The sequence below is a fragment of the Carassius gibelio genome, chromosome B16 (assembly GCF_023724105.1).
Source record: "Carassius gibelio isolate Cgi1373 ecotype wild population from Czech Republic chromosome B16, carGib1.2-hapl.c, whole genome shotgun sequence".
Taxonomy (NCBI): Eukaryota; Metazoa; Chordata; class Actinopteri; order Cypriniformes; family Cyprinidae; genus Carassius; species Carassius gibelio.
Window position 1 is genome coordinate 7,388,383 of NC_068411.1, and position 72,089 is coordinate 7,460,471.

The following is a 72,089-nucleotide window of genomic DNA, read 5'->3' on the forward strand; positions in this document are numbered from 1 at the left end:
AACACAAATTTCATTTGCTGAAGAAAGTGCATGTGCCGGGCAGACTGAACCAGGGAGTGGAGAGAGATTCTGATGAAATACATTCAGTGCCAACTTTTAATAGGCAGCTGGCTGCACGGGTTTTGGCGGGCTGAAATGCCATTTGTTCATGCAGCTGCACAAACGTGTTTCAATCAGACTTCATTACAGAGAAATGGTGTTTTCCCAAAGTGTCAGCTAAACGGAGCAGTGCTCGTTCATGTTATCTCAGGGAACTGTGGTTATGTTAGTAATCGAAACAATTTCTTAATGGTTTTACTGTTAAAAGAACTAAAAACGTGAATAAAATGTTTATTTCCAGGTCTGCAATTAAGAAAATATAAAAATCTTTAAAAGCCATAAACATTCCAGTTCATCTAACAGGTTCTTATATGATGTCTACAGGATTGATGCCAAGTTTGAACAAAAACCACAAAAGTAACGGCTTACTCCGGATAGTTTAAAACCCTGAATGCTTTATTGAAAGTATGTATACATAACACCTCTCCTACAGAACATTACATAATAGTACAATCACTTAGAATAATAACACACTGAAATGCAAAACAGATCCTCAAAACCTGCAATAAACTTAGTCATAGCCCAGAACTCCACCAGGGGCGCTACCGTTACCATCACCCCGTCTCAAGAGCACAAGAAAGTCAAACTAAGAATGAAATGAAACACAAATATTCAGAAGGAAAGTTCAATTGCATAAACCAGAACGTACAACACCACAATTCGGTGAGATCTCACATATATGTGAGGGTGTTTCTGCATGCACCTGTTTTGTCTTTTTGTTTGTGCGCGTCACTCCTCGCTAAAGGAACAGGTTCGGCTGGTCAGGGAGCAAATAACCTGTACAAGGAGTTTACCTGATGCAGGTGAGAAACGGTTAACATTTGTAAGGGAGGGTACATGGCAAGAAATACACACACATATTTATATATCTATAGATTCTTCATATTTATGTTTATGAAGAGCACATAATTACAGAATGAATCATAGTAGGCGAGTGATGACACTCTAAATACCTAAATCCTTAGGGGTACACCTGCGTGTACTAATGTGTCATATGGTACGAAAGTACAAGAAATTCACCAATAGAAAAAAGCATTTAAGAGGCCACTTGCCAAGACATCCGTTATATGATAATACAAGGGAAAAGGTAATAAAATAAAAAAATAACCCAAAATAAAAGCCAATAAAACTAAAAAAAGCTGATGAGTAATCATATATGTCCGAAATAAAGAACAACGTAAATAATATGTGATAATACTAGAGGAAACAAGACCAAAGAGGAGAACAAAAAAGGGCCGAACATCATGGAAACTGAACTCCGAAACATTTATGTGTCCGTTCTGACGAACTTACCGTAACAAAATCACTCGCCTCACACAGAGAGCCTGAACATTCACTGCAAAAATGACCTCATGCACGTTACGAACACCTAACGAAGGCAAAGTACGCACGCTGCAGGCCCGTATTTACACGTGGAACGTGACGTCGGCTCATTTGTGTCTCATTAGCATCTTAGCGAGCGTAGCTTAGTTAGTCTTCAACCCCTTGACCATAAAACAACCTGTTTTGTCCTGTCCTGTTATGCGTCTGTTTTCGTAAATCTTACATCTCAAGACTAAAGAATAGCAATCCATCACTTCCCGCTCTCAGAATAAAGTCTCATAAACTATGAAAAATATTGGTGTCATGATTGGACTTTTCGAAATCGAAACGAATTATCAATCAGTTAAAAAAATGCCTGTAAATTCAGTCATTTAAAATAGTCGTGAGGGAAACGAAAACAATCTCTTATATCTCTGCTGGTGAAGACACGTACGTTCAAGCATACGAGGTGGCTAAAAGAAGTTCATGCTGAAAAATAAAGATATGCTTTGTTCTCTCTCCGACACGTGCGAGAGTTTGCATTTTTTTTGTCTCCTCGCTAAGTCAATATTGTACAGAACACAAAGCAAGCCTGAGGCCTTGATTCATTCACAATAATAAATTAAAGCCGTAATAAATAACGATCTGAGCGATGTTTGTCCATTGGTGTGTGTGTGGGTGTGGCTTCAGGAGGCAGTCGTCCACTCAGGATGCAGTGTAGGGGAGGGGGAGGAGCTTGAGCCGAGGGGGGCGTGTCCTCGGTGAGGCGTGTAGCGTGTGCGTTTGGTGCCGCCACACGGATGTGAAGTCAGATGATGAAGGACAGCCGCCGGCTTCATGTGTCCGCTGCGCTGCGGGTGGGGATGTGAAACCGCCAGGAGAAAACATCTGTCTGCTGTTAGATTTACTTCATTCTTCATTCACAAAGTCTATAGTGTGTCTCACTGTACATTTTCCAAAGTGGACATCTGCTCCAGAGTCAACATCAACTGTCCATGCTATAGTTCTCTACAGGAGAAGACAAGCACAGATGGAGACCACAACCACAGCAACAGTTTCATTCCTCAATCTGAAAGCCACTTGATTAACAGAAGCATGTTTAAAAGATACAGATAGGAGTTGTATATATATAAAACAAAGTCCAGATTCGACATTTTTTACGTCGCAAATTAGCTAGTTAAAAAACAAAAAAAAACAATTATATATTTTATTTATATATAAAATTGTATTCCTTATTGATATTCCATATTGGCTTTAGTTTATGTAGTTATGAAAATTCGAAAGTCTACAAGACATGATTTGACAAATTACATTTTTGTTCCTGTATCATTTCCTACTGAAACAAGCAGTTCAAGCAGGTGACACAATAATTTGCTACTTGCTAATTCCCATTAAAAAAATATGCATACAGTTTGAGAATGCAGAGAGATCGCAGTGCCCTTAGTCTTTTTAGTGTGAATTTCTTGTCTAATTCTCAGATTAGAGAAGCTTTCTTTGCAGAATCATGGGTAATGTAGTTTTATCAGGTGTTCTTGCTGCTGAGTATGAATACGGTTGAAATAAGATGATATATGAAAATGCGAACAAATTTCTTCAATAAGCATCAAAGCATATTTACCATCAACTAAGAACTTGGTAGCTCAGTTGGTCTGTCTTTCTCAATTAAAAAAAAGTAATTAAAAATCTGGAAAATTCAGAACTGTAATTTTACAGTTTTTTTATCAGATATCGTTGAGTTATGAATACACTAGCACATAGATGTTCAGCTCAAATCTAATTTTAATTCCACTGCACTTCAGATTTTGATGAAAACAGCCAGGTACACACTAAAAATTTATTTAACTGTATATTTTCATTTTAGTATCATGACAATCCTATTTAATATTTAATACCAGCCACATTCTTAATTTTACTAAACATTTGTGCATTTTTTTTTTATATCTATACAGTTTATAGTTTAATTAATTTAGTTTTGTTATTTTTATTTCAGTAACACTAAACAAAAATGAGAAGGGGAAATGAGAAACGTTACTGACCAGGCAACTAGCTGAAATGAAGTTCACTTTTTTTTTTTTTTTTTATTAAATTTGATTTTATTTCAAGTAACAATTTATTAATTTATTTTTAAGGTTATAGTTTCAGTTAACTGTAATTACCTCATCTGTGTAGTGGACGTGTTATTTGTCCATGTGTTTATTTTGTTTTCAGGTTTACTGTTTTTAATTTTTCAATTTATTTGAATGTGTAATGTTGGAATGTGCATATTTAAGTTCAACTCGTTAAATACTATTTTATTCCATTTAGGTTTTTTTTGCTTTTGCAAGCTAATTTTAAATGTCCCAGTGGTACAGTAGTGCAAATATAAATCTCTGACTCATATGAGCTCATAAAAAAATCATGCATAATAATAACAAAATGCTGTTTAAACTTGTTTCATAGTTTACCAGCCAAATATTTTTCAGATGGAGTTTAACAATTTGTCGTTACAACAAACGAGCAGCATGTTGACTCTTACCGGTGAGCCCCTCGGTCTCCTGCGAGTCCAGAAAGGGTGCGGGACCCCAGACCCTCAGGGTGCCGTCGTCCGAGGCGCTGGCCATCAGGCCCGGCAGCACAGGGTTCCAGCTCACGCAGTTGACCGTGCGCGTGTGACCCGTCAGCTCCGCGATGGGCAGCTCGCTGCGCTTGTGCCAGATGTACACTTTGTGATCTAGAGATGAACACACAGATCAGATCTCTGCTGGATGCCTTCAGTCCGTTACACTGAGACGCAGACGTCCTTACCTTCACTGCCACTGGCGATAAAGTCTTCGTTGTAGCCGCCAAAGCAGGAGTGTATGGTGTAGAAGCCCTGAGTCACACCCTGGTACTTCCTGACTAACACGCGGTCCTGCAGGTCCCACAGATGAACTCCCTGCAGACACCAACACTCAGCACTGAGACTAAGACCCAATCCCAATTCTATTTTATACCCCTTCCCCTTCCTCTACCCCTCCGCCTATCCCTTCTCCTTGTCCTTTGAAACAGAGCATCAAGGGGTAAGGGAGAAAAAATATTCCCCTAAGGATTGGGACACCACTACTATGCCATCATACGTCATAATTTGTCATCTAGCTCTTACAATACACACATATACTGGTGTGCTGGTGTGCATTAGAGCCTTTAATTATCGTTCTGTATTAATGAGCTGCTTACTGACACACACACACACACACACATACATATCAGAAATCGCGCAGCTCACACATCCAGGAGAAAATAAACTTGTCAACGCTGCCCCACGACTTTTATTAAATACAGTTTAAATACGGAATCACTACATTATATTTTCCAGCGACGAGAGGACACAATCACGGTTTAAGTAAACTCACTCTAAAAAGAGAAATACACGCAACCTCCATTTCTCTCTCTCTCTCTCTCTCTGTCTCTCAATATTTGAGAAAATGGTTTAGCGATTTCTAATTATTGGGGGGATTAGTCAACGGCAGTTATCACCCTGATCAGACATATGCTTAATATGAATCACAATTGAATGTAACATAAAACAAATGATTACTTTTCGTTAAAATCTTTATTTATGCCAAAAAAGCTTACATTTTTACATATTTTGTTCGCTGTAGCAGCCATGTTGCCGAGATAATTCATACCCCTTCATTTGAAGTTTGGTCCCAAAATATCTTCGTTTGAAGGGCTGTCTGACCCTTCCCCTTCCCCTACCCCTCCAACCAAAAGAGAATAGTCACGTGACGTGACGTGAACGCAACGTAACGGACGGGTAGGGGAAAGGGGAAGGGCTAAGGTGTAGAATTGGGATTGGGCTTATTGGATATGAGCGGCATCACCAAAAACGAATGTAATGTGGTAAAGGTTTACAAAAAAGTTATTTGACTTAATAGCAGTTAAAGCATTAACAATGAACAATGTTCCACACCAAGACTCATAACTATATCAACATTCCGAAAATTGCAATGAAGAGTTCTATAAGAACTTCAGAATTCTCAAGTCAGAATCATAATTAGGTGATTCCCTGAAAGCACTTTTATTCGTAGATCTTTAGAATCACACCACGATCTCAGACAGTTCATAACAAATTCATAATAATAAGTGAGGCATCAGTGCAAAAAAGCTCCAAATTATGAAACACTCGTGTTCTCACACTCACCTGAGTTGCGACATTTAACAGAGCTAATCTCCCGCTCTTTGACACGGTGAAGGACATGATCGGATGGTCCTCTTGAACTCTGTGAGAGACCACAATCAAACTCACACCAAAAGCTGTAACGAGATCTAGGAGTGAGAAACGCAGTCAACATACATGTTCCTGTCGGTCAGATCTTCAAAGTTATATCCACGGATGCGCTGGTGTGTGTCAGAGGCCAGCACTGTCCTGCCGTCACTCACACACCACAGACACTGAACACGGACGCCCTCCCAGGAGTCCAGCAGGTTTCCGTCCAGATCCTGACCGATAACATCAACACGTCACCATTTACCATCACTTAGCAATGTGTGCCTTAAACTGCACCAGAACTCTCACTGGGTCAATCTCATATTTCACTGCAAAATATACACACGCACAAGTTTGTTAAAGGTTTGGTTTGAGTAAGTTGAATAAATGGATGCATTTTGACATTTCAATTCACCAAAGAAACCTGAAAAATAAGTTATATCATGGTTTCCAGAACACTGATAATAATATTAATGTTTCTTGAGCAGCAAATCAGCATATTGGACTGGAGTAATGATGCTGAAAATTCAGCTTTGATCAGAGGAATAAATTACATTTTACAATAGATTCACACAGAAAATGGTTATTTTAAACTGTAATAATATCTTAAAATATTACGGTTTTTATTGTATTTTTTATTCATTAAAAATTCAGCCTTTTTTGTATCTTATGACCTCAAATATATGAACAGCAGTGCTTTTTTTTTTTTTGATCTATATTTAATATAATGTCTATATTCTAATATAATAAATTAGAATTTAATATAATATACTTTAATATAATAAATCTATATTCTATATAATGTAAGCTGGTTTTAATAATAAAAAAAATATCAGTGTTTGTTTGATCAATAAATTAAAAAGAGATTATTTGATCTTGAAAAAAGGTAAATTGTGTAGAATTGTGCATAAAAAAAGTATATCCAGTTACTGCCAAACACCAATATTCTGCCTAATGCAAAATAAAATGACTATTTTCATTCACTACTTCTTACTTTTTCCTTTTGATGTCAAGCTGAAATATGACCTAATTCTACGCGAGAACTGTTGATGTACAGTAGTACTTACACACTGATAGAACTGGCCTCTCTGACCTCCGGTAACGAAACGCTTGCCGTCTGGATTCCAGGCCACGCTGGTCAGGCTATCCTCATGGGACTGGCTCATTTTAGTTCTCAGTTCCCCTGTCTGGAGGAGCAGAGCGGCGGATTAAACACGAGACGAGCCGGTGGAAGGAACCTGAGCGGGCGAGACCCTCACCTGCACGTTCCACAGCCAGAGCTCGGAGCAGTCGTCCGGGCCGCACGCTATCAGATACGTGTCGTCAGGGCTCCAGGCCAGATAGGAAACCCCATAGGCATGACCCTCCAACGTCTTCAGCTGCTTGAGCTGGTGAGAGTCCTGCCAAAACACCTCAGACCATCAGACTCCAGTGCTGGGTGGAAACTGATTACATGTGATCTGGATTACGTAATCAGATTCCAAAATTAAGTACTTGTAATTAGATTATTAAAGCAATAAGCCCCAAGAAGCCGTGGTTTACAGTAGGGATGCACAATATTGGATTTTTGCCGATATCCTATATGCCGATAACTCCTTTTTTTGGCCGATAACCGATACCAATATATAACTATTTTTAATTATGGTTAGTTTTTAAAAATAACTTATTTGTTAGAATTAAACAAAAATAAAGTTATTTTATAATGACAGTACATTGAAGATTTGAAAATAACTATAAATAAACTATATTAATCACAGTGTTATTTTTTCCTGTTTTTCAGAAATATGCATTTAAAATTTTGTTTTATGATTTAACATTTATAGCTCATAATTTGTTTAAAAAAATTAATCTAACTGCTAGCATGTGTGAGTTAATGTATTGCTCTTATCGGCATTATTTTTCATATCAGGCCGATGCCGATATTTACATTTAAAGCCGTTATCGGCCGATTCCGATATTGGTCTGATAATATCGAGCATCCCTAGTTTACAGTGAATTTATGACAGCTAAGGGGCGTTGTTAGGCAAGACGAGGAGCATGTTAGCTTTGAACAGCTTTGAATGCGGCTCAACTAATTGAAATCAAGGACCAGATCTATCCGTTTTATAAATTACATTTTAAAGTATTCATAATCAGATTAGTTACTTTTTTACTGATTACATTATTCACACGATAGCAATAAATTAATCATAATTGATTCATTCTCCCTTATTCTTCTTTTTAAAAAATTTTCCTTAATATTATAAGGTAATACGTTTATATTAAGAAACACATTTGCATGTTCAGGGTTCACGTTAATCAATGGTCACATAAAATATTTCTTATTTTTAGTAAGTTTTTTATTTTGATTGTTATTCTAAAACCATTTATTTTACATTTTTATGATTTCATTAAATTAATTATCTCCCTGCAGCTCCTTCACCTTGATATATTGTGATTTTTAATTGACGTGTGTTAAACAACAGTTCATGTTGTTAATAACAGCAAAAGTAACATTTTCTTTTTCTGTATAATTTTATATCAATATGGTACAATATCTTCTTTTTTAAATCAATTTGATAAATGAAAAGTAAATTCAAAAAGTAGTCTGCTTATATTAATTCAAATGTGTAATGTAATGGATTATGTTACAGACTACAACTTTTCTCATGTACTTTGGAATCAGTACAAGTAATCTATCCAGCACTGGTTATTTCATCAGGGAAAGGTCACTCACAGGGTCCACCTGCCAAATGATGACTGTTGTGTCTTTGGACCCCGAGGCCAGTTTGGTGCCATCATTGGAGAATTTACAGAACCAGACTTCATTGCAGTGCTCTGTCAAGATCTGCTGGGTGTAGCAGGGGAACTGTTTCCTGGAGATCACAGTCAATGCTTTTTAGAGAGCCTACATCAGACTACACTGACAAATGCAATGCCACAATCTCATATATATATATATATATATATATATATATATATATATATAGATAGATAGATATATAGAGACTACTTCTCTGTTCCAACACAAAGTGAGCCGAGCCGTTTCAGGACTGAAATCTGAAATCTCACACTAATTTTGGTATCAGAAGACAAACAAATTTGATGTTGCTAAGTTAATTATAATAATAGCATGTTGCCTACTCAAAGAAGTTAACACAACTACCTTACTTACTATCAAAAAGCAGCAAATCAGGAGTTTATTGAGGAAAACTCTTAACCCTAATCTAAAGTGCTACCAGATATTAAAACAATGCTAGCAGACTCACTAGAGCTCGGAACAGAGCTGATGTCTGACCTCGTTCATATCAAGCTGTACCTGCTGCACACGTGGTCTATGAGCAGAGACACATTGTCCAGTCCGCTGTCCAGTTTGGTGTTGTGGTAGAGACAGCGGTCTCTCTGCAGCTCCACGGCCTGCCGCAGGAGCGTCTGCAGACGACGGGGCGGCAGCATCACAGACGGGGGCAGAAACGCTGTAAGAGAGACACGAGAGAGAGATGGAGCAGAGGCCACGCAGGGTTAGACTCAGTTTCATCTCAATTCAGCCAACACAGGACATCAAGTCAAAGTCACATCTCTGATTGAGACTACTCAGGTTCCTCCACCCTGATTAATTTCATCTCCTGGATTGGCTGAACTGAAACAGAACTGACCCGAACCCTAGCTGAAGAAAAGAATTACATGAAACTGTAAAAAGAGGGAAAAAAGAAGGGATGAAGAGAGGAGGGAGTGAACAGAATGAATCAAATTGTGAATCATGTTAATAATGTTTAAACAAATAATTATAAAAATAATTCTCAGATAGAAAATAATTTTCCCAAAAGGCTTTGATTTCGTTGAATAAACATGAGCACTGCGCGTTTCAAAGTAAAAATGCAGCTTGGCTGTTTTTATATAAATGTATCTTTTTTTGATGTCATTTTCATTTCATCTTTTCTATAATGAGTGATAAAGCAGCATTCATGCAGTTTGTTTACAGTCGTTACTGGGGAAACCACTAGTTCTGCCGCTCCTAAAGCGCCTCCTGCTGGCAGAGACTGAATTTGCACTTTCAATAAGCCAGTCTGCTGTTTTATATTTACATTATATACATATATATTTCTCCCAGGTGAAGTGCCACCACACAGAGTGTCATCTGTGGGAAATGCTGTATATTAATGAATTTGCTGAATAAACAAAAAATTTTTTGTCTATCAACTTGTAACTATAGTCACAAATATAGCACAGCCTCTCATACCTAAATTCATAAATATTAAACTCACTTTTCTGAAAATACAGAAATGTCTTTTTTTTTTATAACAATTAAATGAACATTTGGGGGTGAATGATAAATCATTTCAATTAAATAATTAAGCCAATGTTGACATTTTGTGTAGAGAAGATCTTTAATAAGAACAATTATTAACCGTAAAGTTTTCAGCAAAACACTATCAAGGACATATTTTAGCTGGTGAATAGTTTAACCCTCACGTTGTGTTTCAGTCGTTTTAATTCGAAGAGGATTTTACTGATTTTATGTTTGTAATTTTTTGTATTTTTCACCTTGTTAGACTTGTGGCTTTCCCGTTCAAAAATATCTCTCATTATGATATTTTATTACTAACTATTGGATTTAGACTATTAATCAACTTCTTTTCTTTTATTAGCACAGGTTTTGTATTTTGTATTTCTTTTTCAAATTGATTTATGGACCTGAACATTGCCAAAACTATCCATAAATTATTATTTTTCACTCAAAAATTGCTCAGATAAAAACTAAATCCAAAACCTGTGCCAACTGAAAGAAAATAATTTTACAAAAAGATTTAGAAGCAATTTTTAAAAAGCCCAGTCTCCCTAATATCACACCCATTCATGTTAGTCTTTTATAATATCTCTTTAACTAACAGCAGTTCCTGAACGACATCATCCTCCAGGAAGTGACATCAGCAGCACTGACCTCAGTAAGGTTCAGCAGTGAGCGTTTGGTCGAATATTTTGTTAAAATATCCAGTTTGTTCAAACTACAAAAGAGAGCATCATTGACATAACACTAAAATGAACCTCAACATCCCACTTCAGCTTTTTATTTCAGTCCTGTTAGCAATCGTGTTGATGTTTTTTCCTCTGTGTAATAATCAAGGTATAATAATTAATTAATATAAAAAAAATAACATTATGGTCAAGTGTCCAAATGATCAGAGAATAGATCTAAAAGTCAATTTGCCCACTTATTGATATTTCCCCTAAATGTATTAGTTATAGCTACAGGAGTCAAGGGAAAGTTCATGTGAACTCACTCTGCAGCTTGTCGAGGAGTTTGGATCGCGAGGCCGTCCCTTTGCCTTCCCACTCGGCTTTAGCTCGCAGGTCATCGGGAAGACTGCACATCAGGTACCTACAGCAGACAGCGTGATGAACAACAGCACACACTGATCACATCAGGCTGGAGCCACACAGCTGTCAGACTCTCTTACAAGCTCTATGCTTCATGTGTGAGTCGCTTTTAACTGTGAGGGGATGCACCATATTGGGTTTTTGCTGATATCCGATATGCCGATAATTTTCAACTCTTTTTGGCCGATAACCGATATATAATTATTTTACATTTTGGTTCGTTTTTAACAATAACTTATTTAGAATTAAATAAACAATAATAAAATTATTTTATAATGACAGTACATTGAAGAATTGAAAATAACAATAAACCTAAAAATCACTGCATTTTTTCACCTTTTTTTTCCAAAAGATGCAGTTGTAACCTTTACATTTTATTTTTTGATTTAACATTTGTATACGGTCTATAGCAAAAGAGTTGTACAAATACTTAAAATCTTTTAGAGCTCATAATTTCTTTAAAAAATATAAAACTAGATCAATAACTGACCTAACTGCTAGCATGTGTGAGTTAATGTATTGCTCTTATCGGCATAATTTTTCATGTCAGGCCGATGCCGATATTTATATTTAAAGCCGTTATCGGCCGATTCGGTTTATTTTTTTAATTCGATTTTTTTTTTTTTTTTAAGGAAGCTTGTTTCCATCACTGAATAAAAAAGTGACTATCTCACTTCGCTCGTCTCGCAATAGTGACTTTTCGCAATAGTGACAAGAAAACTGTCCCCTCAGAAATGAAAAATGCAACTGCGTGTTCATATCTCACAATTCTGAGAAAGGAAGTCAGAAATGCGGGATATAAAATCGCAATTGGATTTTGCTTTAAGATTGGAGTGATTTTGTTGTGTCTGCATGTTTTTAAAAATGTTTATGCAAGTTTTAGTTTATTTAGTTTGATTTATTTTAGTAAATTAAATAAAAAAATGAGAAGGTTTGCTTTGACAACTGGCTGAAATAAAATCACTTTTAAAAGGTCTTTAATTTAGTCATTTGGTTTTAGTTTTTTGTTAGCAATAATTACCCTGCACTGAGGTCTAAAATCAGACCAATTTAACTTTTTCATGACCTACTCGACTCTTAAAAATTAAATCAGCATATCAGAATGATTTCTGAAGATCATGTGACACTGAAGAATGGATATGAAGCTGAAAATAAAGCCCTGCGTCACAGAAATAAAAAATACATTCAAACTGAAAACAGTTATTTTAAATAGTAAAATTATTTCACAATTTTACAGCTTTGGCTGTATTTCAGATCACATAAACGCAGGCTTGGTGAGCAGAAGAGACTTACTGTTCAAAACTTTTGACTGGCAGTGTAGTTGTTACATGAACAGAAAATGCATAATTACCAAAACCAAACCCTACATAAAGCACATGAGTTCATTTATATTACTCTGTACTAATTACACTGTAACAATAAGTTTTTTAGTAGAGTACACAATTCTTTGGAGGGTTCTTAAAAGCATAAAATGTATATATTTTGAACATCTGGAGCTGGCAGCACACAGGCAGAATTTCTTTCAGCTGCTTTCTTATGACAGGATGCCTTTGAATAAGACATTCAGACAAATGAGGAAATGACGTCAATGTTCTAATGCCCCCAAAATAGTAGTGGTGTGTGATACCCGCTGAGGACGTGGATGCGTTCAGTGTTGTACTTCAGGGGCGTGAGTTCGGCTCGGAGCACCTGCAGCGCTTCCAGAATCTTCCCGTCCTCCAGATACTCCAGATACTTCTGCTGCAGGAGCAGGAACTTCATCCGCTGGACACACAGGAGAACAGCAGTCAGGACGCTCATACAGCGATGTGCAGAGGTGTGTGTGATCAGAGGTGTGTGACTCTTACCACCACAGCGCTGGGGGAGTGCATCAGTGCTTTCAGCTCGTTCAGGTCGATCTCAGCCTGACAGAACACACACACACACACATTAACTGAGCTTTCACATGTTCACAAACCCTTATCTGATGCTTGTTTGGCTCGTTGTGACCCACATGACCATTACAAACACAAAAAGAGCAAAGTTTAGAAACACACAAAGGAGTAATCCTACTAGCTATTTATGGAAATCATAAGCAGTTTAATGATTCTGGTTCCAGCTCCGATTCCTCCGAACTGTTTTAATGAGCTATTATTCACTAAATCATCCTCTAAAGCCCGTAGTTAAATTATAAAACTGTTGCCGATTAAAAAAAAAAAAAAAAATGTGCATCATGTATGAGAGCCAGCATGTATACTATAAAAAGATGTAATTGTTAAATAACAAGAAACAACTTGCTTAAATGCAGTGATTAAAAAGATGGATGATGAATAAAGGTTGTCATCATGACAATCATGCGTGTTACTCAGAGATTTGTATCCGAGTAGTACATGCCCTTCTTTAAACTACTTTAGTGCTATGAAAGTGCTACTGTAAACACATGTCAATCACTCCCTAGCATGGCCATTCATGTCAGAACATGTCGAGAGTAACAGACTGGCCACGTGAAGACTCACCTTCTCCCATTCTCCCTCCATCACATGATTCCTGAACTTGGTAGCAGCAGGATGCTCAAGTCTACAGCCCGATTCCTGCATCAACAGGTCCACCGTTTGACTGAAACATGGAAGATGTTAATAAATATTGTGAAGTGAATTCATGGTCTCTTCACAGCCTCAGGATTACAGAAGTGATTCAGAATGTTATACTTCTGCACGCACACACACACACACACACACACACACACAGTTTCAATCTCCTAGCAACAAGAAGGCAGTGTTTGATTCATGAACATAATAAATAACATATAAACTCCTGAATGTGTCATTTCCTAGAAAGGAGCACCTTTCCTCCTCAACTCACTATAAACTGTGCGGAGCATTAATTCACCTGCTTCTCTACACCAAAAGAGAACAGGACTGTTTACTAGGCAAAACATACTGCAGTAAAGCTATTTACCTTGGTTCTACCTTGTCAACAATAACAACTTAACTAGTAAACTAATAAACTAGACATGTATAAATACACGTACATTTTTTTTCTTTTTTTTTTTTAAGTTATTGTTTATTGTTATTTTTGTTATTTTAAAGGTCTTGTGTACTCTGTCCGGTCCTGGCTCTTTAATTATACAGTATCTTAAATTATACTGTATGGTCTAAAACAATATTATATTATAGTGTCTGGCAATTTAGAGAAACATTAGCATGAACATACAAAAAATACCACAGCAACATCTTAACAGTCACTATTATTACACTATTATTAAAGCAGAAAACACTGCTGACACTGTCATGAGAACACAAAAACACCACTGACATGTCAAAAACACTGCTGACACCATCGTGAAAAGACTAAAACACCACTGAAACTTATTAAAAAACACAAAAACCACTGACATGGTACAAAAACATTACTCAGTATTCTTAAAAAAAAAAAAAAAAATCCACTGACATGTTACAAAATATAAAAATTACGCTCACTGCTGACACTGTTATTAGAAAACCTTAAAAGCACTGATTTTGTACAAAACACTACTGACACAGCTGTGAAAACAACAACGGCAGTGACATCACAAGAACACTACTGACACCATTGTGAAAAGATGAAAACACCACTAATCTAAAATAATAATATTAATAATAATAATAATAATAATAATAATAATAATTCACTGACATGTTACTTACAAAATACAAATATTACAATCACTGCTGACACTGTTATAAAAAATAAAAAAAAAATAAAACCACTGACTTGGTAGAAAAACACTACTGACACCATCATAACAACACAAACACTGACACTGTTATGAAAACAGTAACAGCAGCACTGACACGTTACAAAAACCATCGTCAAAACACTAATAAATCAGAAAAACCACTGACAGCATGATGAAACACACTGACACGGTCAGAGCCGCACTGACAGCACCGTGACCGATCCAGTAATAACCCGCTGATCGCTGCGGAGCTTCACTTACTCGAGTCCCAGCCCGTGGAGATGTTGTCCGATGAGCCGGATCACGTCCTCGTCGCTCTGGGACAGTCGTTTCTTCTTCTTCGTGCTGCTGTCAGACGCAGGGCTCTCGGTGGACGGCAGTCCGTTATTCGCGGAGGACAGCAGCCCGTTGGAGTGCACCGCTCCCGCGGCGGAGGTCGAGGACTCCCCGTTCCTGCAGGACTCCTGCTCCGGCTCCTGTGCTCCGGTCCCGTTGGCCTGCATCTTATAAAGCGCGTTTACAGCGGCGGATCTGCGCGAACGCAGGCTGTGATTGAGACGGATGTCCGAGCGCTGGTGGGGGGTTGGGAGAGACGCCGCAGAGAGGCCCGTGATCCCGGCAGCAGACGCCCCGCTCTCTCCTGCTCCCTCCGCCGCCGAGCCTCGGCTTTTCTTCCGCGGGGGCGGCGAAGCTCCGCCGGTTTCCGAGTCGGAGGAGGAGGCAGCGGAGGCCAGAGTTTCCTTGCCGGCGATGTCAGAGTCGAGACGCCTCACAGGCTCGATATCAGCGCGGTTACAGACACGGAAGCCGCCGCCGCTCGCTCTTGTTATTGTTTGTCAGAGAACAGCTGCAGGTCCATTATGGACGTCGGTCGGTGCGCGATGACGTCACCGGAAGCGCCGCAACAACCTTGAACTCTCTAGAATCATAAAGCCACACTCGAGAAAACTTCTTTTCTGCAAGGGATAATGTACTTCTCCAGTTGACTTACAGAAACGCTTTGTAGCCAATAATACTGTTACAGATAATGCTGGTATGACTGTTTTTACATTGAAAATAGGCCTAACAATATTTATATATAGCACATCATCAAAAATATAAAATAATTAGGCAGTGTCTACAAAGCTATAGTAATATCATGGTAATTTTGATATGTTTTCGTGTGTTTAATAAACAGTCAATATGCTAATAATATGCATGCTAGTTAATAGTGAGAACCTGTCCTTAAAATGAAATGTTACCCTAATATTTTAATAGATTTCTTTTGTATGTGCTTTTGAACCAGGAAAAAGTTGCTGAAAAAGTTGGTTTGCTGGTCTGGTTTTGGAGGAGTTTTAGGCACTTGTTCTGGGTGACCAGCAAATCAACTTTTTCTGCAGAATCTTAAATGAAGAAGCTTTTAAAGTCCTGGTTTTAACAACTATATCAGGGGAGTAATGCAAACATTGTTAAAAAAACTATTTTGTCCAAACAACTGTCAACTGTTCTCTCAATCAATTATAAATATCAGTTTTCCTCGAAACAGCAGAACTTTATATGTTGCTTTAATTATTTTGTTGATGAAAATGTTGTAATACCACATTACCAAACCTTTAATGGAATACAGTGAGCCATTACGTTGAATAAATTCAAAAATGCTTTTTAATGAAACATTTCAAATTTAAACATTTAAAATAACCAAACTCAGACAGCATTTGGTAACAGATCATTCAAAGTGCCATTTTATTCCATATCTAAGGATAATTCAAAAATATCAAATTTTAGCAAAATCCTGCATCAAACCACAGCGATTGGCCACAATGTCATGCCCTCATAAACCATTCCAACATCTGAAAGTCAAAATCAAACGCATTTCTGCTTACTGACAGAGAAGGTTCATGACATTGTTAATAAATGAACTGTTTATAAGACACACCGATCCAGCCTCTAGCGTCCTGTCTCTTTGTACAATACTCTTTAACTACAACTCTACATCATAATATAAAAATATGACTTGCTGGGAGAAGAGGGCTCTTTTGAAAACTGTACCGGAGAGCAGAATGCCGTAAAAGAATAAACTATTGCACATTCATCTAATCCTTGAGGAAAGACACCGTAGGGAATATATTCTGAACTAAGAAACGTTCATCCCTGCAATACTGCCCATGAATGAGACGCACAATGAACCCGTTCACAGTGATACTCATACACCTCTGCTATACTTGCATCCTCAGAGTACCACAAACTGACGCACACAGTGGCATGTATTTGGCACGCGAGAAACACTAGGATGTATAAAGAGGTCCAAAAGCCTGAGACCACCAGTGAAAGTGCTTCGGGTTTTCTTTTTAGATTTTAGTACAGTATTTTTTTTTATTATTACTAATTACATTGATAGCATAATAAATGTAGTAAAACTTAATGGGGTCAAAAATTTACATCCCCCTTTAACATTTTGCTAAATGTTAAGTATTTTACCAAGATAAGAGGGATCATACAAAATGCAAGTTATTGTTTATTTAGTACTGACCTGAATAAGATATTTCACATAAAAGATGTTTAAGTAGTCCACAAGAGAAAATAATGTTGCCTGCTGTTCTTCAGAAAAATCCTTCAAAATCCACAAATTTAGTTTTTCCAGCATTTTTGTGTATTTGAACCCTTTCCAACAATGACTGTATGATTTTGAGATCCATCTTTTCACACTGAGGACACCTGAGGGACTTATATGTAACTATTACAGAAGGCTCACTGGTGCTCCAGAAGGAAAACCCATGCATTACGAGTCGGGGGTGGAAACTTTTTGAATTTGAAGATCAGGGTAAATTTATTTTGTCTTCTGGGAAACATGTTACTATCGTCTGTAGCCTCTGAAGGGCAGTACTAAATGAAAAAAAAAAAAAAAAATGTACACATCTCCATTTTGTTCAAAAGTTTTCAACCCCCCATTTGAATCTTCTGTAGTAAGTTACATATGAGTCCATATGAGTTGGAAAGGATTCAAATACACAAAAATGCTGGAAAACCAAAGAATTTGTGGATTTTTAAAGTTTTTTTCTGAAGAACTGCAGACAGTTTAACTGTTGAGGACAAACAAGGGACTCGTGAACAGTTATCACTAAACACAGAAACAGTTGTGGATCATTCGATCTAACAACACAGTGTTAAGAATCAACTTAACTTTTGAACAGGACCATTTTTATTAATTCAACTATTATTTTCTCTTTGTGGACTATATGTAAACATCTTTTATGTGAAATATCTTTTTCAGGTCAGTATTAAATAAACAACAACATGCATGTTGTACGATTGCTCTTATTTTGGTAAAATAATGAATATTTTGCAAATTCTGCAACTTTTGACCTCAACTGTTAATATTATTGTTTTCCAATGTATTTTATACATTTTAAAATCCTAGAACTGTACGGTTATTTCCAGGGTTAAAACCCATGATTTAATGTGGTCTCAGACTTTAAATACCTCATGTTTGTCCATTATTAATGGTTGGAAGTAAAAAATAAAGAAATAAAGAAAAGGTGACTATAGACTTTAGAAATGCATAAACATACACACACACACACACACACACACACACACACACACTTTCATAAGAGGCAAAGGCAGTCAGTATGCTTTCCAACAAAGGAATTTGGAGAAGCTTCTCAATGGTAAACAACATTTCAGGGTAATCTTTAAATAAGGATTAAATAATGAGATGATTTCAAATAAAAGAAGAACAAAACTAGGTAATTCATCGTTTCCTTTGAGCAGCGCAGTGTGTAATATACAGTAGAGTTCATTGTATCCGGTGCGGTTTGAGTTTAAAATCAACCCGTTCATCTCTTTAGCAACTTAATAAAACCATTCAGCTTGTTTGATTTCATTCATTCATCTCTGTGCACACTTCCAAATGTATATTATATAGTACTTCTCTCATATAAACAGAAAGTCTCTCTCAACATTTCTTCCCTCAGCCTAATAAATAGAGAAAACACATTTGAAAGTACTAATTACTGGAGCACTGTACTCGGCAGAAGAGGAACGAGGTGAGGTGTGCGCGAGCAAGAGTTTTGTGTAGGACAGTGTGTGTGCGCGTGTCGGTCAAGAGCTGTCCACCACTTGGTGCGGCAGGGTCACAAATGAGCCGTTAATGAAGGAGCCTTGTTTTTCACGTCCCTTTAGGAAGTAGGTGAGCAGCTCTCCTTTCCCCTTGACGAATATGGGTCCTCTCCTGACGAAGCGGAAGCCGTAGTCCTTCAGGATGCAGTAGCAGTCCTCCACCACCTGGGGAAGCAGAGTTTGTTTAGCTGCCACAGTTTCCTTCTGGCAACTAGTTCATTTCTGAAGATTATCATGATGAACAAAACGTGTAAGAATCATACACTCCTGTCAGTCTCTGAATTTATTTCAGGCAATAATCCAAAAGCCAATTGAAAAATCTGTCTTTTTGATGGATAAATCACAGTGAGGCTAACTTTCATTCAATACAGCGCTCTATTTATATTGTTGAGGAAGCTACTTTGAAATAAGCTCACCTAAAGTCAAGCCAACTAGTATTTAAAAAAATAATCAAATGAGATATTACAGCCTGTAGCATTGCTACCTTTAGTAATAGAAAACCTGGTGCTAAACTAAATGTAGGGAAGCTGTTTCCAGAAGGTTTCATTGATGTGAAAGCCATCACCTGGATGTTCCCCATAACCCCTGTGGATTCCATGCGACTGGCCACATTCACAGTGTTTCCCCAGATGTCAAAATGAGGTTTACGGGCCCCGATCACACCAGCCAAAACACCCCCTTTATTCAACCCTATGGAGAAAACACACAGCCAAACATGAGGCGTTGTGAATCACTGTGTCGTTCACACACAGCCGGACGTCAGGCCACTAACCGATGCGGAGCATGAAGTTATTGAAGGACTGGTAGTTGATGTTCATCAGCGTGACTTTCATGGCCAGAGCAAAATCAGCAAGATCTGCCAAGTGCTGCCAGCGTTCCCGCTCCGAAACCTCTTCTTTCTGTTGGGAAAAATATGTTTTATTACAAGCCCAATTCCAGAAAAGTTGGGTTGTTTTGTAAAACGCAATAACATCAATAATCTGTGATCTGTGATCTTTAACTTGGATTTAATTGACAAAAGTGCACAGAAAAGATTTCCAAAGTTTTCACTGACCAGCGTGAATGTATTTTGTAAATATGAACAAATTTTGATGGATGCAACACACTCCAGAAAAGTTGGGACCGAGGCAAAATAAAGTGAAATGATTAGAGCATATCCACGTTAAACTGTTTTGAAATGCAAAGAATTTAGGTCTTTCACCAAGTACCATATATAATATTGTGAAAAGATTCAGGGAAATCACAGAACATGCAGGGCAGGAAAGCTCAGGTGAATATACATGACCTTTGACCCTCAGATGGCATTGCATTAGAAGCTGTCATGCTGCGGTGTGAAGTATAGCCACATGGGCTCAGGAGTACTCAGGAGAAACCACTGTCATGTACCACAGTCTGCTACTACATCAAGAAATACAACTTGAATCTCTTGAAACTCTGACACAGTGTTAAACATGCCTCTGTCCCAAGTTTTTTTGGAGTTGCCATCAAAATCTAAATATTGTCTATATTTACAAGTTAAAATGAAGTTGGTCAGTGCAAACATTGGAAATTTCTTCTTTGTACTTTAGTCAGTTAAATAAAGAGAACGAACAGATAACACATACTTCTTGATTGTATGGCATTTCACAAAACGTCCCAACTTTTCTGGAATTGGGGTTGTAGAACTAGATGGACTCCTTAACATGTGCCTCCTTTACCTTCATACAAGCGTAACCGTTGGTGTTGTTGTCTGGAGTGACTCCGGATGCTGCCATGTAGGTGCTGCCAATAGTCTTGATCTTGGTTATACAGCGAAACTGCGGCTCGTCTAAAAGCTAAAGAGCACAAAAGCAAACAGATAACAGTATGAAGTCTTAACTTGTGGCTCCTTTATTGGCAACAGCTTGGAGAAATACTCCTATTACTAGTACTTACGCTATCAAAATCAGAAATGATTTCATTGAGGAACCTCAGACACTCGATCCCGCCGTTGTTGATGCTTTCCTCCGTATAGAAATCAGAGAAGTTTGGGATGGAGGCGAACATGACTCCGATCTCATCGTAGGACTGGCTGTAGAGTTCCTGGGACATGTGCATGGGAAAGTTAATTGAGTTTGACAGCATTTGTGAGGCTGAGCGGCTGGATTTCTCACCTCATCCCTCTTCTTGGAGCCCAGGAAATGTCGGGCGACGTGCTCCGGAAGCATATTAGTGACCAGAGCCTCGTTCCAGCGCCGCATCTCGTACACCTTCTCCTTCTGCTCATGCACTTCAATCTTCCACAGGAACAGCGTGCGTGCCAGCTTCTCCACCTGAGCCAAAAAAGAGTGAAGAATAGGCTAAAATGTAAGTCATTATTATTTAAGCTAGGCTACACAAGCTGTTCGGAAAAGAAAAAGGTGCATTGATGTCATCTGCTGCAACAAACATCACTTCCTGCATCTTCTAATTAAATGTCATTGACGTCAAACATCTAATGAGGCATTTTCAAGGAATGCTAATTGTTCAAAAGTTCTATTCACTAAAGAAAGAAAGTCATAGTGAATAATTACACAATCTCCATTTTGAGAGAACTAATAATCAGAGAGAGAGAAAGAGAGAAGTAAATCTCACATGTCGGGAGAAGTAGTAGAAGCTGACCATCATGAGGAAGATCATCACACTCATGGCGTATTTGGAGGGCACAAGATGAACTCTGTAAAAATAAAGTAATAATTACTTGAAAAGTGCCACACAATTTCTCTATGATAATCTAATACCTAGACATAACAGGAGAGAAGAGATGTATCCCAGTTTTATAATCCACCAGCTGAAAATCACAAGTCTGATCTGATCTTAAAGAGACAGTTCACCCAAAAATGAAAAATTCTGTCATTTACTCACCCTGAACACACTGCTTGATTTGAGATGTGATTCACATACTAATGGAGTACTGCTAATCCTGGCTGTGATTAGGGCTGTACACACCTGTACTCTTTAAAGCGCGTCAGGTCGTACTGGTCAAAGATGTCCCTCCAGCTGTAGATGTTGACCACAGCTGTAGCTCCGCTGATCAGCAGCATGAGGGTGAGCTTGACCATGTGGCTGACCTGCACCAGCATGGTGGTGGCGATGAGAGCCAGTACTGCGATGTAGCTGTAGTATTTAGGATTCTCTGAGCAGCTGCTGGCGGCCGCAGTGACCGGAGTGACCGTAGTCGCTTCACCCGCGGAGGACTCTGGGGCACGACAGCTCAACTACAGAGGACACCAGAAGAAGTACAGCTCGCAAAAACTCTCTGTTTTAGATGTTCAAATCTATCATTTATTTAATATCACTGCTGTTATAAAATATTGGAGTTGAACGAGCATTCAAAAGTTTTTTATTTTGAAAAAAGTCTCTTCTGCTCACCAAGGCTGCATTTATTTGAATAAAAATACAGTAAAATCAGTAATATTATGAAATATTATTACAATTTAATTTTACTAGGTTCTAGGTGAATATATGGTAAAAAGTAATTTATTTCTGTGACCAAAGCTGTATTTTCTGCATCATTCCTCCAGTCTCCAGTATCACATGATCTTCAGAAATCAGAATAATAAGCTGATTTGCTGCTCAAGAAACATTTCTGATTATTATCACTGCTGAAAACACTTTTGCCCAAAATTTGGTGAACCGAAAGATTAAAAAAACACATTTATTTGACATAGAAATTTTTTTTTTTTAAATTCTAAACGTCTTTATTGTCACCTTTGATCAATTTAATGCATCCTTGCTAAATAAAATCAGCGAATCTTATTTAGTCTAAAATCCTACTTACAAACTTATGAGCTATTAAATAACTAGTAACTTTGTAAAAGTTGCACATGATGATTTACCTTTATTGTAATTCCATTTTTTGCTAGGTATGTAGATATTTTCAATTATACAGAATTAGTATATTCATAAAATACATGTAAAATAAACCATTATTAATCATAAAATAAAGAAATTAATATATTTAAATAATTTAAAGAGAACTGCAAGCCTACCAAATTACTATAAATACATACATAGGCCCCAAATTACAATTAGTCTGAATATGCAACACTGTTACTTGCGTCCACATATCCTTATTTATTTAGCCATTTATTTTAAAGACAAAAATACGTAAAATAAATTGAAAGACTTCCTGAGGATGATAATGCAATTTTTTTTTTTAAGATTAAGCACATACATTTCTTGAATTAGAAAAAACATACTTTTGTTTCCTCAATTGACTTGTCTCTTACCATATCTACTATGTCGGCCGTTGTGACTATAAAGATGGCCGCCATGGCCCAAGTGTTGCGAGCCCAGCGCGTGTGATCAATCCAAGTGGAGAACGACACCAATCTCTTTGGAAATACCTTTGAAAACAAGACAAAAAAGCTCCATAAACATCCAATCCCAGCAAAAGTTGTTAACCTTGTACGCACATGACCTGCTCTGGCAATGGAAAGACCACATGTACAGTGATTGTGGAAACAATTGATTTAATTCACAGCAACATGCTTTTTAAAATCAATAAATTCTTCAGTAAAGCCATATGGACTCATACGTCCTTCATCTGTTGTGTGTGTGACCGTCTCCCCTTCCAGAAACACATTATCTCCGTTCTCGCTCAATCTGTGTGTGTGTGTGCTTGAGAGGGAATCAATATCAGGAACTTTATTAGTCAATGGGGAATGTGTTGACCTAACTAATGAGGATGAGTCAAATATACTGCTGCGTGCTCCACCAGTAAATGGAAGAGCCTCGGGAAACACACTTCATTCATGTGACTGCTTCTATTAATATTATGTGAGACGTCGACAAAGATGCATTGGAAATGGAAACATTTTTCATCATGATGCCGGCGACTAATAGAAAGCATAATCGTGCATGTTCAGGAAATCTAAATACTGAGGGCTAAAACCGTCATGTTTAAGTTGACATCACACAGAAGCTGGAACCAACTTTACTACCGTATTTCTGAGCGAAACAAGAAATCTGCATCAGGTACGAAAGTGGACACATGTTCTGTGTGATTGGTGTAAGAGCAGGAACTCACCCGAGGGAAGATGGCAGCCAGCGAACAGATAGTGAGAATGAGAAGCAAGACTTCACCTACGGCCAGAGTCACATAGTTTGCAACCAACCTGCACGGAGCAGAAATACACAGACAGGGGAAAGTGAACATCGGCTGTTCCTTCCACAATGCTTTTTGAACACATACTGTTTGCACAAGAAGTGAGGTTAATTTGTATTAAATGTGCCTTTAAAGATGCCTTTATAGAACGCAAAAAAAAAAAAAAAAAACACAATAAAATAATCATTTTGTCCCTTTAGGGGCTCTGTAGCTGCATGCAAAAACAAACAGCATGATCAGTGTAGTCCGATTCAAGAATAAATTACTCTTTTAAACCATTTTTCAAAGCCATTTAAAGTTTAATTAAGTTTGCATTTAAAATTTTATTTTGTTTTGTTGATTATTTTATCAGTTAAATAAATAGCAATAAAAAAAATCATATTAGTTTGGACCTTAGCTTTTATTAATATTTTTGTAATGTGCAAAATTAGAAGACTAGAAGCAATTATAGAATTACATATAATGATGCACTTAAGTCCTACATAAGGGAGTCAAAAAAGTAACTGAATTTAAATAAAACATTTTTTTTTTACCTAAAATACATTTTAATTTAATTTTAAAGAACATAACATTCAGTTCACACTCATTTTTAAAAGTATATTATTTCCATAAGAACTCTTTTTTTTAAGTTTGCTGAAGTGTACTTGTTTTGTCAGGAGGGTCTGCACAGGTGAATCGATATCAAATCTAAATCGGGAAACTCAATTTAATCAGGAAACCTTTACAAATCCCAGCCTTGAATGAAAGTGGATACAGTATTTAAACGCCAGAGACAAAGGGAAACGCCAAATAGCAACAGGACCTTATTTTTACCCATCAAACAGATGCTATGCTAACAGTAAACAGATGATGAGTGGCCTCCGTTGACCGGTGGCAGCTGAAACAGGGGCTGATGGTGTTTGTGTGCTGATGTGTTAATAGTTAACTGACCTGGGGTCAATGAGAGCCTCCATGACGGCGGTGAAGAGCAGCACCACACACGAGCAGCTGAACGCCGCTCCGCTTTGCTTCTCCTTCTCCACCGAGAAGCGCGTCTCCAGCTCCGGATCAGTAAAGCGCAGGGACAGACGATTAGTGTGCTTCCCTTTCAGCCTGAAACACACACACACAAACATTGGGAAAAAGAAGTGCACAGCAGTACGAGCAGGTATATAACAGTGTCATATTAAAAGTTTTATTTGAAATCATTATGTTTTAGTAATCACACTTGATGTGTTGACTAACAAGTGCCTATTAAGTGTCTAAAAACGAAACATTCAGTCCGTGCTTCTTTTGAAGGATATTAAGTAGAGTACGTACGCCTGTACGGTCTCTCTCTCCAGCAGAGCTTCATTGAGGAGTTTGTTGAGCTCCTGTTCGTTCTCCTGAGCGTCGATGACTCTCTCAGCCAGATCACGCAGACGCAAACGCCGCCGAGGGTTTGGAAAAGAGGGGTTCACCACCTACCACCAAACACATGCACAATCAAACGCTGACTGTTCTCTTTTACCTTCTATATCCAAAAACCCCCACATAATAGTTTAAATATCTGTCACAAATTTTCAACAGATTTAACTGTGATACATTAACTATGATAACTGTGAAAAGTTCACACTCTGAAGGATATTTCAGAACAATAATAATGAAACTATTTGGTACCATCATGCTAATACATGAACAGTCAAAATTCTGTAACATAGTTTGGTTAAAATTTCTCAATGGTAGTTTAAAACAACACTTTTTTTACCCTGTCAAAAACAGCTCTTTTCATAGCAAGCAGTTTTGTAGCATTTTCCTTTAAATGTTAATGAGCTCTGCTGACTCCGCCCCTCTCTTTTGAGCTGCTCTTTGAGGGACTGTTTACTTCAGACACATGTGTACTGTTTTATTAATTACAAATACCCACACATTGGGCACTATTTTAACGATCTATAAATGCAAAGTGTAAAGCGTATGGCGCAGGTCCAAATCCACTTTTGCTATTTTAACAATGGGAACACGGGTTGAAAAAAAGGAGTTGTCCCTATTGTCTTAAGTAATGGGTGTAACATTCAATACACAAATCAGAGTGTCATCTCCCATTCCCTTTAAGAGCGAGATGCGCTCACACCATGGCAGATCGTTATTTACATGGCAGAATTTGTTGCCAGAAAAGCTGAACGCTTCTCAAGTGAAGAAACCGAACTGCTCGTGCGCGTAAGGACGGGACAAGCAGGAATACACCACAGCTTCCCGAGGTGAAGAATCATTATTAGTAGTAATAGGCTGAATTGCAAATAGGTAGCCTAATTCTAATACAAGCAATGACTATCCATCATTACATTTTTATATTTATGTAGCCTACACAATAATATCCTTTAAACTGTAATCCTTTTGTATTTAATATTTGGCATGTTTGTGTGATGCGCATCCCTGTGTGTAATAAGCAAAGTCAAAGTGCACTGTGGACCCACCCAGAGGAGCATTTTCTACCAACGCACTCTTTAAAGAACACAAAAATATTGGGCCATTGACTTTAGACCAGGTTTGAGCTGGATGCAATGCAATGAGTTTGATGTTTTGGATGCAATTAATCATGATTAATGGTTTGACAGCAATACGTCCCCTTGGAATTATATAGGTTCTATCTGACATTTTTGTCAAAACTGAGTTATTCACATATTCTTATTCTGTGTCAACGTAGTTACATTATGTGATAGATTTTTTTTTAATGTTGTGTACATTATGGGACTTTTTATTTAAAAAACAATAAGGTTCTATCTACACAGTCGAATGGAACACAATAACTTCGAAGCTCAATATCACAAAACTACTCGGAATGCAGACAGAACTTTATAACTCCAAAGGGGACGAATAGTGTAAAGTCTAAGTGTAAAATATAAGTGGCAAATACAATTTGCACCTAGCATTATTAATACTAACAGGACTTTTGTTAATTTATGCATTTTGTCAGGGACTGAAAACCTTTGCCATTTTAATCTGTAATTAAGTAGGCGAAGTCCTTCTGAAAGTTAACAGATTCCACTGGCTTTAGCAGAGTTGCAGGTGTCAGTGTGTGAGATCATGGTGTCATTACCCGTGTGTCCAGCTCCTCCGGCTCCTCCGGTGTGGTGCAGGCCGTGTGGACGCTCCCATTGCACTCCGTCGTGTTGATCAGCAACGGAGAATTCCCATTAGACGACGTCACCGACAGCTTCTGGAGGAAACCACCAGCGAGAGCGTGAGAATGAGAGAGACACAGAGGAACCGAAAGAAACCGAGAGTAAAAGAAATGACACTCACTACCCCGTTGATGCCGTTTTTACCCACGGGTCCCTTGGACACCACCACCAAATACGTCTCAATGCCCCTTTCCTTCAGGTACTCGCAGCGGTCTCCTCCGTTCCCCGGCTCCACATCAAACTCTCCATGCAGACACTCCAGGGTATTCTGGGAGATGTGCACTCGCCTACCAGACACACGTTTGAGTTCAAACACAGCCTGAGTGTGTTACTGCTAACACAACACTTAGACAATGCTGCTGTTTCACCGTTAACAACTACAGAACAAATCCATCAACCGGTTTTAGGATCCATCGCTGATCTTTTTTTGACTCACTTAAGTAGGACTTAAGTGCATCTTTATATGTAATCTCATAATTACATCTATCATCTATTGAAATACGGTTAAAGTGAGTAACCGGAATTTTTGCTATTAGACATTTATAAAGAAGTTGTAATTAAGTGCACCTAAAATATATTAACCTTAAACATAAATAACACACTAATTATAATCAAGTACTTTGCATGTGCTTCAGAATGATAGTCAACAACAACTACAACAAAAAAGAAAGAAAAAAAAAATCAGTTTTCAGTCAGGGAATGCTCTAAGACCCAGAAAATAAACATTATTATTATTATTATTTCAGTTTTTTCTATAATTTTTTAAGATGCATCATTTTTAAAAAGGTTGCACATTTTTCTAAATAGTTGCATCAATCGATTTTCTGGTATGCTTTACTTAAAATTAATTAATTAAAAATGTATCCTGGTATCTTGAATTTAAAAAGTCAATGTTGTTTCACAATCACTCATTAATCAGAAGATGTTAAGCACATACAATATGGTTTTAGTTGAAAAAATATAATGACCCAAAATGTGAGAATAACATACAAATGTTGAATGCATTGTAATGAGGGTTAAGTGTGTTAAGAATTCAAGTCGTGAAAAACACACTTAAGTGGCCTTTTATTTCTTTACAGTAGATCCTAAGTTTCACTACAATTAAACAATTAAGGGTGGGTCTCATTCTAATTGAGTCTTGCTAACGATTGTGATAGATACGAGTCTAATAATTAAACATATCTCCAGAGAGTCTCATCCATGACTGCAGCGCTCCTGCATTCAGGCGTAGTTCATTTAAGGAGGAGTGAAGTTTATATATGACCTGAACAATCAGACACATTTACACCCGTCTGAGTCACTTCTTGGATTCCCGTCTGTCTTGACTACATCTCAGAAGGCTTTCACACTTACTATTTTCATAAATGGATAGCTAGTGAACTTCCCCCAGCATTCAGAAGCAAACTAAACCCTTTATCAATGGTGAATGTGCAGGATTTTACCCTGGTATTCCTCCTGCCTCCATCTTGTTGGCCACTGTCACGTCAGTCGACCACACGTCATACTGCCAGCGCTTCTGTCCGAGTACACCGCCCAAAACCGTCCCAGAATGCACTCCGACACGCATGTCCACATCTGTCTGCGTCTTCTCTCGAACGTATCTGAAATCCAGATGAATGTGTCAGACCTCATCATACTCGAGCACGCCCAACTCCAGCTATTTAAAAATCACTGTCACTAATTCCCATTTAATTCTAGAAATAATTCCCAGCATGCATCACTCACGAAATGGCCTCAACCATGGCCAAACCCATCATGATGGAGCAGGCCGCATGGTCATCGCGGTAATCTGGAAGGCCACAAATACAGTAATAGCAGTCGCCCAGGATCTTGATCCTCAACTGGTGGTATTTCTGAAAGTAGAGCATCTTAGTTAGCTTCAAACTTCACTAGAAAATAATTGAGCATCAGTTGAGAGCAACAATGTGCGTCCACTTTTCAGCCAGCTGGTTTTGGATATTCCTCAAAAGGAATTGAAAAATTCTATATGAAAAAAATGATAAAGTAACCAAACCAACTGGATCCAAGAACAGCCAAAACATTACAAAGACTGAATAAAAAATACAAACAAAATTCCCGTAGCTCAATTGGTAGAGCACTGCTTTATCAAGCGCAAGGTTGGGGGTTCGATTCCCCGGGAACACATGATATAAAAAAAATGTATAGCCTGAATGCACTGTAAGTCGCTTTGGATAAAAGCGTCTGCTAAATGCATAATTTAAAATTTAATTTAAATTCAAACAAATAAATAATTGGTTTACAAACAATTTTAACTTAGGAATTGCTAGTAAATTCCACAAACAGTTACAAAGAAAAGGCAAGTAACACAAGTAAATTATACGTTCTTAAAACATTAAATTGTATATATATATACAGTGGGGCTCGAAAGTTTGGGCACCCTTTGCAGAATCTGTGAAAATGCGAGTAATTTTCAAAAAATAAGAGAGATCATACCAAATGCTTGTTATATTTTATTTAGTACTGTCCTGAGTAAGATATTGTACATAAAATATATTAACATTTAGTCCACAAGACAAAAAAAATGCTGAAATTGTTAAAATAACCCCCTCAAAAGTTTCGGAACCCTTGGTTCTTAGTACTGTGTTCTGTTACCGGATGATCCTCGACTGTCTTTCTGTTTTGTGATGGTTGTGCATGAGTCCCTTGTTTGTTCTGAACAGTTAAACTGAGCAGCGTTCTTCAGAAAAATCTTTAAAGTCCTTCAGATTCTTCAGTTTTCCAACATCTTTACATATTTGAACCCTTTCCAGCAGTGACTGTATGATTTTGAGATACATCTTTTCAGACTGAGGACATTTGAGGGACTCAAACACAACTATTTAAAAAGATTCAAACATTCACTGATGCTCCAGAAGGAAACAAGATGCATTAAGAGATGAGGATGAAAACTTTTGGAATTTGAAGATCTGCACCCCTTCTGCAAGGGGTGCCCAAACTTTCGAGCCCCACTGTATATATATATATAATTGTTTTCTTGATTTTACAAAATCACAATGTTTTGTTGACATTTTGTGTGCATATAAATAAAAGTAGGGCTTTTATAGTTTAAAAAATGATGTATTAGTCTTATGTGTACGATCAAAAAAGACGAAACATTTGAAGTTCTTTTCGAGCTTCACTTTGTAGTGTATTTTGTAGGTTTGATAACTTGAAATGTAAACTTGTTGTTCCGATTCTGATGCTAGTATCGGAAATATCTCCGATACCACAACAAATTCTGGCATCGGCATCGGCGAGTACATGAACCCATATACCGATCCAATACCATTTTCTTAAACAAGACCTAGTTATAATCATAGAGTCAGTAAAAGAATATGACTGCTAGCTTTGCCTAACCGCTGCACGGTTCTTCTTCGCTGCTCAGAATGCATTGCAAACACAGGAAATTGTGCTGTGTTGCCACAAGTAACCCCTGTTTAGAGCTGCGAAGAAGAAATGAAGACGCGTTAGCAGCACTGATCTATATATGACTGGATCGCTCATCGCGTTCTAAACTGCCAACAGAGAGTGAAACCGCTTCTATATTATAGATCAGTGGTTAGCAGTATGTCTCTGTAGTACCGGTAGTTACCGACTTCCGAGTATATTCGGTACACGCAGCTGCGTTCAGTCGCTTCCGTGTTAGTCAAAGCGCAGGGCTCAAGACAGTAGCCGAATATATACTAGTGTCTGTGAATATTAAACTGCAAAATACTATTTAAATATTACTCCTGCAAATTCTAAATCTCTCTGGGAGACGGGCGCAGATGCGCGGGAGCTCGCTGTTTTGTAGTCTCTGCCGTGTGTCACTCTATGAGGACATGAACGCATTAACCGTCAATTCATGAGAATTTACCGTTTCATTTCATTTCATTTCATATGTCAAACTGTCATATTATAAACACAGACACTCAAAGATCTTCATGGCAACCCATCAAAATAAATGTTCGGTTTAACGTGAGTAAATTGACAATATATTAAGCTACTGTTGCAGCCTACAGTAGATTAAGCTACGTCTCTATGTAGTAATAATAATACATCTCTATTAATAATAATAATTATGCCTAGACGGTTGCTTGTTTTTTACTTGTTTTGTTGTAAAGGGATTATCTGATTAATATATCATTTTTTATATTCCTAAACTTATTTGTTGCAGTTTTTTATACAGTTATATTGTAAAACTAAAATACCTTTTTTAGTTTGCAGTGTTAGATTTTTGGCTGCATTTGAAGTTCTTTTTCGCTTAAGAAAATAAATAATATTACTGTCAAATTCATGTCAGATAATAAAAATACTGTAATGAATACAGTAGTTCACCATGTATTTATTCATGTTTTATTAAGGGATCAGTCTGAAGCTCACCATAAAATAATTCTAGCAATTTACACAGGGCTATATACAGCTGTATATACAGATACACACCCAGGTATCGGATCAGTACTCGGTGTCAGCCGATAACCTGAGCCCAGGTATCGGAATCGGTATCGGGAAGAGAAAAAGTGTATCAGAACATCTCTACTTGAAAGTAAACTAATTAGTAATCTGATTACTTTTTAAATGCAGTCATCACTAATGTAATCAAATGACAATTTTAAAGGGGGGGGGTGAAATGCTATTTCATGCATACTGAGTTTTTTACACTGTTAAAGAGTTGGATTCCCATGCTAAACATGGACTAAGTTTCAAAAATTAAGTTGTACGTTTGAAGGAGTATTTTTGTTCCAAAAAAACCTCTTCCGGTTTGTCACAAGTTTCGGAAAGCTTTTTTCGAGTATGGCTCTGTGTGACGTTAGATGGAGCGGAATTTCCTTATATGGGTCCTGAGGCACTTCTGCCGGAAGAGCGCGCGCTCCCGTATAGCAGAGCACTTAGAGGCTGAGCACAGACTCACTGATCAGAGCGAGAGCGTCGCGAAATGTCACAGAAGAAGTGTGTTTTTGGTTGCCAGGGCAAGACAACCCTGCACAGATTACCAAAAGAGGAACAGCATTAAGGGACCAGTGGATGGAGTTTATTTTTACAGAGCATCAACGGAGTTGTGCAAGTGTTTTTGTTTGTTCCCTGCATTTCGAAGATGCTTGTTTTACAAACAAGGTCCAGTTTGACGCCGGATTTGCACATCGTTTATTTCTTAAGGATAATGCAGTCCCAATGAAAAAGGGTCACGATCGTGTGGTGGAACCGCAGGCGGTGAGTAAAACTGCTTCAAATATCTCTGTGTTGTTAACTTAGCTATCGGCGCGTAAGCACATCAAGTAAACAACATGCGATGTTGTCATCAAACTGCACTTTCCACATGTACAGGTACAGACTATCTTTCTCTTATAAATATAATAAAAATAAAGACTTTTTGGAGTTATGAAGGATGCGGTACTACTCTATAGGTACTCAAGATTAACAGGATATTGAGTGAAAACGAGCATTTCACCCCCCCTTTAAAGAAATAATTAGTACTTTGTAGTGGATTACTTTTTTTGAGTAACTTACCCAACACTATACATGACGTAAGTATAAAAGTTACTCATCCCATTAAGCATTGTGAATTATGTAATTAAATATATATACTACTATACAATTTAATGAAAATAAAATTTACTCTATACAATTATAGATATAGATTATAAAGTTAGGGTTGGTAAGATATTGAACTGTTTTTGAAATATGTCTCTTCTACTCGCCAAGGCTGTATTTATTTAATTAAATACAGTGATATTGTGTACATTATTACAATTTAAAGTACTTTATTTCTATTGTAGTACATGTTAAAAATAAATTATTCCAAGTTGTATTTCCATCATCATTCCTCCAGTCTTCAGTGTCACACGATCTTCAGAAATCATTCTGATATGATGATTTACTGCTCAAGAAACATCTCTGATTATTATCAATGTTGTTAATAGTTGTGCTGATGAATATTTTTGTGGAAACCGTGATTCATTATCATATTTTTCAGGATTCTTTGATCAATAGAAAGTTCAAGTAGAAATCTTTTGTGACATTATAAATGTCTTTCCTGTCACTTTTAATCAATTGAATGCTTCCTCTATGAATTTATTATGATGCATACACTGTAGTAAAAAATCTGATATTCTATGGTGATTTTTACTTTAAATTCCACTGTTGCACTCTACATGAATAGCTTAAGATCATTAGTCACCAAAAACCATTCCACCTTGTAAAAATGACTAAATGTGTGTTAAATAAAGCTTGCATACAGATAGCAGTAACTCACAGCTGCTAGCTTGTCGAAGCGGGCAAACAATTCGTTGAGCAGCTTCACCAGCTCATGCGCGCTACAGGACGAGGACAGCTGAGTGAAGCCCACGATGTCTGCGAACAGAATACTGCAACACAAACACAGTCAGAGTCAAACAATCGGCAAACGACGACATCAAGCTTCGCACTCGTTTACTGAAACACTGACCTGACGTTCTCATGCCGATACATGTACATGGTGTTGAACTGCTGCATCTCTTTCTGGCTGGCTTCTTTCTTCATGTCCTGAAGCATCTCGTCTGCGATGTGCTTGGGTAAGATGGACAGCAGGAGACGCTCCTGTACGCAGAAGAACAAACCTTGATTACACACCAATATACTATCTGCATCTGCTGAATTTATGGATATATTCACACAATTCTGCACATAAAAAAACATCTTGCATGATTGCTTTCAAAACAATCTGTTTCTGTTTACATAATGTATGAGTGTGTATTGTGTATATATCTTATGTATAAAAACTAGGGCTGGTAAGTGATTAACATTTTTAATCTAATTAATTACATGATGTGGTGATTAATTAATTAAATTAATCGCACATCAAATCTGGAGAAATAACTCTGAAAAGATCATTTAAAGTCATTGTTGTGTAAAGCATTAAACAGAGATTACAAAAAGTAGATTCAGCAAGAAATATTTTGTTTGATAGAAATGATTACATGTACTCTTTTGTGTGAGTAAACGGTGACAGAATTGTCATTTTTAGTTGGTTGAACTATAACTTTGATAATTAATTTTCTTAATTTTATTTTTATTACTATGAAAATATCAAATTATTTCTTTAATGTAATGATAATCTAAATAAAAAACTAAAACTGCCAGTAGGTGGTGGGAATGTCTTAATGATTAAGTCATCGAGTCATTTATTCGTTTCATTCGTTCAAATGGTTGATTCATTCAGGAGTGAAGTAAATGGTTCTTTATAAATAGTTAATTGAATCTTTAGGCTTCAGACCGATCGGTGTGACATCATCATCACAATCAGATCGACCAGTGTGTGACATCATCATCACCATCAGATGGACCAGTGTGTGACATCATCATCATAATCAGACCGATCAGTGTGACATCATCATCACCATCAGATGGACCAGTGTGTGACATCATCATCATAATCAGACCGATCAGTGTGACATCATCATCACCATCAGACCGATCGGTGTGACATCATCATCACAATCAGACCGATCAGTGTGACATCATCATCACCATCAGATCGACCAGTGTGTGACATCATCATCATAATCAAACCGATCAGTGTGACATCATCATCACCATCAGACCAATCGGTGTGACATCATCATCACCATCACACCGATCAATGTGACATCATCATCACCATCAGACCGATCGGTGTGTGACATCATCATCATAATCAGACCAATCAGTGTGACATCATCATCACCATCAGACCGATCAATGTGACATCATCATCACCATCAGACCGATCGGTGTGTGACATCATCATCATAATCAGACCGATCAATGTGACATCATCATCACCATCAGACCGATCAATGTGACATCATCATCACCATCAGACCGATCAGTGTGACATCATCATCACCATCAGACTGATCAATGTGACATCATCATCACCATCAGACCGATCGGTGTGTGACATCATCATCATAATCAGACCGATCAATGTGACATCATCATCACCATCAGACCGATCAATGTGACATCATCATCACCATCAGACCGATCAGTGTGACATCATCATCACCATCAGACCGATCGGTGTGTGACATCAAAGAACCTCAAGAGCAGACTCCTTGTGCTTTTGAATCCCTTTTGCGATACTTTGATGTCAAACACCGATCGGTCTGTGTGCCACTACAAAGCCAACGGCGACTATGGCCAATGGTTTAACGCGTTAAATGGTTCACCCAATTCATTCAAAATGTGGATTAATAAATGAAATGCTGCTGTGGGTTGCTCAGGGATGAACAGTTGGTTTTGGTTGGCAAAATTGAGCAAAACAGATAACACGGTGTCTAAAATAACACAATATTAACTTCTTAATAAACTGTTTTATAACATGAGTATCACATTTGCACTCGTGTGATATTTCTTAACTATGTGATGTAAATATGAGACAAAATGTCAACCGGGGCATTTTGCCCCATATCTTGAATTTTAGGGACATTTTCTAGGCTCCATCACGCAGTAACACACACATACAAAATACTTTTTGAAAAGTAAAACAAAAAAACACTGAACAGAAATTAAACATTCAACAAGGACACATTAAATTGATCATAAGTGATAGGAAAGATACTTCCAATGTCACAAAATGTTTTTTTATTTCAAATAAGAGCTGTTCTTTCTCATCTTTCATCAGAGAATCCTGGAAATGATGATACTGCCTTCATGTCCTGACTTTTCTCTAGTCTTGAGGCAGGATCATGACAGACCCGTGTTTTGTGTACAAGCACATGGCCTTGTCTTTGGGCCATGTGCTTGTGTTGTCTCGTCCCCTTGCCCCGCCCCCTTGTTATCCTAGTCTTGTCGTGATTGCCTTATCTGTGCCACCTGTTGTGTCTTAATTAGTTCGCCTATTTAGATCCCCTAGTGTGCTCTGTCTTTTGTCGGTTCATTGTGATTGTTCCACATTGTGATATGTGTTACTCCATGTTCCTGTGATATATTGTTACTCGGTGTTGCCCTTGGAAGAAGACGTTGTGAGACTTGTTATTGTTTGTTTGTAGTTAGTGTTCTTGTGTTTCAAGTCTTTGTTTATTGTGTCTTGTTAACTTATTTAGTATCTACCCTAGTCATTGTTTTCCCCCTCGTGGGTTTTGTTTCCCCTTTTGTGTTAATAAATCCTGTGTTTGGTACATCCTGTCTGCATCTGAGTTCATCCCAACCCCTCCACATGACAGATACTGAATCAATTTCTGTTTTACTGTGTTTTTGATAAAATTAATGCAGCCTTGGTGAGAATATGAGAAATCTTCACAAACTTTGATTAGCATCTATGCTGAAAGTTTCAGTCAGCTTTTGGTATGAGCTCTCAGCTAACAGACACTGACTATCATTTACTCGCTCAAATAAATTGATAAGCAAATTAACCTCCTGGGGGAAAACGCACAAATATATGCAAATGTATTGGTCAAATATGTTCCCTGACGCATCGACAGCACTAATCATTAACTGATGCTCCAGATGGCGACCTGTTAACACAGCAGGCCCTTACAGGCCCAGACACATTTCACACATGAACACATCAAGCAGCTCCGCTCTGACCGGTGCGCCATCGACGTGATGCCACTCTGACACACACACACACACACCCACTGACACTAACACACAGACACACACACACACACACACACACTGACACTGACACACACACACGCGTGAACATCAGGTCAGTGTATTCAGCCGAGAGTCTGACAGTAAAAGAAGACAAAGGTTGTGAAGGATCAAGAGGAGGGAGTCGCTAGTGTGATTACAGCTGACATCGTCTCAGGAGGTTGGTCGCCATGGTAACCTGCCGTAGCCGGATGCTCCTTGATTGGCTGGCGGACCCCGTCTCCCAGCAGCCCCTGCTCCTCCATTAGTATTCAGAGAGTTACTCCTCATATGCTTCTTATCGGCCTCTCACACACACACACACACACACAAAAACACACACATGCGCGCACACACACACACACACACACCTCACACACCTATTTCTCTTCTCAACTTGCAGCTAATAGTAGCCCCTCGCTCTGTAAGGGTCACACTGACTGCTGAATCTTTCACCCAGACACAAATCGACTCCTAAAGCATTTTCTGTCCTCACAAAACTGTCTCAACCAATCAAAACATCACAGATGTTTGATTGACAGTTCTGTAGGGCAGGATTTTAGGCCAATAAGATTTTGCGGTGGGCGTGGCTACAGGGTATGATGTCACAGACAAACAAACCAAGCAACTGTCAAAAGCTGAAATTAATTATTCGATTTTCATTAGTGCTGGGCAACGATTAATCACATCCAAAATAAGTTTTTGTTTATATTATATATGTGTGTGTACTGTATGTATTGATTACATATATATACTAGACACACACATACAGTATATATTTTGAAAATATTTACATGCATTTACATGTATGTATTTATATGCATATAAATTAAATTAATTTATGCATTTAGCAGACGCTTATCCAAAGCGACTTACAGTGCATTCAGGCTATCAGTTTTTACCCATCATGTGTTCCCGGGGAATCGAACACCCAACCTTGCGGAACGCTCTACCAGTTGAGCTATAGGAACACATTTTTATATTATACATAATTTTTTTTCTTTAATATATACATGTATATGAGTGTATTTATATATAAACAGTGCACAAGCATATATTATGTACACATAAACTTTTATATTAAATGCGATTAATCGTTGACCCGCACTAATTTTCATTAAATATTGTGAAGATTCTGCGTGAGGAAATCTTTCTCCCTCACGAGAGACATTCACAGAACAGCGGTAAATGTGACCATATTTTATACTTCGAAGTTTCACCACCATAAAATATTTTCACATGAGGGAGAAAGATTTACTTCTGCTGATTTTGCATCAGATTCAAGTCACAATTCACCGCGTTGATCAACCGAAAGCTGCTTGATGCTTCATACATATCTGCAAAACTGACAAACAACCTGCAACACTTATTCAAAATTCATTATTCACTGACTGCATCTTAAGACCAGGAATATACCTGCATGATTTTAATTCAATAGATATATTCTGCGTGCACTGTGTTCAGCTCAGGACCAGAGCATTAATGGAAACCAAACACGTGCCGACCACTTTCACAAACGCCATGAGAAGTGATTATCAACAAAAGAGAAACTTTAAGCGCTTCCTGGGGTTTTCTGACAAAATCAAAGTTTGCAAGTTAAGAAATTTAATATTAATATTTTACAGTTGCAATAAATTACTATTATTATCATTATTATTATTGGTAGTAACGGTATTAGTATTTTAAAGCCAGATTTATATATAACCACAAAATTTCGGTCAAAATTTTCAGCCTTACAAACAAGTACAGCAAACATGGATTTCATAAGAAAAAAAAAATTGCAATAAATTTTTCTCCCCACAAATCATGAAGTCCTAACCAGAAATATATTTTCATAAACATTAACAAGTTTTACTTGCTAATGATAAACAGTAAAACAACAACAAAAAAAACAGTAATTTTTTAACGTAAGTTTTACACTATTTACATTATTCAGTCTTTGTTTAATTGACTGTGTTGTTATTTTCTAGCAGTTCTGATGTTTCATGTGTGTGTACGTACGTGTGTATTATTCAAAGGTGAAGTGTGATTTGTGAAGTGTATATGTGATTTCTGCACCACTAGTGGCATCAATCAGAACTACAGCAAAAATAATGACTAGCTTTGCTAAAAAAAATTAAAAAAAACTACCTACAGGAATAAATACCGGACACGATGACACGCTGGAATAAAACAACAGATTGCTATGGATGCTTCCAAAAATGCCACGCTCAAGTTAAAAAGCGTGTCTGGAGACCTTGCGTCTGTAGTGAAGGAGCTGATCTGGTTTCTCTCACCTGCTGCTGGCTTTGCTCCTCCAGGTTGAGCTTCACCTCCAGCGACTGCCGAGCCTCCAGAAAGGCCTTGCGGTGTTTGCGGTCGGCCATGTAATACGACATGACGCCCACAGTGATGGCACAGAAGTAGATCACAATGTTGGCCAGCAACTGCAAAACACAACCGCACCATCATGACACGACACACAAGCCTTCCTCACTTGCGTCTGCGTCTTTACCACTACTGTTTATTCATGTGCAGATATAATTCAGAAAAACAGTCAATCATCACGAATATATGGTAATAATGGAACAACTAAGTAAATGTTATAGTATAATATTTTATAATTACTTTTTTAAATCAACACAAAAAGGCAATATAGTAAAATAACCATTATGTAAAAATACTACATTTATTTGTAGATATAATTTAGATAAAATTATAATTATAAAAATGCAATAATACATTTATTAACTAAATAAACACAAATACTGTAATGTTTTGTCAGCAAGAAAAAAGGCAATGCAACAAATACTACCTTTATGTAAAAATGCTATGTTCATTTGCATATGCAATATAGAAAACATGATTAATCATCATGAAGAATGGTAATAAATGAATAACTGATTAAAGATCTGTTTTTAAATCACCACAAAAAACAAACAAATACTGCCATCATGTATAAATATTATATGTAGCAGTGGAATACTGTTATAATTGCAAAACTAGTACATTGCTGTAATAGGTTTTTATATTAGTACAAAAAGGCACTACCAAATTACTGCCATCACATATAAATATTATTTAAATAACACAAATAAATATATATATATATATATATATATATATATATATATATATATATATATATATATATGAAATATTTTGAAAACATGATTAGTTATCATGAAATACTGGAATTATTTTGATGTAATACTGTAATTAGTTATCAAGTAAAATACTGTTGTTGTTGTTTTTGTTATTATTTAAGTTTTCATGACCACAATGCATATAGATTAATGACAAAGCAATTCTGTTTAACTGTTCCATCAACTATTTGGTTAAAAATGTCTTGAAAATCACTCGACATCAACTTGATGGCCTTTTGGTTCAGAGGTTTCGAGTAATTCTGAGTATTTGTGAAGAAGCCCTTCACGCGAGCCTAAATCTATGGAATGATATAATGGTCTGCGTCTCTTGACATCTTTTGCAGCAGAAACGTCTGCGCTTTTCTTAAAATGCAATACAGAACAATTTTGTTGTCAAGTAACTAACATGCAACGTTTTCCACTCGCACAGCCATCATCTGAAAAGATCTTTCTCTTCTTTAGAAATGTGATCGATAGTACACTTTCATCAGCTGAAGATGGTTTTAAGTCATGTCTTCTTCATTGGAGCATCAGTGCACACACAGAACCTTTATTTAGATCGGAGCATCTGAGATCAGATTAAACTGTATCCAGAAAATAATTCTATTACTAAATCTGAACTTTAGTCTGGATAGAGTTAACAGTTAAACTTTCTGATAAGAATTTGTACAATATAAATATAACCTATTCTAATGAGCTAATTGGTTTTATTTGTTATTATGCATTTAATCCTGATATTTGATCAAACATGTTGTAATATAGTGACCGTTTACAATAATGTTTCATTTTTAGCGTTAACTGCATTTTAACATGAACTAACAATGAAAAAACATATTAAAGATTAATAAATATAACAACAAATGTATTGCTCATTGTTAGTTAATGCATAAACTAATGGGAGCTTATTATAACGTGTTATCTTAATATCAATATTTTAATAGTATCAACATTAGCAGGGAGATTAATATTTTGGTTAGTTATTATATTTATATAGATGTGATTTGTGTGTGTGTGTGTGTTTGTGTGTGTGTAAAATTGGCTCAAGTCTACAAGGCTTTTTGAGATGTATTCCCATTAAAATGACTAAGACACGTACAAAATTGAATGACAAGTATCTTAACAATTTAAGATTTAAATGCCTGAGATATATAAGAGAGTCAGATCTTCATGCAGCCTTTAAACTACAAAGCATGTGCTTGTTTGATGCTGAAAATGGTTGTCGTTGAGTCTTTCACGTTCTCAGGTTTTAACACCAGTCAGACTTTGATCGGAAACCTCAGGAGGAACTGTGAGAAGATGCACCATTACAAAATGAAGCTTTTTTCAGTGACGCTAGAGGAATCGTTTTTTGGTTCCTCAAGTGGTTAGTTCTTAAAAGAACCATGCTTTTCTAAATGGTTCTAAATGTTCTAAATGGTGGTAGATAGTTCTAAAAATAAAGGCTCTTTATTGGCATCGATGGTTCCATGAAGAACCTTTAACATCTGTGGAACTGTTTCATTGCATAAAGGTTGTTTTTAGTTGAAAAATGTTCTTCACACTTAGAAAATCATGTTTTTTTTTTTTAAAACAGCACTCTTAAAAATAAAGGTTGTTTATTGGCATCAATGGTTCCACAACCATTCATGGAAATCTTTCATTCTACAAAAGGTTCTTTAGATTAAATGGAAAAAAAAATATTTTATTAAAGGTTCGAAACTGTTTTTTCTATGGCATCGCTGTGAAATTCCCCTTTTGGATTCTTTATTTTTAAAAGTGTGACTACTGAAAGGTTCTTTGGGGAACCAAAAATGTTTTTTTTTTTTGGACCTTTTGTGGATTGGAAAGGTTCTTCATGGAACCGTAGATACCAATAAAGTACATTATGAACCATCTTCACTCTTCCAAACTGCTCAAGTCAAATTTTCTTCACACAAGAACTGACTAAAAGGTTCTTTGGGGAACCAGAAGTTATTATTTTGGACCTTTTGTGAATTGGAGAGGTTCCATAGAGTTTTAAACCTGGAACATGGACCATGGAACATAATGGTTCAAATCTCTCGAGACCCATCTTTACTCTGCTGGCATCATATTCCTCACCTGTCTTCCCAGAGCCGCCCCCTGGATGTCCTCCTGCTGCTGCTGGGCGATGGTGACGCCCAGGACGAGGGTGTGCACGCCGCAGGACACGGCCGTGATCAGCACTATAGGGGTCAGCCGCAGCGGCAGCGTCAGAAAGGAGGAAAAGCTAAAAAACGCCTGCCAGCCCACCGTGTCGCTGGGCTGATGGAAGCGGGCGAAGTTCAGTCCTAGGTAACAGAAGTTCTGAGCCGCTATGAGCACCCACAAGGCGTAGGGCACCAGGCGGCGGGTCACACGGTCCGGGAGCAGACCGAACCGGCACAGCAGGTACAGCAGGACGTCCACCGCCAGCCCCACAGACGCCACGGCCACAGACGCCAGCTTATCACCGGTGTACAGCACAGCACACATCACGATGATGTAGCAGTCGAAGAGGGCCGCGAACACCACCAGCACCAGCAGGGTCTCGTGCCGCTGCCGCCGGAAGTAGGTCTGGTACAGGTTCTCCAGAGAGTCCGGCGCGAAGGTCAGACGCATGAACCGCGGCAGACACAGACAGCAGCCAGAGCTGCGCACGGTCACCTCATGGGTGCGTCCCACCGCCTGCCCGGGGTCCGAGGGCAGGGTGACCGAACAGTCCGCCGAATACTCCGCAGAATACTCGGGCTCCGAAAAGGCCCGGTTCCGGTGCATTCTGGAGAGCTGGATAGTAAAAGATGCTATAAAAACTACGGTTGTATTCACACCGGTCTTGTTTGGTTGGACTGAATCAAACTCCAGTCTTATTAAAGGGAGATGAGAGGGTCTGTATTACTTGCTATTGGAGAAAGCGTAATGGCTAACTTGTATCACGTTACAGCCTTGACGTCACTGAATGTCAGTCAAGAGTTTACAGATCCCATAGGAATGAATGAGAAGAGCTGTGAATCCCACCTGTCGCAAAAACTCAGTGACTTCTCTTAGAAAACTGCATTTTTTTCAGGGTGAAGTCTAAGAATAGTTCAATCAAAAATAATTGTTTAGTGTAAAACATGTTGAAGATCAGCAGAGAGGCTGTGGGTTCATTAAATGATAAGTCGTTTGCTCTAAAAAGCGTTGTCGTTCAGCGTAGTGAAGCCTCTTCTACATTGACATGCATCAAAAAAAGAAACCGGCCTCTGGTTTCCTTCCCCACGTACTGCCTTAGCATCAGCCCTTATGCTTTTTTGGCTAAAGGTTGCAGGCTTGCCTTCTAGAGGCTTTGCTCAAGTTCGTTTCCCCCCTTGGTGCAGCTCTTTTGGGTAAATGTGAACACAGCAATAGCACTCTGGTTCGATTCTGGATGAACCAATGAATGGATGAGCTTAGCACACGTGTGGTTTTGTGTACAGCTGGTTCACTTGTAAAAAAGGTGGTGTGAAAGCGAACTGCACCAAACAAACCAAAAAATAAAAACAACAACAACAATGTTGTATTTGGTCGAGACCAACACAAGTGAACTAGCACATTTTCCAGGTGTGAATACACCCTAACACTCCGAGCAGGTTTTAATGCATTGGAGACTGGAAAAACATTGCCTGGAAACGTGTTCACCAATGTCCAATCTTGAGATCAGATCTGAAGCGGTCAGCTGATTGTCATGCCTGGCATGTTTGGACACCGAATCAGATCTTACACGCATGTTTGTGGCATCGGCCCCCGCCAGCGCCTGGAGCACTCGGGTTGTGCTTCCGAACAAATGCCCCCAGCTAAACGCCTTTGTTTTTCTGAGATCTGCAAAGACAAGTCTCAGCAAGTCGACATGAAGGAGACAAGAAGAGCTGTTTACACATCCATCAGCCTCTCTGTTTCCAGTCTCGGGTCCAGTCTCGGTGTCCAGCAGCGCTCACGGTGGGTTTCCATGATGAACCCTCGCATGGATGAAGAACATCAGGACACAGGAAGGAAGCGAGATGTTTCGCCCCGGATCAGCATGACATCTCGTGACAAGCGAAATAAAACCCGAACGGCAGCTTAAATCGAGAAAACGGAGGCGATCGTGATCGGAGAGCGCATCTTGGCCTGAGACAGTGTGTTCACGTGCATCCTGTGCGGGATTCACGCAGGAAATACATGTTGCGCCCCGGTGCTGTTGGAAATATGGAAATGCATCTCACAATACAGCGCTACAGTCTTCTGTTATGCTCATCAATTGTGCATCCTCACACATTCGCTACTGGAAATACCAAAAGACGTGCAAATTAAGATTTTCGCAGAGGTTCAGTGATGAAAACGTGAATCTCTCTTCAGACTGTCCGTATTTCATGAAAATGCATCTGCGTTTATCCGTGTCGTATCCATAGCACGCTCCGATCTGAGGCTCCTTCGAGGATGTAAAGTGAGCCAAAGATCAAATCTCAAAATCAATCACATGAAAATCCACCGTATGCTCGATCCGAAGGCTTTTTTAACCAAAAGTCATTAATCACGCGACTTCCCGTTTCATGGATGAAGGGAGGTGATACTGACACAGCTTCAGTCCCGCTGTCCCGATCAACCAGACCTGACAAACCTGACTGCTCAGGGAGGCTGTGTCTATAAAGCCCACGGAGAGATCACTTTCTAAATGCAAACGAACGTGATGTCCGATTCGCGGAGGAATTTGTGTTTTGAGTCGGTTCTTACTAATGATTCGTACGAACCGATTCTTAAAGCTGTCGTGAATCATTCTGTTTGAATGGAGAAAGTTGTCTGAGTGAACCTAACATAAAGGTTACAAATGATCGCGTAAGTAACGCCAAACGCCATTTATAATTAATAATCGAACAACATTAATAGCAGTATGTAGGAAAATGTCATATTCCCTTCATCTATTCGACTGTAGGGGAGACGCTGCTGTCGTGTTAAAAGCTCCATCTAAAGGCAATGTAAGCTATTTATGTTTCTATAAAAACAAAAACAAAAAACAGCACGTTACGTACGGCGTGCGACTTTTTTTTTTTTTTTTTTTTTTAGAAATCTTTTCATCGTTGACTCGTTTGAATCGACTCACTAATACTAATGAATCAGACTTCTCCACGCTACAACCGAAAATTACCAATCGTACTATGGTGAAGGATCGCCGCATGAATATTCATTCGATTGTGCTGACGTATCTTTGGAAGCGTCCAATCACGCGACCTGTTTAATATTCATGAGCTCGACCTTCTCTATAGTAGGATCATAAATCCGCGTTGATGTCACCCCCTCACTTTCACACCCGCTTCCGTGGGCACGGATTGTGGAGCAAGGACAGGGCCAGTCTGTGTCAACAGCTAAAAATATGCAGCCCATCATATTATGAAAACATATTGGGATTCAAACTGGGTTTTCCAATGTATTCTCAACAAAACTGTCAACACTCTCAGTGTGAACAAAACGTATTACGACTTAACTTGCAAAATAATTCAAATTTAAAGCATAAATGCACATGTTTTAGGTTCTAGAACAAGGAATGAGAAGTTAGAAAAATCTTTGTAAATGTATAATACCCAACATACACAAAAGACCAATTTATGCCTGTTTGGATAGCAGTGGACCAGCTCCAGGCATGTTTAAAAATGATTTGTTTCATTTTTATGCATAATAACATTACATAAAATAGCATGTTTTCACTACTGTTAAAACGGACACAACTGACAGCGGAGGCCTCGGCTGACATCTCCTCAGGGTCATATTGATTATTCCACTGTAACCCTTTATTGAACAAGTAATCAATAGTCAGACAGCTGACCTTTATAAAGCATAGATAGAGCACATCAACATCACATCATGCCTGACAAACACATCACATCAGCTCACACTACTCAACCATGAATGTGACATCACATTATCACCGAGCAGGCGCTTCACAGGCCTCACGTCCTGACCGTGCCGCTCACGGTAATTAATATATATTCCCAGGCTCCTGTTGCTAAGTACACAAAGAGAACCTGAGGGAGAGCAGGAGCAAGGTAATTATTAAATTCGCTCTGCCTCAGAGGTTCACAGGGGAATGATTATCTAGTACTTCATTATACATGTGCAAGTTTGGGACTTTAAAGCTTCAGGGAGAAGCAGAGTGAAGAAACTGACCTTTCAGCTCCTCGTTTAGTCATTTTCTCTTCTGCTCCTCTTCTAGTACAAGCTCTGCCCAATTCTATGCTGATATTCACGTGATACGCTGTTTTATTGAAATAGTGCAGTATTAAACTGCACAAAGGGTCCTTGGGGGGCGAACAGTGTTAATATATTAGTTTCTATCACTGTGTGCTTCTGGGTTGTTGTGAACAATGTTTCTTAAATGCTGATGTTACTCCACGATTTCCCAGAAAACACAGTTTTGTTTTTCTCTCTGAAAAGGAAAATGTCAATAAAACTCACTTTGACAAAAATGTGCTTGTGCTTTTCATGTAATAAAGGAGGTAATAATTTCTAAAATACTTTTAAATAGTAAATTAAAAGTATAGTGCAAAATGCATGTCACCTGGTTAGATTTCATTATGTACTTTACATTTGCATATAACAGCACCACATTTTTTGCTACAAACATGTATTTTATGCATATAATTTGAATACAGATATTTTCCTCGAAGTTGCTTTTCAGCTTGATAACAGCTAAGAGTCTCAGGTTGCCACCTAGAGTAAATTCTAAAGCAATAATAGATTAATTAATGAATGAAATTCAATTTTATACAATTCTCATAATTTCAGTCAAGTTTTTTAAGTTTTTTTTTTAAAATTTTGATATTGTATTTTAATTATATTTATTATTTACTTAAAGTATTACATTTAATTAGAAATAATTTATTTTACAGGTCTGTTTATATAACCATTTCAAAATTGCACCATCTTTTAAAAAATGGCTTGGGTTGCCATCGACTGTAGAGTAGTAACAAATTTGTGCTGAATATTTTAGCCTAAATTCATATTTTGAATTAATATTTATATTTAATTTTTTCATTATTAATTAATTAAACTTATCAAATTTAAAATATTTTGCTATTTGCATTATGTAGTCATATTATCTTTTTTTTAAATAACTTTATATCGTAGTTATGTTATAGTTAAGTATGAAATGCAATTGAATTAAAGTAACTGATTACATTTTGTTTCACTTTTGTGAAATATTTATGAATTTCCTTATTTAAGCATTTCAAAACTGCACCACACATTAAGCACTTGATTAAAGTATGTTTATTTTACATTAAATGCACAAATCCTTCGGTTTGCTCCATTCAAACTTCCAGAAAAGCGTTATTATTACGTTCATTACGGTCGCGCGTCTGACGCCGTGCACGCATGCGCGTAGGATGTGACGCTCTGCTGACGTGTATCTAGGAAACAGAGGAAGTAGATGGTGTTTCTTTGACAAATCCAGTGGAAAAACACAGTGGCATGTCCACTAAACACTGGGATAACTGGAGCAAGAGCCTGGAGCGCGTCCACAGACACAGGTGCAGTTCCTCACACATCTCGCCCCTTAGAGAGAGTTCCGGAAGCGGATGTATCAGTGCAGTGATGCTTGTATCCCTCTGTGTGAAGGAGTCTCTCTAGAGCAGGATGTAACGTTACACTGTTATAATGTGTCTGGAAAACTGAAGGGATGAAGGTGCAGTGAATGGAAACGGAAACAGAATGGATTGAGATGTGTTGTAACTGAAGTCTATCTGTCTGTGAGATGCTATGCTGTCAGAAAGAAGTTTTTAAGACAGTCTTAAAACATGGTGGCCCCAGGTTTCAGAGACAGGGCTTAGATCAAGCCAGGGTTAAGCCACAGTTCAATTAGAACATTTAAGCGGCTTTTATAAACGTGCCTTCATTGGTGTGCATCTTGAGACAAATCGTTGACGCTTACATGTTCTTAAGATATGTCAGTGGAAATTTCTTTCATTTATATTACTGTTTAATCAATCATGAATGAGTTCTCACCCTCAGAACACCCCAGATGTTTTTGAGTTTGTTTCTTCATCAGGTTTCATCACTTGCTTATCAATGGATGCTCTGCAGTGAATGGGTGCCGTCAGAATGAGAGTCCAAACAGCTGATAAACACATCACAATAATCCACACCACTCCAGTCCATCAGTGAACATCTTGTAAAGTGAAAAACTGTGTTTATAAGAAACAAATCCCTCATTTTCAAGACATTTTATATGTCTCACATAATTCAGATGAGACAGCTTTTTACTGGAGAATGCAATATTATGGATCGACTTGCATTTCATCTGGAAGCAAAGGTTTGAAGTTCAAAAGGCATTATGTATGATGGATTTGTTTATTGCAAACATTCAGCTTGTGGATTATTGTGATGTGTTTATCAGCTGTTTAGACTCTCATTCTGACGGCACCCATTCACTGCAGAGCATGATGAAATTACCTGTACTTATTAAAATATATAAAAGAGTCATTAATAAAGGAAAAAAAAGTTATTTTTTATTAAAAAAAATTAAAAATTTAATAAATGAAATTGAAACTGGACACATTCTAGGTATGGAAATAAAATGTAAAGCGGCATTAAACTTTTATTGTTTTTAACTCTTGAAAACCACTTTTCTTCTTTGACCCAAATGCATTCATACAGAAAATTTGTACAAATTTGTGCACATTATATATACTACTACAGAAATACTAAGAGTTGTATGGACAATAATATTGCATTTTTTTGTTTGTTTTTTTGTCTGTAACAAGCAGTAACTTCCTTTCAGACCAGAGTCCAGAGATCACAGAGCATCATGGGTAAACGAAGAGCGCCTGAGCTGTACAGAGCCCCCTTCCCTCTCTACACTGTGAGAGTCGAGCCCCAGAGCGGCCTGATCCTCACCGCTGGAGGAGGAGGAGCGTCCAAGACCGGGATCAAGAACGGACTGGTACTGTCTCCAACAAAGATTCACAAATCACTCACATGGCCATCCACGTGAGCGACGCAGCCTGATTATATATTCACAGTTAATCAGTCAATGTAATTGCTTATTTGTAATTTATGTTCTTTAAATACTGTAGGATATATAATGTATTATTATAAGAGCACGACATAGAAGCAGGTGCTTTATATTCCCGACTTCTCTGAATTATGTATAGCCTTCACATAATCCAATAAAAAAATTCAGTCGTTAATGATTGTCTGTTGTTTTATAGAAAAATTATATTTGTTAAGAATAATAATAAAATATTTGATTTATTTAGTCATTGTTAGATTCCATCTAATTTAACAATTAAAATGCAATTTGGAAAATATTAAACAGAAGGCCCAAAATTTGGGAAAAGCTGCGCCCTCTACTGAACAGACACGGATTTATATTTCCTTCAGCCTCAGGCGTATTCATTTAACTTTTGGTGTGAAAGTTTTTTTTAATTTTTATTTTAATTAAAAGCAAACAGGCAAGCCCCGCCCATATATAAAAACTAACTCAATGCATTACTTTCCATAAAAAGTAACTAAGTAATGTACAGTAATTACCGTATTTTTCGGACTATAAGTCGCACCTGAGTCGCATCAGTCCAAAAATACTTCATGATGAGGAAAAAACATATATAAGTCATACTGGACTATAATTCGCATTTATTTAGAACCAAGAGAAAACATTACCGTCTCCAGCCGCAAGAGGGCGCTCTATGCTGCTCAGGGCTCCTGTAGTCTACACTGAAAACATAGAGCGCCCTCTGGTGGCTGTAGACGGTAATGTTTTTTCTTGGTTCTTGTCTCTTAGTTCATTTCTCTCGGTTCATGTCAAATTAATTTTGATAAATAAGTCGCACCTGACTATAAGTCGCAGGACCAGCCAAACTATGAAAAAAAGTGCGACTAATAGTCCGGAAAATACGGTAGTTACTTTTTTTTTATAGGGAGTAACGCAATATTGTAATGCAATTACTTTAAAAATTAACTGTTCCCAGCACTGATTACGGGATGTTTAGTGTTACCTTTTCGTTGCAGCATTTCCTGAGTCTGGATCTGGTCGGCGGTGTGCACAGCGCCACCTTGCTGCACACTCATGAAACAGACACGCGAGCCACCATGTGCATGTGTCTGGCTGGGGACATGATCGCCGCGGGACAGGACGCCAACTGCAGCCTGATGAGGTTCAGTCAGCACGCAGCCAAACAGGCGAAGAAACCCGCAGCCAAAGATGGTCAGTAGAGGATAACTGATGAAGTAATGCTCCTGCAGAACCACTTTCATGTCATCTTGTCCTGTGACACCTGTCATCAGGGGCTGGAGATAAAGGTGCAGCCAGGAAGAGAGGCAGGAAAGGCCAGAACGGAGATGGAGGAGGAGGAGGAGATGTGGCGCAGATGAAGGAGGATTCTCCTCAGGTGCTGGTGGAGGATGTTGGAGCGGTGCAGGCCGACCTGAGCCCGCAGGACCCCTGTGTGAAGTGTGTGCGCTTCAGCTCTGACCTCACGCTCCTGCTGAGTGGCGGAGCCGACGGTTTCGTCCGAGTGTGGGAGGTGAGCGTCTCCCGTGAGTCTGTGTAGCTTTCATCAGCACTGTCCTGGTCTCAACTCGTCTCTTCTCTCTCCAGTTCCCCTCTTTGAAAGAGAAGTTCAGCTTCAGAGCTCACAAGGACGAGCTGGAGGATATAGACATCAGTCCTGATAACAAGGTGAGTCCCGAGAAGATTTGTTCTCGTTATTAAGAACTGAGGAAAAGCAAGTGCACAATTAAGAACCGCCTCTCTGTTGTGAATTTTATGCTGGTTGTGTTTTTTCTTGATGTAGCACATTGTAACAGTTGGCCGTGATTTCGAGTGCAGCGTGTGGAGCGGCGATCAGCTGGCCGTGGGTTTGTGTTGGCATGAAAACATGCCTCAGATCACAGAGAAGATGTACCGCTACAAGTCATGCAGGCGAGTCGTGCACTTCCTGACAGCTGCCGCTTTTCAGAAATAGGCTAAACGTCAATTTTTTGTCCATTTTTGTCAACAGAGGTTCAGGGAGTCTGGGATCCGTAAGATTTTTTAATGTTTATTAAAGAAGTCTCTTCTGCTCACCAAGGCTGCATTTATTTAATCAAAAATACAGTAAAAACTGTAATATTGTGAAATATTATTACAATTTGAAATAATAATTTTCTATGTGAATACATAGTAAACTGTAATTTATTTATGTGATGCACAGCTGTATTTTCAGCATCATTCCTTCAGTCTTCAGTGTCACATGATCTTTAGAAATCAGAATAATATGATGATCTGCAGCTCAAAAAACATTTCATACTATCAGCAATGTTGAAAACAGTTCATTTTGCTTCATATTTCTGTGGAAACCATGATATATTTTGTTTTTCATTATTCTTTGATGAATAGAAAGTACAAAAGAAAAGCATTTTTTTTTTAAAATGGTAATATTTTAATTTAGAATATATATATATATATATATATATGAATTAAAATATACATAGTTTTAAATTAAACACCTTGTAAGAGAAAAGCTGTGTAGCATTCTTCTTCCAGTGAAAGAGTCGTCTTGTCTGTATCTGGAGAGAAATATGCCGAGATCAAACACTGTTTACAAGCCAAAACAGTAAAAAAACAAAAACAAGACATGGCTCTATATAAATAATAATAAATTTTAGGGATGTAAAGATTCACTCGACTCATGATTCGATTCATGATTTTGATTTTTCGATTCGATACACAATATATTTAAGACAAATTATCAATTAAGTGTGTCCTTTTATTATTGTTTGGACAAAATGGTGCATGTTTCTTTGTGAAATTTAAATATACCAATATAATAATATACTAATATAGCACTTGCATGTTATTGCTCTTTTGTTGGTTCTCCTCATTTAGATAAAAGCGTTTGCTAAATGACAAAATTCAAATATAATGTAAAACAAATTTTCCACATAGTGATGTAAAGATATGGGGGAGTGGCAGAGTCTTAACTTTGATAAAGAATAACTCTTTGGATTTGAGACTTAAGTCTTTGCAACTTTACAGATCTTCTTCATGCACCAAGAGCTTGTACACTCCAAAGAGAAAGGAAAAATTGAAATCGCTTCATATGAACCCTTTAATGCTGGATTTGTTTCTTGCAAACACGCAGATGTTCTCCAGATGTGAACTGATGGACTGGAGTGGTGTGGATTATTGTGATGTTTTTATCAGCTGTTTGGACTCTCATTCTGACGGCACCCATTCACTGCAGAGCATTATTATCTAACACATCTAATAGTAAAAAAAAACATGATTGGCGTCACTATATCTGTACATAAATAATGAGACACCAAAATCAGCTGGTAATGGACCAGGAGCTGTCATATTTGCTAATGTTGTGTCATTATGTTCTTGCTCAAAACCAGGTTTGCAAAGGTAGAGGACCAGAAAGATGCTTTAAGACTCTATACAGTCCAAATCCCCCACAAACGGGACCGCAAACCCCCTCCGTGCTACATCACCAAATGGGACGGTCGGGCTTTCCTGCCGCTGCTCACGAAGCCTTGTGGGAATGAAGTTATATCTTGTCTTGCAGTGAGGTAGATGGGGATACGTCTGCATCTCTCATGAGTTATTCATTGTTGTGGTGAATCATCCTGTGTTTGATGGATGTGTGTGTGTGTGTGTGTTATTATTCCTCAGTGACTCTGGAACATTTCTTGGTCTTGGAACGGTGACGGGGTCCGTGGCCATCTTTATAGCGTTTTCCCTGCAGGTACAAACAGCAGAATCACTGATCAGTGACATACAGCCAAAACCTGTTCAGCTGCTTTCATAGGCTTAGCATTTTAAGGCTGAAAAATTTCAATGTGCCAAATTCTAAGGCAGCATTGATTGATTGATCACAGTAATATTGTGAAATATTGTAACTGACCGTCTCTTCTGATCGACCCTCCAGAAATTGTACTACATCCAGGAAACTCATGGCATTGTTGTCACGGACCTGACGTTCCTTCCTGACGCTCCTAAAAGTGCAGCCGTGAAGGGGAATAATGAAGTGGTCATGTTGAGCGTCGCGGTCGACAGCCGCTGTCAGGTGCATGCCGTGTCCAACCGGAGTGAGTATGATGCCTTCAGATATATGCATTCAAACCAACTTCATCTGCATACATGAAAACAACAAACTGCATGAAATGAGCCCTAATGTGGATAAAATTCATAACTTTATTTTCACTAATCACTGGGATCAATAATGGATGCCAAAAAGGACATTTCAAACTCACACACAGAACACCAACACACCACGTAAAGCAATATGCACTTAGTGTGTGTATATATATATATGTGTTTATCAGCCATTGCGCAGTCCTAAGAGCACATATATATATATATATATATATATATATATATATATATATATATATATATATATATATATATCACTAAGCAAAACATATTCTCCCTGTATTGTTGCAAAATATAAACTTTATTATCATCCTGCTCAAATCTGCTAATTGTGACTATTATCAAAGTCTTTTTAAGACAAGTCATGTAACTCAGTGGCCATCTTTGAAACGCCTCTTGGGCATCCAAGTGCAGCTCCTATCTCGGGAAACATCCAGTTCTCCAAAATTGTTCACTAAGTTTAGGATTAAATTTCTTATTTGAAACCAGTATATTTAAAATCACCAAAGCAATATGACAACAACTGTGTCGTAAATGTTGCTACTTTTGCTCGAATAGCGTTATAAAAAGCGTATTCCTCAGGCTAGATCAGGTAGTGTGCACAGTCCTAAGAGCACGTCTCCGAGCATTGACTGTTTCTTAGCAACCGGGACACTTCTAACAGCAGCTGCAGTGACCCGCTGATTTTACCGATTAGTGATTGGCTCTTTCATTCAGAAGGCGGGACTTCCTGCAATTGCGCAGATTTGAGCGTTGCATTTTCCCCGTTCAAATCACGTCTCGGGGATTCTGTAGTCTTTGCTATTAAGGCATAAAGATAGTAAGGTATTATGAACATTAATGTCTGCTTTGAATCAATGTTTATCGTGAAAAGACCTATGTAACTACTTTGATCTCAACTTTTAAATTCAGCTCCCAGAAATACTGGATTCTGATTGGTCAGTCAAGCCCTTGATGTTTTATATGGCATTAAATTGTGTCTGATTGTTGTCTTTTCGGACAGTTTTTTTTCATTGTAACTTGTATCTCTTGTGCGCTGTATATTGCGTCAGTAATGCGGTTCTATTTCTATCTCAGGGTCATTCCCGCTGTGGCTGGTGCTGTTCCTCTGCGGTCTGATGCTGGTTGGACTGATTCTGCTCCTGCAGTCTCTCTTCCCAGGATTCATTTAGCGTATAGCCTATCCATTCTCACCATCACCTAAACATGACATTTTATATCTTAATGAGTTGGATTGATGAAATTGTTCAAATCAATTGGAAATAATAATGGAAATGGGAATGACGGTGTTTAGCATCATGTTTTTAACTGAAGTATCATCTCTGGAGTGTGATTTTGAGCTCTGAATTCTTAGGGCATGACGATGAAGATCCTGAAGATCCTGAAGCGCTCTTTCTCCTCATCGGTGAGAGAAATGTTTCAGGATCGTTGGAAAACGACTGGATTTCCTCATATGGACGGCGACTGCTCCACCAGCATGAAATGCCTTTTAATGGAGAAATATATATGCAGGGAATTTCAACAGTGGATTGTTTTAAATATTTAAAACCATGTAAAAATATAAATCTAGATCTGAGCAGCATATGCTGTTGTCCAGTTATTTATGTTATGATCAGCATGTACTGTAGTTTTCTACAAACTAACTGACAGTCCTCATATGTAAGTCGCATCCCATTGTACTTGCATAATCCAAGATATTTCGGAGTAAAATCTGATGTTTAGGGAGAAAGCAGTAGGATGGGATTGAATTTAATCCATTGGAAATTGATTGGATTGTGAAGCATGGGTGTTATGTCATGCTTAGTGGATTTGTGACGTCATGCAAAAGGGAAAGTGCTTCAGTAAACAGATTACAGAGCCAAACATTTCTCTGTTTTGGAAGAACAAACGATGAATCATCCGAATAGTCCAGTTTGAAGTGACTGGTGTTTTCATGCGCTCCACTAGTGGACGCCATTGCATTGTGTTTATTAAATATACAGCACTGTTCAAAGTGTGTCATTCCAGACAGACTGGATATAATAAGTTCGGAATTACGAAACTGTATAATTAACAAATATGATATATTTAAATGCATGACATACAAGTTTCAATATAAATGACATTATATTTGAGCTTATCGTAAACGTTTACCAGTACATTTGGCAGTAACACATTAACCGCATTTCAAAGAAAATGGAAATAATTATGAAATCACACACGAAAGAGTCCGTAAACACACTGACGTTCAGCTAACTGCATTTAATGTCAATTTAAACTAGAATACACTTGAACTCAATTGCAGATAACATTCGGATGAGCGTCAGATGTTACATTAGTATATTATTTTTTGTTATTATATATTATAGATAAGTTAACAGTATGCTAAAGTGTACATTTTCATATAGATCTAGGCAGAATCTGATTTTACCAAGTGAGACATGTTCCTGGGACAACATCGTTGTTGACCCTGGAACAACATTGTGATTAACCAATCAGATTTTTAGAACCAGTTTATAGATTTTGTGAAGTTTATGCTTAAAATCAGTGTTTGGTGCTTGTACATCAGCGTCATTCATCTATCATTTCCTCTGATTTTAGGGATTACTCATGGTTAAGGTTAGGTTTAGGTGTAGGGATATGGTTAAGAATATATTTTTGGAGTAAAATGTTGTTCCAGGGTCAACAAAATATGTTGACCTAGGAACACATCGAACTTGGCAAAATCAGGACGTGCTAACTTTAGGACTTGAGTTCACTTAGAACAACAATTTCTGAACTTCTCATTTCTGGAGTAGTTTATGTGGAATAGAGTCGGGTTTTGTAAGTAAGACGTGATCCTGGATCTGCATCCGTGTTGATCCAGAACAACATTCCAGTCAAAGACCAGCATTTAACATTTGAAAACAAATTTAACTGAAAAAAAGAAAACGTATGCATCTTTAATGGAGTTCTGGAGTTGGGAAGAGATGATCTTTCGATGTGATGTTGAGGGACTGGACTCCAGGGAGAGTTTGAGGAACAGAGAAACATGCACTGGAGGAAACAGCGGGAATTTTAAATCAGCTTTTGTCCAATAACTCTTCCGTTCAGGTAAAACAACCATCCCACCTCTTTTTCTCTTACAGATCATTGAGACTGTCACAGAGTTTGTCATCCTCAGTCCTTTAGGTATTTGTGAGGACTCAAACAGTTGTCCACGTTTAGTGCCGGGAACAAAGGGAGAGGGAGATTTCAATAGCTGGTTGACTTCAGAAGAAAGCTGGATATGGAGCGGAGTTAATCCAGATTCCTTTAGAACTGAATGCACCACCATTTACAGCTGGACACCATGACACTGGGCCTCGGACCCTTTGAACGCTGATGATAAGTTTTACAGCAGTGCCTTAAATATCTCAGGGTGATTATTTTCATCTAATTACGCTCTTTGTCTAAGTTTATATTTGTAGCTTAATGGCCTTTAAGTGAACGGCTTCCATTAGTTTGCCCTTTTAAAACTTGACAGTGGTCCACAGCAGTATTTCTCCGTCTGACACTGACTGTGTTCAAACCCTAGTGACCCGCGAGGAAGCATTTCAGCTGCTGCAGGGATTCACTAAGGGTTTTTTTGGGCAGTTATTGCCCTGAAGTATTTACTTTGACTTTTTATCAATAACATTTTAGCATTTTGAAGTATTGAGTGTTTATTTGTCATTTTTATAATGTAATTAATTATAAAATTTTACAACCCACCTCCATGTATAAAGGACATGTACTTTGGAAAGCTGAGAAAGTTTCTATACATAATAATACATATAAAAATTTGTTCTAAGTAAATATATTTTATGATTTACTATAATAACTCCTCTATTTTTATTGCCTTTTATTTTTAGCTTAAATTTTATTAGCAGTACTTTAGTGTTATCTAAGAATTAGGTAGCTTTTATTTTCAGATTTATAGTTTTTATCTTAATTTTTGTTTTAGTAATTTTATGTGCTTTTGTAATTTTATGTAAAGAAATATGTTTTTATTACATTTATTTTTTGTTTTATTTCATTTCAGTTCCACGAAGACGAAGTTTTTTGGCTTTATTTCTGATTAATTTTTAATTAACAATAACATCTTTTAATAGTTAGAGTTAGAACCTCCAGGTGGCGCTGTTCACCAGCGCTGTATTTTTGACCTAATCTAGATTTCTTGAGCACAGCACAACAATCTTCCCACACACTAGTGTCTCAGCTCACACTGCTGACCGATCCCACAGAAAACCAACGGCTGGCGCACAGAAAAGAGCGAAACCAGAAGCAGGGTGTGCAGAAGTGCTGAGGCATCCGTCAAACAGACAACACGATGTGGTAAACGTTTGGAGGCTTGTGTTTGTTTAGGCCTTTTTATAAATATCATCCTGCAAGGCCACATTGAGGGATTGAGACGCCCTCAGCAGTGGACAGGAAACACAACACCCGCCTCGCACCCACGCCCGAGCCGGCAGGAAATGAACGGCCAGACAGAGCAACGTCTCGGACGCTGCAGGAACAGACAGCATTCCTCTGTCCCTCGCTCAGCCTGTTCAGGGAGTCTGGGTTCACTTCCAACATCCCAGTCCCAAAGATTTGAGTCACTAATTCATCCTCTATTTTTATCTCTTAGCTTAATGTCAGTTCATGCCACGAGATGAACAGCCTGCTGACATCCACCTGTTAAATAATAATCTCTCTAACACACTGAGGGAGTGACATCACTGACCACATGCTTCAAATAGAGATTGGTTACACTTTATTTCAAGTGTAATTATACATTTAGGTACTGTGTAATATTAATTGACTACATAGGGTTTTGCTTAGTGTTACTTGCATGAAATTACGCATAAATAATTATTATCATAGGAAGTACTTGTAGCATATGTAAAAAGGCACCTTAAAATAGTTTTAAAAGTGTTAGCTTTGATTCTCTTACATCTTTTATCAGTATTTCATGAAGCTCTATATTTACAATGTTTTCTTTTTTTTTTTACAATACAAAATGTGTTTATAGTTTGTTTTACAGTATGTGCACTTATAGTGTACTTACCCCAAAGTGTACTAACATAAGGGTTTAGGTTATTACACAGTTATTACCATAGTAATTACATAGTAATTATGTGCATGAAGAACAGGACTACATTTTAAAAATAATCTTCAACTCTGTAACTTTCAACCTTGAAATATTTTTAAATATAGTAATATATACATACACACACACACATATTGATTATTATCTCTAATTTGCTGTATTAAAAAAATAAAAATTCAGTATTTTTTTCAGCACTGAAATACTGTGGGTCTTTAGTGTTCAACCATTGAATTATTTAACTCATGTGAATCCTGGACTTGATGTGTGGTGGTCATTTGGACTGAAGTGGGAAAATATGCTTTAATGTTAAGCAGTAACTTTTTCAAATGAATATTTTTGGGTTCAAATGGCAATGACCCGTATATATAATGAGTTACATGTACCATCTTGCTTTTTTTAAAGAAGGACTGGTTCGTGGCTGGTCCTCAGTACTGTAAAATCATAAATCAGAGTTGGAGAGAGTTATGGGTTAAGTGTGGGCTCTTATGATGGGATTTCAAAGGTGTGATTTAAAATATGGGAAACATGCACGTTTGCCTCATAAATACTGGGCCTCTCTGATGCCGCCCATAACATGCACAGGAAGATCAAGCATTTCAAATTAAGGAGAGAAGAATGCATTCTGCCAGATGAAAAAGGTTTCCTGGGGTCAATTTCACATAAAAATCCTCTTAAATGTAGAACAGCCAAGTAACCATGAAAGCTAATGTAAAACAGACTTAACCTGCTTCTGCTGGTGTCAGCAACACAAACAACACACACACACACACACACACACATGTTTGTATATGTGGTTTATGGGCCTCTCCATAGGTGTAATGGGTTTTATTCTGTACAAACTGTATATTCTATGGCCCTACCCCAACCCTACACCTAACCCTAACCCTCACAGGAAACTTTGTGCATTTTTTGGATTTTCAAAATAACTAATTCTTTATGATTCATAAGCATTTTGAATTACGGGGACACTAAAAATGTCATCATAAACCACCCCCTCATTGAAATCCCTGTGTCATCCCTATGTCATTATACAAATTTGTGTCCTCGTTAACCACATAAACAAGCTCACACACACACAGTATACACTGTACACACACACACACAAACACACACACACACACACACACACGTTTGTTTTTGTGTAAAGTGTGTTCATCCCATAGGTGTAATGGTTTTTATACTGTACAAACTGTATATTCTATGGCCCTACACCAACCCTACACCTAACCCTAACCCTCACAGGAAACTTTGTGCATTTTTACTTTCTCAAAAAAACTCATTCTGTATGATTTATAAGTGTTTTGAAAAATGGGGACATGGGTTATGTCCTCATAAGTCACCCTCTCCTTGTAATACCTGTGTCATACCCATGTCATTATACACACACACACACACACACACACACACACACACACACACACACACACACACACACACACAATATCTGACAATTCTGCTCCAAATGTCAAGTGCTTAGATGTGTATATTTTTGCACTTTATTATTTCTTTTTCTTTCTTTCTTTCTTTTTCTTTCTTTCTTCTGATGTTTGTGATTTATTAACACAGCTTATATATATATATAAAAAAACAATATAATTTGAATTATTTTTAGTATACTTTTATTCCATAAGAATGAAATCTAAATGTATAATGTCAATATAAATGTTTATATATTTTATTTTTAATATCATCATTCAATTTATTGCATTATATATGGGCGAATGTTATAATTTAATCAAATTATAAAATGTAGTTTTGATGGCCGTTACTTGTTATGACAATACTGAACCATTGTTATTATACATAACTAAAATGAAAATCATAATAAAACCCCCATAGCAGAAATAATCAAATCAAATTAATGCTAATTATAAAATACTAACTACTGTAAATAAAAAATTAAAATGAAAACAGTAAATGTTAATTCAAAAACATTCATACAAATAAACCGCACTGAACTCAATTAAGAGAAATATGTCTAATCAGTTGAAAAAATGTTTATATAGGGAAGTCAAAAAAGTTAAAAAGTTTGCACAAAAGTATTGAGCAGCACAACTGTTTTCAGCATTATTAATAATCAGAAATGTTTCTTGAGCAGTAAATCATCATATATATATATATATATATATATATATATATATATATATATATATATATGTATGTATATACAGTAGAAAGCTTTAAATGACTAATTAATTAAAGGAAACAAATCAAAAACCAATACTCTTTCATTAATCATAATCCATAAAGATGCACTTCTCTCTAGAGGCACATCTAATGAGGAGATGACGAGTCAGGCTCAGCAACTGCATCCTTGCGAAACTGACTCAGAAAACAGTAGTTTATTAGTTAAACATTCTAATATCTCCTCACTATTTAACCCTTGTGTTGTTTCCACCAGTGTGGCAATTATTTTCATTTCTAATTGATGGATGTCTAAAATATAAAAACAATGCAAAGCCTGAAACAGGCCCGAGGCCCGGCCCAAGGGGCACAAAAACATCCGGGCTGTAATGCAGGGCTGTACCCATTTTCTGTCTGTTTTTACTGATGCTGCCTTCACACACTACCAGAATGATCGTGAACAGGAAAGAGGGAGTTCAAATTGCATAGGAAAGCAATGTGAAGTAGCCTAGTCAAGCTCATAATCACAAGTGGGACTTATAAAGTTTGTAATAACATGCGCTAGCACCATGAGTTATTTTTTAATGCTCCCCTCTGTGTAATTCATAAAGTGAATTTTTTCATGCACAGTACAATCAGTTTTAAAGTGTGTTCTCTGTAAAGATAACAGGCTTGTACTAATAGGGAAGTGTTTATTCGCAAAGGCTCGCACCGGTTCCGCCCTCTTCCCCGGAGCAGCAGCTCATTTACATTTAATGATAAGGGGAAGAGACGAAAATGGTGCACTTTGGCACATACTTAAAAGTGGCAATTTTAACAAGCTATAAACATTATCTGTAAAATATTTTGTGCTAAAACTTCACATACACACACTCTGGGTACATCAGAGACTTATTATTTAACATGTTGTGAAAAGGGACATAATAGGTCCCCTTTAAAGAATAAACACTTATTTTCTACAAAAATACAATAATAAACACTATTTTCTTAAAGAATAAGATAAGGAATCACAATTGTTCCTTATTTTCCATTTCTGAAGTTAATTGACAATAATGACCTGGGCCTAATTATTTTTTAGTCATCGTTGGAGATATGAGAGCAAAAAACAGGCTCTGGCTCAGTCCCCAGGTCCCCCTCCAGGACACAGACCCACAATTGTGTCCTCTTTTGTTGGGCATTTTTGCTCTCACAACAAAATTTCATTTCATTTCCCTCATTTATGAAAACATCCATATGTGAACTGTGGGAGAAACCTTACTGTATAAGACATTAACAGTAGATCACAGCCGGACAGTTTTAGGAATATATATCTGTAGGTGCGCTGTGAAGCGTGTGTGTGTGTGTGTGTGTGTGTGTGCTGGTATGAGATGGAGGCGTATATAGTCAGAGTGGCACCAGGTACAGCGCTTTATGAGAGATGGAACACATTAGAGCATTATTGCTTCAGCATGTTTGAAGCCACACATTATTTCTGTCTCACTGACTCCTATCATAAGCAGCATACACCGGATGGGTTAGAGGCTAGCGTTACATTTTGCAGATAAAACTGTAGGTTTATTTTCGTTGAATCTGTTGCGAGTGTGCCCTGCTGTGCGCATGGAAACAAGATAAACAGAGAACGACCGCTAACGAGGTTGTTGGTGGTCGTGTGTACAGTAAAATGCGATCGGCACGCTTTCATTTTGTGGTGGGCAAAACCCTGAAGAGCTTCCAAAACCAGTTTGTTTTTGACTGAGGGCTGCAGGGCATGGCATGGAAGAAAATAGCAAAAATGTGTGTCAAGAACTTTAATTGTGGGGCCCCTAATCTGGAGTGATTCAGCCGCGTCTGGGTGGCAGACAGTGACTCAGTCTTTACATGTAAACGAGAGACTCATCTCTGTCTCACCGTAAACCCTGCTTCTTCTGGACTGGCCAAGCATTTCTGGGGGACTTTATTACTATTATTTGATTATTATTTTTTGTTTGTGTCCTACTGTATATTTTAGATTGATTAGACGTATATTACTGTCACTGAAAGTTATTTATTTATTACTATTTTGATTTAACTTCTATTTTCTATTTTTTTTTAAAATCAGTTTATTTTATTTAGTTTTGCATTTTATGATTTTTTTTTATTTTTTTGTTTTGTCATTCTAGAACATCACGTTAAACTAAATGCAAATGGTAACTGTTTATTTGGCAACTGGCTATATATTGTATATTTTATTATAATATTATTTCTATAAACAAATTTCTTTAAAGGTTTTAGTTTTGGTCAACTACAATAATGCTGGTTCGATGCTGTCAATACAATTAACACAGCCTTTAATATATATTCTATACAGCATCTCTAAATGGACACAGAAAAATACACTTATGTCATGGCATTAAAGGGTTAGTTCACCCAACAATGTAAACTAGCTCATAAATTACTAACCTGCAAGTCATCCTACAGTAGGTGTATATGACTTTCTTCTTTCAGATGGATCCAGTCGGAGTTATATTAAAAATAGTTTTTGATCTTTCAAGCTGTTTAATGAAACTCAGCGGGTGTTGCATTGGTTCAGTTCAAAAGAAGTGAAATAAAAAGCGTCCATCCATTAAAAACAAACAAACAAAGTGTCTCACACAGCTCCGGGGGGTGAACAAAGGCCTCCTGTAGCGAATTGATGCGTTTTTGTAAGAAACATATCCCTATTCAAAATGTAAGAATCACTTTAATTGTTCAATTACTTAAATTATTTAATTAATCAAAGGCAATCCAGAAGGAAAGACTTTGAAATAGGGATGTAACGATCGATTTGATTCAGTATTTTTGAATACTGTATTCTGAAGGTTGGATCTACAGAGAACGGTCAAAGCGATGCAAATACCTGTAAATATTAGTGTTGGACTCGAAGCAGCACTGAGCAGACTGATCGGTGTATGACATCACAGTATGACATCATTCAACAACTGGCCTGTGCAGCCCAAACAAAGCCAAAACTTGGATATTTTAGGCAATATAGAAATCCTGGCCAGGATGTGTCCTGGGAAAATGGCACATTTGTTCACCCTATCCTATAGGATACGGTCCCTGTTATTGGATTGCAATATGATAAGGGGAATTAGCATATCTCAGTATGGCAGCCGCAGTGGAGAGATAGGGGGTAGGGATAAGGTGACGAGACCGGGGGTCACAATTTTGTTGTCGATTAACTTCCACTAGGTGGAATTTGCTGACAGAAGTGCTCTCTCTCACGCATGCTCCTCTTCTTCAGGTCTTATACAGCGCGGGATCAGCTCTCTGTCCTCACACAGATCAGTCCAAATGTTTATCGCTTTCATATTTGTCTCATATTCTTATTCTGTTTCTTTTTTTTAAATATATAAATTATATATATATTGAATATTAAATATGAACAACTATAATTTTTATAAGTTGCTCCCTTTTAATTACTGTTCAAGGGATAGTTCACCCAAAAATGAAAAGTGTCATAATTTATTCAAGTTTTTCCAAATTCAATCCTTTATTCAAATTTCTCATGAGCTTAATTGATTTGGTCTAAAGAGAGAACAATTTATGACTATTTTTGTTTGAAGACTACGTATAACATTGCTACAAAAATAAATGTTGGTAACTGCAGCTTGACTAAAAGTAATGACTAAAAGTTGACAAAAATGCAATGACTTTTTGTCCAACTAAAACTAAGAAAGACTCACATGACTTAAATGTGACTATTAAGCATTTTCGTCTCAAGATTAAGACTAAATAAAATGAACAAAGTCACTGGTAACCATAGATGAAACATAACCATTTAGCAAGCAGAACAGAGGGAACAGGAATTAAACACAGGAAACAAACACAAACATAGGAGTCCACAAACAACAGTGTTACAGTAGCTTTACATAAGGTTTTCTTGTGGCTCCACACACAGACGAGGAAGGGAGGCAGTGAGTAAGCTGGGTGTTGCAGGGAGAAAACCCAATCCTATTTCCAGTGTAGTGCAAGGGTTTGTGGAGCTCTGACGTCAATCCAGCAGTCACCACACAGCCTACATGAAAAAGCTGCAGCATGAAGCTAAAAGTAGACAGTGTGTAAACATGATTAATGCAAGACTACCAAAAATATACAGATCCATTTGACCCCTCACTGAACTTTAGCGTTTACAACTCCACATATTAGAATATTTCAGTCATAGTTTACAGTGATCCATACTCAGTAGAAAACCGCTAATCATATTTAGCATGAGTCTGAGCCATTTTGTAAAACACAAGGGTTAAAAAATCTAAATATTGTCAATTTCCTGGCACTATATTGAAAGCTTTGAGCAGACAGAAGTTTGAGATGAAGACAAAATCCAATGGCAATCAAAACACCAAATCAGCATCAATTAATCAATTAATCAATTAATAAATCGATCGATCAATCAATCAAAAATGCTAACACAATCTCGAGAATCTCAAGATCTTCCTGTTTACATTTTCATGTCAATGTACAAATTCGCCATGAGTTGTTTTCCCATGAGATCAGGTTGATTAACTTCCATTTTTTTTGGTTAATTTTGTACACAAGTCTTTATGCTCAAGCAGTGATAAAAGTATCTTTCATGTCTGTAAATGGGTCATGGAGTCATACTTTTACAAAGCAAATTTTGAGACTGGAAATGGTTTTTGGAAGTAAAAACAAAAATTGCACAAGAGTTTTTCACCAAATACTTTTTATTTCAAGGGTTATATGTGTGACTGCTTCTTGATTGGACAGTTATAATTATTTCATTCAAGCACGAAATGTGTGATTAAATCATTATCTGATGACTTTCTAGCAGCTCTGTTTAAATTATTTAGAGGTAAAGGTGATATGATCAGAATCTTTACAACAGTATAAGTAATTTTCAAATACACTAAAGAATGTAATTCTGCCTGAACTCAGTGACGATACTAACTGAGATTAAAACCATACCCTATATTTCTCAACATTGACTGTTAATTAAATTAGTAAAAACTCACATCTTGACAACTTAAGACAACCATATATCTTTATTAATGGTTTTTGAGAAATGTTCAAAATCTTCTGTTTTAATACCTTTTTTTGCTCGCCATGTGCCTGAGCATCAGACTAATTACAGAATTTTCACTTGTGATTTCCTGTCATAATTTCATGAATACTTTTTGAGAATTGCTTACTTTCTATTGAACAGAAAAAAAAATTATATTGAAAAAAAAGATTAATTAAAATCTTCTAATGGGACAAAATATTATGTGGTATACAATGCTATAAATATGACATAGCTAGATGTAAAATCCAGAGGATGGCTTGTGTCATCATTTGATATTGTCAAATTGCCCAACCCTAAAACATATGGGGCATTACAAACAGTATGACTTGAAAGCCGCGTTGACATGATGTGTATTGTGAAATAATCATACAAATACATTTGAATTGACTCGAATCTGGCTATAATATTTATAAACTTGATTTAAAATTACTAAGTTAATCACATTTGTGCAATATGTCAAGCCCTCCACCAGCAGGGGAAACAATTAACCTCAACAGTGATGTAAAAGTAGCTCAATTTCAACACTTGTTTGACATTACAAAAGTTTCATTGCCAGGCTTTTCACAAAATAATCTTTTCTCTCATTCATCCAGCAAAACAGCTTGGCTTAACCGTTTGTCTGTGCCGTGTGTGGAGAGACAGATGTGGCGTTTTCATGGGAGAACTGAAATACATGCTGTTTAATTTCATCTGATATGATACTGTTTCCGTTTTTGGCGATTACAGCATGCGAGGTCTGACCACAATAAAGCAGTGAGCAGCGTTTAGTGGTTCTGACCGAGACTCTGGTTTCCCCCTGTGTTTTGCTGTTGTCTGACCACTCAGCCATGACCCACCCCTCTGTCTCCCCGCTGGCCGTCCTGCCCAGAGCAAGGGGGCACAAACCTCGCAATTTGTCTTCCACTGGCTCGCAGTTGCACTAATGAGTCAGACTTGCGAAACCCCAAACCGTTGAGAAGGACGTCACCGCATTTGGCTCTGTTTAAGTGAGCGTGGGAGAGAGAATTTTTAGATGATGAGCTTAGTTTGGGTGCACACACACGACCAGAGGGCAGAGTGCCTGTTAAACGTGACTTCCAGGGAAAAAACAACACATTTGTAGTGCGAGCCAGAGCTCAGGTTTCTGGATGAAAATGACAGGGTGAGCGGAACAATCGTGTCCCTGCGTCTGACTCGTTTACATCCCCGTCCACCCTCTCCCGTTGCTCCCAGAAAAGTCTGGAAAGTGGGAAATATTGCCAGACAGTTGGAAAACTGATTTTGTGGGGTAACGGGATCACCATGCCACATCACAATTCAGACATGTCAAAGGATAGACACACTTCTCTTAAAGTCTTATAGAGCTGACATCACAAGCTTAGAAAGCTTGAAATATAGGATGCTGACAGGGAGAAGAGAATGAGTGATTACGCTAATGATAAAAATAAAGGGTGTGCTTTAGGAGACGCAGGCTGAGATGCCCCATTTGTAGAGACACCCAGAGACATACAGTCTGGCCCCTAATGCTCCCAATGATGAGGGAGATGTGCGGCTTGGAGCCAAAGCCATGTGTAACAGTACATTTTAGGCTGCCGGCTCCTCTCGCGCTCATGACATCACTTTCCCTGCCGCCTGCGCACACGCTTTCGCAAATATAATAAAATTATACGTCTGGTTTATAAGGCAAACACGTTGTGATTCAGTGTGGCATGGTATTTCGAGAGACGTATGACCAGACGTTTGCTTTCGTGGGAGTTGGCACCGAAAGGTCGTCTGAGAAAATGAGGGCAGGGGTCATTTCGAGTGAAATAAATGGCTCTCTTCCCCGTCCCAGATGGTGGCTGCCGCTCACATGTGGGCAGCCTCATTATCATGAGGTGAATTACAGAAAGACATTACCAATCTCTGGCCTGTAATGAGCTTTACAGATGTGGCTCAAACTTGTGGTCCTGTTTCCCTACTGAGCACTCATTTCGAAAGCTCATTTTACCTGGTTAACATGCCCCTCGGGCTCAGGGTGGGACGGGACAGCAAGAGAAGCCCTCAACAGTGGTATGCATTGCTTTAGAGAAATATGGACTCTGGGTAATGCAGCTAGGCCATGTTGCTTTCAATATCTTATGTTCACGGACAATTTTCAGAAACAAATGATATCCATTAAATCACTTTTAAAGAATTCAAATGCAAAACTATAACAGCATCAGGCCCAAAGTATATTTCAGGTTTTATATATACATGAGGGTCCGCTGGCCATTGGCTTACAGTAGAAAATAAAAAACAAATAGAAGGAACATCAACATAATAGCAGAGACTGCAACAACAACAGACGCCACATTGACAAGCTCCTGTGTGAGAGGGTTATTAGATAGTACTAAAACTTAAGTTTAAGGGGGGGGGGGTGAAATGCTCGTTTTCACTCAATATCCTGTTAATCTTGAGTACCTATAGAGTAGTACTGCATCCTTCATAACTCCAAAAAGTCTTTAGTTTTATTATATTTATAAGAGAAAGATACCGTTTTATCCCGGAAAAACACGAGTGGCTGGAGGCGTGACGTGTGGGCGGAGCTAAAGAATCACGATCGCCAGTAGGCTTTTGAGCTGACAGCGTCTGGAAGCTGTGACATTACCGTGAGGAAAAACACATCCAAAACAAACCATGCTAACAGTCAGATTCAGCCGTTTATTTATGATCCAGAATCAGATCCAGAGGCTGAAATTGAACGAGAGCAGCAGCAGCAACGACGTCTCTATGTGGTATGTACTGAAACTGTATATATTTGCTTAGCGGTTTTGGAAAATTACTAAGTTCCACTTTATGTCGTCTTTTTTTTTTTTTAGCTGTACATGTGGAAAGTGCAGTTTGATGCCAACATCGCATGTTGTTTACTTGATGTGCTTACGCACCGATAGCTAAGTTAACAACACAGAGATATTTGAAGCAGTTTTATTCACCGCATGCGGTTCCAACACACAATCGTGACCCTTTTTCGTTGGGACTGCATTATCCTTGTGAATCTCTCTGCTCTGCTATACGGGAGCGCGCGCTCTTCCGGCAGAAGTGCGTCAGGACCCATATAAGGAATTTCCGCTCCATCTAACGTCACACAGAGCCATACTCGAAAAAAGCTTTCCGAAACTTGTGACAAACCGTAAGGAGTATTTTTGGAACAAAAATTCTCCTTCGAACGTACAACTTAATTTTTGAAACTTTGTCCATGTTTAGCATGGGAATCCAACTCTTTAACAGTGTAAAAAACTCAGTATGCATGAAATAGCATTTCACCCCCCCCCCTTTAAAACAGTACAAAGAAATTTTTATAGGTCATAACTTCTGGAGAGAAATAGAGCAGACACTGGACAAAGATTAAGCTTTCTAGAGCACATGTGTCATCCGCCTGCGTTTGCATATGAAAGGCTACATATTCGACTGCATGAATATCCACGCACACTTTGTAAGTAATTTAATCTCATTAGTCCTCCTGGAATATTGGTCCAAGACAGTTGGATAAATGCTAAAATCTTTAAAAAATAAATGATTATAAATATAAAACTGTTATAAATTTCAATATTTTGGCTGCAACAGTCAACTACTTGCACTGTTCAGATCCACAACCATTGACATAAACCCTACCAAACTATTTATTGACACTGGTAGCAGTCCAGTTGGATGGTACATAGATGGACCCGCATCATTTGGGTCATAATATGTCATATTTGGTGTACTGAGAATGATAACCAAGATAATAGAATTCAACTGAGGGCAACCTGGACCCTGGATTGCCAGATCCATCTGCTTCTAGATCCAAGAGCTGCTCTTAGAGAGGGGGGCTCTGCCACATCCACACCAATCTCTCAAATGTACTGACAAAGAATGTGTCCAAATACGCATTACTGAGCATTTTAAGAACTGGCTATGGTAGAATTTCAATGGTAGTTACAAAGGGTCATGGTTTGGCTGGTTATAATGGTCCAGTTGAAGGTAGATGGGATGTGGGACTGCATCAGCCAAGCAGCTGCCATTGAGATAAATGGGAATATTAGAGGAAAGCTTTCTCCAGGAATTATAAACCTCCTTGGTGGCAGCATTGGCTAGAGATCCTCATCTGAATTACTTGGTTCTGAATTAAATATTTGATCCTTTTCCCTTGTGTTTTGATTAACAATCATTGTCTAAGAACATTGCATTTTGCTACATTTGGAGTGTTTTTATATATAGATGTTTTGTAGGGTTCATAGAGATGTTAAATCTTTATAACAGTTATCTCAATTCCTGTGTAGTTTCCACTCTTTAAAAAGCTTGTATGGACATTGTTATACGTTTATAGGCACATATGGTTGGTCACACCCTTGCTATATTACATTAGTAAAGATGTCAGTAATCATCTCTCGACATATGAAATGCATTAAATGGCTTTTCACCATTTTAGAGTTAAAATGGCTAAAACAACTGCTCCGTGTTAAGAATGTATTACATAACAGTTCAAGTTTTTATGACACTTCTATAAATAAAACAAAAACAAAAAAGAAAATTCTCTGGTAAACCCATTAGTGGTCTCATAAACAACACACCCCTGAACGCCCTGTGAATCTGGCTCGGAACGTCACAGCCCATAGAACCTGGCAAAAACGGCCTATCAAAAATCCATGACAAATACAAGAACAGTCTGTCTGTAATGCAATGCCGTGTGTCAACCATTGGATGGATTCAGACTGCTGGAATGCGATCTAGAATGTCTACAACTATTGGCCAAATCACCCGCGCTATTAGTCAGGCATTATGTGATTGGCTAAAATTGTTATACCACCAGCACTTGTGTTTTTTAACTCACTCGGAGTGACATTTCATAAATCTCCCTGCGGTGTATCCTACAGCCTAATCATTCACTGTTATTTTTTTATTATTATTATTCAAATCAAATCACATGCATTTATACAACACTATACAATATAGACGGTTTCAAAGCAGCTTCATATTAATAAGCAGAAAAATAACAGTTGAAGGGACAGATTTACTAACAGCTTGCATCAGCACAAATCCTTTGGCGCTAAAAAACTTCTGACAGGATTTACTAAAGCCATGCAGTAAAAATTGTGCTTAAACTTCGTTATTTTTTCGACTACCTTATTGCATGTGCATTTGTAGGAGTTTCCCTTTCAGTTGCAAAATTTATGGGAGAAGAGTATAATATGAATCATGCAACATGATTTATTAAAGTTTGCAGTTAATCAGTTTACTGGTATTTCCCTCATACTTAACCACCCAAGAAAAGCACATTTTGTGCTTGACATGGCTGTGATAGTTGCTAATTTGTGCTGCTCTTGGTAGACTATGTCTTTATGGAAATTAGTCTTTATATATACGCATTGTCAGCACATCAACTTTCCACTCTGAGTCATGCACAAAAATGCTCAAGTTGCATTGGGCCCCTGAACCACCAGGGGGCCCCCCTTGCTCTCAAAGATGATTTAAAGACTGTGTGATTATTTGAATTTTAGTTTTGTTTTTAATTTTGGCTTCCAATGATTATAACAACACAATGTTCTGTTTCTTTCCTTTAAAGTGGAGTGCTGATACGTAACATCCAAATCAGTCAAATCTTAAGATGTGACTGTCATAAACTCACATTTCACTGCTGGTTATATATGCTATATATAATTTTGTAAGTGACGAATAAAAAATCTTGAATCTTGAATCATAATATACACCTACAGCATGAGCCATTACGTTATGACCACCTAGTCTCAGGCTCAGACGTCATGCCCATGGACCGCTGGCTGAACTTCTGATGCATGTGGCACACAAAAGTAGAAACACTTCAGGACTTTCAAAGTCATCACTGGATTGGATAGGTTATACAGGATTTCCCGGAGACTTGTGTGTTGGGTTCTTTTACGTTCCACCTGGAAACAAAGATGCCGTGACGCCAAACCCTCTCACAAAAGATGTCCCTCGCAACTGTGACGATGAACGCTTATCGGGATCAGTGAAACGCTGGATTCTCAAAAGTATGTGAAGTATTTAAAGTTTGTTGGCATAGAATCTTAAACATACATCCGAGAGTTTTTACACACTGGTCTGTTATTGTGGCGACATTTCCAGGCCCCGAAACATGATGCTGAATTAAACGAACTGTGATTGGTTGTTTGACATGTCAGTCAAATGGCCTCATCGGCAGCCTTGGACAATAAAAGCTGCCATGGATTCAACGTGAGACTAATGACGACCTAGCTAATAACTTCTAAGACCTCCTTTAGCCCACGAAACAGTGGCAACGTAGTGAGGCATTGATTTGACGAGGTTTGATGATAGGTTCCCATACATTGTGGGGCAGTGTTGATAGAGCGAACCTACTTTTCGACTGGGTGTCAGGTGAATTTTGTTGTAGCTGCTGATGATCTGTCGCATTGTGGCCCTGCAGTCACTGTGGACAATGCGCAACAGTCTCTGCTCCCTTCTGACATCAGTGAGCTGCAGGTGACACATGTCTGGATGATGGTTCGTCGTTTGGCCATCCGTGCATCACTTTTGATAGGTACTCACTACAGTGACATGTGAACAACCTACAATGTTTGCCATTTCTGAGACTGAAGTTCAGAAGTGACATGCCATCACGATTTGTCATTTGTTAAACTCCGATAAATCGACCGATATTCCAGTTCTGACAACGAACACTCTCCTGACCAAAAGCCAGTCCTCAGGTTGTATATATACTACTCTGTGAACTGCACCTGCAGCAGCTTTTGGTTGCCATACACACGTTACTCTAGGCTGAGGGTAGTCATAATGTAATGGCTCATAAGTGTATTTTTCAGGAAGTTGTGGCCTAATGTTTGGGAAGTCGTGACCTAATGGTTAGAGAGTTTGACTCCTAGCCCTAAGGTTGTGGGTTCGAGTCTCGGGCCAGCATTACCATGACTGAGGTGCCCTTGAGCAAGGCACCGAAGCCCAAACTGCTCCCTGGGTACTGCAGCATAAATGGCTGCCCACTGCTCCAGTGTTCACAATGGTGTGTGTGTGTGTGTGTGTGTGTGTGTGCAATTTGGATGGGTTAAATGCCGAG

General features: G+C 37.9%; 3 protein-coding genes across 10 annotated transcripts; 1 reads left to right on the forward strand and 2 right to left on the reverse strand.

Annotated features, from left to right (window-relative positions):
• Positions 1-474: 474 nt before the first annotated feature.
• LOC127974392 (WD repeat-containing protein 26) lies at positions 475-15,804 on the reverse strand. 2 transcript variants are annotated; one of them, XM_052577606.1, is made up of 14 exons: positions 14,946-15,803; positions 13,483-13,582; positions 12,835-12,891; positions 12,615-12,751; positions 10,891-10,988; positions 8,928-9,084; positions 8,346-8,484; positions 6,889-7,029; positions 6,697-6,816; positions 5,717-5,862; positions 5,564-5,642; positions 4,186-4,315; positions 3,917-4,111; positions 475-2,409 (listed from the first exon to the last, which is right to left on the reverse strand). In XM_052577606.1, the coding sequence occupies exons 1-14, from the start codon at positions 15,185-15,187 to the stop codon at positions 2,387-2,389; spliced, it is 1,764 nt and encodes a 587-aa protein (XP_052433566.1). In that variant the 5' UTR covers positions 15,188-15,803; the 3' UTR covers positions 475-2,386. The 2 variants fall into 2 exon arrangements, with proteins under 2 accessions (XP_052433566.1, XP_052433565.1); XM_052577605.1 differs by lacking the exon at positions 475-2,409 and having other exon boundaries at positions 3,329-4,111; positions 14,946-15,804.
• A 573-nt stretch (positions 15,805-16,377) lies between these two features.
• Positions 16,378-44,544, reverse strand: LOC127974391 (adenylate cyclase type 3). 2 transcript variants are annotated; one of them, XM_052577603.1, is made up of 20 exons: positions 41,810-44,544; positions 38,882-39,031; positions 33,454-33,584; positions 33,262-33,373; positions 28,755-28,882; positions 28,472-28,630; positions 27,151-27,316; positions 26,945-27,061; positions 25,189-25,331; positions 24,820-24,981; positions 23,812-23,899; positions 23,012-23,128; positions 21,729-21,997; positions 21,375-21,456; positions 20,915-21,073; positions 20,697-20,843; positions 20,480-20,596; positions 19,555-19,681; positions 19,348-19,472; positions 16,378-18,947 (listed from the first exon to the last, which is right to left on the reverse strand). In XM_052577603.1, exons 1-20 carry the CDS (start codon positions 42,482-42,484, stop codon positions 18,765-18,767), a joined length of 3,357 nt encoding a protein of 1,118 aa, XP_052433563.1. In that variant the 5' UTR covers positions 42,485-44,544; the 3' UTR covers positions 16,378-18,764. The 2 variants fall into 2 exon arrangements, with proteins under 2 accessions (XP_052433563.1, XP_052433562.1); XM_052577602.1 differs by having other exon boundaries at positions 26,945-27,064; positions 41,810-44,543.
• Positions 44,545-47,055: 2,511 nt separating this feature from the next.
• On the forward strand, positions 47,056-54,695 carry LOC127975365 (prolactin regulatory element-binding protein-like). 6 transcript variants are annotated; one of them, XM_052579377.1, is made up of 11 exons: positions 47,056-47,223; positions 48,460-48,635; positions 49,703-49,898; positions 49,979-50,217; positions 50,292-50,372; positions 50,488-50,615; positions 52,073-52,246; positions 52,350-52,422; positions 52,606-52,765; positions 53,910-54,005; positions 54,187-54,695. In XM_052579377.1, exons 2-10 carry the CDS (start codon positions 48,501-48,503, stop codon positions 54,002-54,004), a joined length of 1,281 nt encoding a protein of 426 aa, XP_052435337.1. In that variant the 5' UTR covers positions 47,056-47,223; positions 48,460-48,500; the 3' UTR covers position 54,005; positions 54,187-54,695. The 6 variants fall into 6 exon arrangements, with proteins under 6 accessions (XP_052435337.1, XP_052435336.1, XP_052435339.1 ...); XM_052579375.1 differs by lacking the exon at positions 47,056-47,223 and adding an exon at positions 47,360-47,378 and having other exon boundaries at positions 48,474-48,635; XM_052579376.1 differs by having other exon boundaries at positions 47,057-47,223; positions 53,910-54,695.
• The last annotated feature ends 17,394 nt before the right edge of the window (positions 54,696-72,089 follow it).

What these genes read in the sequence shown, in the direction of transcription:
- LOC127975365 (XM_052579375.1), top strand. An exon ending in CCGGGATCAAGAACGGACTG is followed by an intron (nt 48,636 to 49,702) that starts GTACTGTCTCCA and finishes TTTTCGTTGCAG; the next exon opens with CATTTCCTGAGTCTGGATCT. An exon ending in GAAACCCGCAGCCAAAGATG is followed by an intron (nt 49,899 to 49,978) that starts GTCAGTAGAGGA and finishes ACCTGTCATCAG; the next exon opens with GGGCTGGAGATAAAGGTGCA.
- LOC127974392 (XM_052577605.1), bottom strand. Translation starts at nt 15,187, where the DNA reads ATGCAGGCCAACGGGACCGGAGCACAGGAGCCGGAGCAGGAGTCCTGC. An exon ending in ACTCCCCCAGCGCTGTGGTG is followed by an intron (nt 12,752 to 12,834) that starts GTAAGAGTCACA and finishes CTGTGTGTCCAG; the next exon opens with CGGATGAAGTTCCTGCTCCT. An exon ending in TGTTAAATGTCGCAACTCAG is followed by an intron (nt 4,316 to 5,563) that starts GTGAGTGTGAGA and finishes TGGTGTCTGCAG; the next exon opens with GGAGTTCATCTGTGGGACCT.
- LOC127974391 (XM_052577602.1), bottom strand. Translation starts at nt 42,484, where the DNA reads ATGCACCGGAACCGGGCCTTTTCGGAGCCCGAGTATTCTGCGGAGTAT. An exon ending in GAGGCAGGAGGAATACCAGG is followed by an intron (nt 27,317 to 28,471) that starts GTAAAATCCTGC and finishes TGTGTCTGGTAG; the next exon opens with GCGAGTGCACATCTCCCAGA. An exon ending in CGGCCGACATAGTAGATATG is followed by an intron (nt 21,998 to 23,011) that starts GTAAGAGACAAG and finishes TGTCCTCTGTAG; the next exon opens with TTGAGCTGTCGTGCCCCAGA.